This window comes from Lissotriton helveticus, chromosome 9 (genome assembly GCF_964261635.1).
Source record: "Lissotriton helveticus chromosome 9, aLisHel1.1, whole genome shotgun sequence".
NCBI lineage: Eukaryota > Metazoa > Chordata > Amphibia > Caudata > Salamandridae > Lissotriton > Lissotriton helveticus.
Window position 1 is genome coordinate 40,487,712 of NC_136070.1, and position 72,089 is coordinate 40,559,800.

The following is a 72,089-nucleotide window of genomic DNA, read 5'->3' on the forward strand; positions in this document are numbered from 1 at the left end:
TGCAGCTGGTGCATTCACACCAAGGGAGAATTTGACATTTCCTCATCCCTCCTCTCTTTTGCATTATTTACTGTGCAGCCATCAAAGCTACCAATTGTCATTATTTGGTTTACTTTGTGAGGCCCAGCATCATTAATATATTCAAGAGACCCACAGTCAGGCTTTTCCTCTTTATCATCATCATCTTAGGGTACTTTGAATGGGAAAGAAGTAGTTCATTCTTTATTTTTAGTGAAACTGATAACAGGACATATACAAGTCTGAGAAGCTTGTAAAGTAATATAAGGACAAGGGAAACTGCCAGGAGAATGTCTACTACCTTCATCCCCAGTCCCCTTCAACCAAGACCACCAACTACATCCATCAAGATCAAAATCCTCCTTTATCTTGTACAACTCGTCAAGGTTCCTTCTGCCATGTTGAATCTGCTCAGGTACAATTAAAAAACATTAGGCATTAAAGAGTAACATTCTGGGCACACAAAGGCACAAACTCCAAAACTGGCAGTCCAGAGAAAGTAAAGATCCACTCTGTTTTGCAAAAGGCACTATTTTAATTGGCCTCATGAAGCTATTGGACCCTTTAAGTCCAATTCAAAGACTTCATTTTGTAGTTTGTGTAGTAGTTCTAGAATAGTACTACCAGCGTACTACAAATTGTGATCCCACGAGTGGTGGTTCTGCCTCTCCTATCATACGTTCTAGGATCCTCCCCCCAGCTGCAAAGATCTCTGCTGACATACCCAAATGGAATAGTAGTAAATGTGGGCAAAGCAGAGAGGAATGACTAGAAAATGGGACATACCTACTATTAAATGGGAGGAGTTAAGGGAGGAGCAAGGGGGGTTAAGGTAAGGATTGGGAGGAGTTTAGACAGTGACACTCACTCATCCACAAAAGACTGAGGGCCTGATTATGACTACTGCGGTCTGCTGGTTGCCATGGTGGCGGTGTGGGCACTACCGCACCGGCAGTCTGACTGCCCTTTTACGAGTTATGCCGTCAGACCGCAAAGGACAGCTGCAATTGCCGGGGATCCATGATCCCTCAGCAGTCTGAGGCCGCAATAGGCTGGCGGTGCTGCTGCAGCACCGCAATGCACATTACGAGTTTCCTCACATCCACCCTTTTCATGATAGTGAGCCTGCCATGAAAAGTGTGCGGTGAGGAAACAAAGGGGCCCCCTGTTGCCTCAAAGCCTGAGCATGCTATACCCCCCCTCCCCCCCTGTGTGCATGCACCATCTGTTCCTGCATTTCATGGACTTCAAAGTCCATGCCATACAGGACTGAGCTTTGGCGCTCACATAGCAGTGCCTTTCTAATAAGCACCACCGTAACATCACCAAAGTACCGCCCACCAGACCGGAAGAAAACTCTTAATCTAGCAGGTGGCCAGCTGTCGAGTTTGGTGGAGTTTGGTGGTGGTGGAGCGGGGTGCCAGCGTGGTGGCTCGCTCCCACACCGCCAAACTCGTGAACTCTAGTTCATTATTGGGGTGAGTCCACAAATGGCCAACCACCCTGCCATCGTAAAAAATAGTGGCAAGGGCTTATAAAATTCCATAAGAAATAATGCTTAGATAAATCTAATTAAATTATTTAAGAATTTAAAATATATATACATTTTATTTAATGGGGAAATAATTGACTAAGAATAAACATATTTTAATTGTTTTACTTTGAACTTTTTCAAATGTAAAAAATAATTCAACAATAATAAATAATAAGCATACATTTCTATGAATTAATTTTATACATTACTTTAGGTCAGATTTTTTTAAGTTAAACTACAGTTCTTTTTACATTTAATCTTTTTAAAACGATTACATTTTAATTTAAAATGAAGTAATTAAAGCTGCAGCCTTTTTATATTGCTCTAGGTTTAAAATAACTATATATACTAATAAACATAATATTTTGTCGATTTTGTTTAAAGTTTAATCATTTTTTTTAACTTTTCCATATATTTCACTATAGGGAGCTCTCCGCGTTGATTGCCGAGGTCTCCACCAAATACGGTCATAAAGTGGTAACTTTCCGGTATTATTTGATGTTTTTACTGACTCCACCCACTATGTCAGAGTGTAGGGACATGTACAACTCTGGCCACGACCAGGTCAAGCTTACATTCCGCGATATCACTCTGTATCAGCGACGACACTGTTCTTCTTTTCTCTTAACTGCATTTTTTCCACTCCAGCCCGTTATATTCCGGGCTTCCATACGCCCTATCCTATGGAGCAACGTACTAACTTAGACTAGGTAAGAGCCAACACCGCTAGTCATGTTTATTTATTGCATGACAATTTGCGCTGCTAAGTCACATTTTGAAAGCGACGGCATGTATCACGGCAATCACGCAAAAGCCTTGTTGTGCTTGCGCAGTTACCACTATTACGTATATCATATTAGCTTTCTCCCAGCAGAGATGGTGCACTTATGTTGGGTGTCCAGAAATGTCACATATTTCCTTGCCACCCTCGTGGCACGACCTGTAGCCGGTGTACCGCACTCGCTATGGAGTGCACCACCCACTCATGCTGGAGAAGAACCATGATTATATCCCAGAAAGAAGCTGTTCTTTAATACGTGTTGTACGTTTGGCATGTCGACTACATCGTTTGTAAATGTCTTTAGACACCAGATGCACTCAACCATGTGCCATTGGAGAGGATTATTGATTACTCATGTGTTTGTCTTGTTTTTTCTTATCTACTCCTAGGTTGCGACAAGAGCGGCCATACAATTAAGTTATTGCCGCATTGTACTTGCACACAGGGTTGGACCGCTCCGATTGAGCAGGGTTCTAGACCCAACCACTTCCACTCACTTTTTTACTCACGCTATTTGGTCCTGAAGAAGCGCCAGGGATCGTTCTGACCACCTAGATGGCGCGAAACATGTTGACCGACCTCTACTTACTAAGGCACATTATGCCCTATCAGTAACTCACATCCATCCTACGGATTTTTTTACCTGACAAGGGAACCTAAACATTAAATTTTACTCACTCTGGTATCCCTTAGCCAGTTTTATCAATCACTCACCCACCCACTGTTCTCTTAGCACCCTCTTTCTCACACCCACACTCATCATACGGAGGTACAAACAAAAGATCTCTGCTAAAGTGACCCTTCAGGGTACTCGTAGGGCATTGCAGCACCGGCCCGATGATGACCAATAGCCCGATGATGAAGCATGACATCCTTCGGGTTGTGTGAGGGCATCAAGAGACAAAACTTGCGCTTGCCTCTAGTATGTGAGATTTAGACCTAGGATCTTACTTTCTTCCCTTTTCCCTTCCTTCTCTTGTTTGTGGGTGACTATTTGCACCCATATCTGGAACAGTTACCCCCTGTTTGGTTTGGGGCATGTATGCCGACACTTTTGAGGAAACATACATCTGTACATGCTAAATAGCCTAAAGTAGTAAAGCTCCTTAAAAGTGTAAGAGTAGGTTTACTTGTAGTAAATATATTCCTGTAGATTTACCTTGTGAATAGTGCGCTCAACGTCTACATTTATGTTTGATATTATTTATACATTTTCCATCGGTGCTCATGTGTGTTAGTGCATTGATCAACCATGCTAACACCTTTATGCTCTCAGGGGCAATGTTAGAATGAAAATCCATTCATAAGGATGCAGAGGAGTGTGTTCCTTTAGCTGAAAGCCTCTTGGCTGCTATCCAAGGCCACCAAGACATTGAGAGTCTGGGATGTGAGCCAATGTTTTGGTTCAGAAGCATGCATATTTAGAATGGAAGCATTGTGCTATTTTGGATGAGTTTTAGCTGGTTGTATCATTCAGGTCTGAAGCTCTACAGTCCACCAGAAAAAGAAAGGAAGGGTACTGATAAGTCATGCTGTCTCATCTTTTCTGGCATAAACTATCTGCTAACTGGAGCTGGAACTCAGGTTGTTTTCTATTTCTCATAGAGAGAAATATAACTTTTTCTGGCACGAGTGACTGCTGCTTGAATCTAATTTGAAGGGATCCAAATGTAATAAGACAGGGGCAATCACAAGTGTGTAGGTGTTACTATCAGACCGGGAGAGTGGGCCTGAGCCTCTTTGTAAACTCCTGTCTTTTGAAGCTAAACGGATCTGGAATGAAGCCAGGATGCTCTAAGGAGGCAGCTTTGGATGCTGCCAAAAGGAGAGGAAGAAGCCTGCATCCTTCACTGGAGCATTATGACTATCATTTAAATACAGCATCTTGATGGTGTCCCTGGGAATGCTAAGCTCATGCCCCTGTGCCTTCAATTGTTAAGATATGCAGATTGTGTATGTGTTAGCTGTTATATGCCAAGGGCATGCCCCTGTGCCTACAATTGTTAAGGTATGCAGAATGTGTGTGTGTTAGCTGTTATATGCCAAGGGCATGCCCCTGTGCCTTCAACTGATAAGGTATGCAGAATGTGTATATTCTGCTGCCTGCATGTCCTTGCAGAATGGTTCTAGGGGTGAACTGTGGGCGTTCCCACACATCCACCCATGGATTTTGGCACATTTAAGATTCACAAAGAGTTGTAAACCCAGGAATGCATCAAAATGGAGAGCCTCCCAGACACAGCATAATGAGGTCAAATAGCTTTAATTCTCCTTGTGACTTCCCTTTTCTATGTGTGAAGGCATCCCATCCAGCACAAAAAAAATCCAGCTTGTAACTCAGGCACACTGGTGCAAGGGTGTCTGCATTGGCACTAGGCAGTACACAGTGGGCAAGCACAAGGAGGCAGCAGAAATGCACCATACATTTGTAATTATGGAGAATTTCTAAAATCTCCCTTTCATTCAGTGCAGCAAGTTGCCCTGCTGTGCCTTGATCAGGGGTGGGAGCTTTCCCCTACACCATAGGTTAAATTCAATTTCAAATCATACGTCATCTTAGTGGTAACAAAATGAAAGAAGGACATACATCATCCTGGTAACGGCCATTGTAATGAACAAAGGACTGCATTTTCGACTGGTCCTGTGTAGACCCACCATCTTGAAATGTATACTTCATATAATCCTACCAATGGTATTTGAAGGTAAATCTTATCCCAATCTTTTATACAATATTTCTTTACATGATCTCATATATGCCGGTACTTAACTATCTTAGAGACAATTACTTCCAATTATAGCCCCCTGGGCAAATCAATTATTCAGTGCAGGGCTAGTATTTCATATTATCTTGTTCAAATAACTTTAACTGTATATAAAATTATATAAATATAAAAATATAATCCAAGGAAAAATCCCAAACGAAATTGCATTCTGTTTTCAGCTAATACATTGGGAAACATCCTTTACGACGCAACTTTTACCACGCAGTGCCTTTACAACGCAGGTTTTTCAACGCAAGTCATTACAACGAATTGCGCTGGGGGGCGCTCTAGGATAGGTAATAATTTTATTTACTATCCAACACCTTCCCTACTATCCACGGGGACTGGAGTTGGAATAGAGAATTAAACTATTCACTATCCAGCACCCCCCAACGCAAGTCGTTGTAACGACTTGCGTTGAAAAACCTGCGTTGTAAAAGCATGCATGGTAAATGCATGCGTTGTAACAATGTACATCCAATACATTGAACCCAAGCTCACAATTCTGCCCCAGTGGGCCTACTAAAATACAAACATATCGCACCAACCTGTTGTACATCTACATTAGTTTTTTAAATAATTTCAGAATTCATACGGTTCTTCGTAGAGGGACACCCTGTCTGTTTTCAGACGATAATTACTACGACCATTCTACAACTGTCACAGAAGCTTACTGACTCATTTGTAGTTTCTTCCTGGGAAGATGAATAATACATTGTTTAAACCAAGAATAAAACAGAAATTAATAAAACATAATATATGTATGAAAGAAAATGACAAACTAAAATGAGAAACATGAGTGCAAAAAAGAATATGCATCAAGAGAAAACCCTACATGTAAAAGTATCCATGTGAAAGTGAGAGTGCAAGAACGAAAGAAAATGAAAAGAAAAACAAAGAAAAAAAAAACAAAGAGGTAAAAAAGAGAAAGAAAAGAATGGTGAATTTAGTGGTTTTTTCTGCTAAAATGTATTTTTCATTGACTGTTCCACCTAAGTATAATGTCACTTTAGCCTTTTGTTTGGCCAGTGAATTTTTAAAGGTTTTTCTTAACATAAAGTATGATATTATTGCAAGCCTGGCTACCTCATTACTTTAACTTTTGGTTTTTTTTCAGTGAAATTCTAGGTTTAAAAAAAAAAGCAAAATAAGTTATTAGATTCAATACCTAGCTGTATGTACTCAGGCTTAACTATAGAAGAAAGCTTTACTATGTTGAAGAAGTGACCTCTCCCGAATACCACTTTAGAGGGCATAGTAGAGTTTGGTGAGTGATTGGCCACTCCACAAAGACCTCCGGACAGGGCGAAGGCTGCGTGTATTAGTACCTCTTACACCAGATGTGTCATCATTAAATAAGGGGGTGCTATTTTAAAGAAGGCGTGCCTACTGGCTTGTTAGGGGATCATCACATTAATATATAAAAGACAAGCCGATGTTCTTTGTCAAAGGCTGACCACATCAATACCATATATCAAAAAAGGGGGAGAGAGGCGCGTGAGAAGCAGTAAATGGGGTACGCTCACCTGCCACATCAATAAACAAGACAAGATTATTTGCGTTGTCAAAGACTCACCATGTAAATATTTAAAGACCAACCTATTAGCTTTGCCTAGGTGTGATCACATCAATATACATGGCAAGTCTATTGGCTTTGTCAAGGGGTCATCACATCATTATATGAAGAGAAGCCTATTGGCATTGTCAAGAGATGACTAGCTTGGTCAAAGGGTGACCACGTTAATATATGAAGACAATACTATTGGATTGATCAAGGGGTCACCCTTTTAATATATAAGGAGAATCCTATTGGCATTGTCAAAGTGTGACCATATCAATATATGAAGGCAATTCTATTTTCATTGACAAAAGGTCAGCGCATTAATATTTAAAGAGCCTATTGCCTTTGTCAAAGGGTAACCACATCTCTATTTGAAGGCATGCCTACTGGCTTTGATAGCAACAATAAACCCTGTCAGAATCAATCCTTTACTCTCCTCGGGCCACATAATGCAGCCATATGACCAACCACAAAGAGCTCCTACAATCTACAGCTGAAAAGCAACAGCTCTAGTTTTGGACATGGTTACAAACACCATCAACTTTTCTTAGGGTCACATTGTATACGAAACATAGGATCACCTTTAGAAATTATTTCTGGGGCACTGCTGCACTCCCTGAAGCCCTCATTACACTTTTGTAACATGTTGGTGGTGCCTGTTGGCCCATTAAGGCACCACAAAACAGGAAAAAATACATAAATGATCGCTTGAAGCGTATTTTGTTGTGCTCATGGCTGCCCTGTTTTTTTTAAAATGTGAAATTATTATTTGGGTGTCCTTGTCTAATTTTTTATGTCCAGTTGGGAGCTGCAGGGGGAGTCCTAGGGCCCTCACAGCCCCTATGGGCTCTCCAGCCAGCACCTATCCTGGGTGCCAGCAAGAGTCAACCATTTTTATTCCTGCATGGGTGCCCCAGTCACATCAGGAAGAATAAAGAAAAAGGGTACCCTAATAACCCCTTGTGAGCTTGGGTATCAACGAAAGTAAGGGGAAATGGCCAATAAGAACGTCATTTAGAATTATGTTTCCTTAAATATAGACTAAATTACCGGGACAAATAGTAACATATAGACTTAAACCAGATATACAGGGCCCGATTCACAGAACTAACTTAAGACTAAATCCTAAACTTACTACTTTTGGTATTCACAGAAGTTAGGATTTTGTCTTAAGTTTGTCTTAAAACAGACTTAAGACAAAATCCAAACTTAAGTCTGTCTTAAGTCTGTCTTAAGACAAACTTAAGAAATAATCCTAACTTCTGTGAATACCAAAAGTAGTAAGTTTAGGATTTTGTCTTAAATTAGTTCTGTGAATCGGGCCCACAGTGAACTGTCATATAATTAAGTCTAAACAAAGCAGGGATGCAACATGATCATATTATGAAATAATCTCTGTATTCAGTATACACCACAACACCAGAAAATCCAAACACAAAATAATTATGTCCCTTTAAATCCAATTGAAAATAAATAGTATGTTCCCACAGGTTGATGTGTGCTAAGTCCACTCTCCTTTGGTATCTGTCCACCATAAGTATTAGTGACTTTATGGATGAAGATCCAGTGATTCTACGAAAGGAAGTGTGGTATGTGTGGGTGTCATGGGCATCGGGACTGTAGGAAGGTGGATATCTGACTATGGTTACCCCCAAACTTTTTGCCTGGTGTTTAGCTGGTTTTTGACATAGTTGGCCTGGGATCCTGCTATTCAGGGCCCCAGGCTAATTGCTCTCTCCTTACAATGGACTCCATGTCCCTTAGGTACATACCCAATTGGAATTGGCTCACCTTATTGGCCCCTGTAACAGTGTACCCAGGTACCCAGGGCATAGGTGCTTCCAAGGCCTACCAGGGGCTGCAGCATGTATTGTGCCACCCCTGGCCTGGCCTCCATATTTGACACAACTGGCTGATCACTCAGCAGGGGTAAGTCGGTGTAACCACCCCTTACTTAGGTGTAGTATGCCTATACCTAACCTAAAATGGACACATATGTTCCTATCAGTCACTCCTATGGAAGGCCTCATCAATCCTGGAGGCAGAGTGCTTGGAAATATGTGAGATGGTGCTCTGGCATGAGCTGAGCCTGTCTGCAGCTTTCGGAACCATGTCCTTTAGCTGTTCCATGATATTGCCATACCATATACTCTTAAGTGCATTATAATCCTCGCGGTTAAATGCTATCTTTGGTTTGGCTTTATCAAAACATGTCGAGTAAGGTGTCATACGAATTGGAATACTACCCCCTCGCCAGTTCTGGCGACGGGGGTAGCATTCCACCCTTCTAGAGGGACACGACATGTACCTAACCTGAACCCCGGTTAAAGTTGAACAGAGCCTCAGCATCACAAAATGGATGCTGCCACCGCAGACACAAGTCTGACCTCCTGCTGCTGGGAGTCCTTCCAGCGAGGGCAGCTTGGACAAAGGGTTTCCTGCCTTGGGAGGTGCTAGCACCACCCCAGACAGGATTTTGTGTATTGGGTAGGACAGGGCTGAATAGAATCAGACATGCCTGGGGCACACAAGGTGTCCCTGTGCATAGGCCAGTTCAAACCGGTGCTGGGGCTTTCCAGCCCCAGTCCTGGCGCGAAACTGGACAAAGGAAAGGGGGTGTAACCACCCCCCTTCCTGGTTCCACCCAGAGGAGGGACCTAGTAGGTGATCCGGCCCCCCAGATTCGAATAAGAGTGGGAGCTGTGTCCTGAGACTTCAGATCATCCTGAATCAACTTGAAATACAGAAGAAGACTGGACTTCGACATTCTGCTGCTCAGAAGACGGAAGAGAATCTCCCTTGTGGCCAAGGAGTGACCACCCTGTTCACACAGGCACCATCCAGCAACTCGACGTCTGCTTTGCCGCTGCCTCCCGCCGGAGCCCGAGCCCAGAGCCTGACAAGACCCAGACTCCTAGACTTCTCACAGCCCGATCCACAGTCCCTGCAAAGAATTGACCCGTGGAGGCATCGAGAGACGTGGGACCAGACCTCTTGGAAGACCCCCGAGACGCTGACTGTGCAGCATCAGAGGTACCCTCGATGCTGTGCTTTGGGGTTTGAGAAGCCCCAACCTCGAGCAGCCCTTGCACCGAAGATCAGCCCCCCAGCATCTCCACGATCTGCGTGGGGCCCTTTTGCATTGTGCCACTCGACGCGCCTAACCGTCCACTTGCCACGCGGCTAGTGGCCATCTTGGTGACGAAACCTACAACTTTCACTGCGGGTCTGGTTGCTCCAGACTTGCTCCTGCTCCTGTAAAAAGGAGCCCCTGCTCTGATCTTGCTGGTCCGAGTAACAAGCCTTTTTTGATTCCTGCGTGGCTTGCATTAGCCAAGGCCTGTTTGCTTCTATCAAGTCGCCGACACCGCCAACAGCGAGAAGCCTGCGTGGGACAGCTCGTGACCGACTCCTGGACGTCTTCGACCCCTCGTGTCCACGTGGCTGCAGAGAGAAGCTACACCTCGATGCCTGTTTGCACCCGACATCGCCTGGTTCCACTCTGGTTCCACGGTAGTCACTGGCTAGTGACTTTGAACATTGTCCCCTCTGCTTTCAGGTCTTCACCTCTTCAGGTCCACCCTTGGATCCACCGGAACTCTTCACATCGAGCCGCCTGCAGCATCTCCAGCTCCAAGCACCATCGACCTGCGTGACGAAACCCGACACTACTTCGACCCTATGCACCCGCTTCCTGTGGGTGAGGTAACTCAGCTCCGCCGGTGTTCCCACACTGATACACACCTCTAGTGTCGGTGTCTCAAGTTTCAGCTTTCTAGGTCACTCGGAAGGTTCCTTTCTAACTAACTTTGTACTTTTTTTACGCACCATAGACTTTGCATTGGTGAGTGCGTGCACTTTAAACACTGCACCCGAGTCCCGCGGGCCTTTCCCGACTTCTTCACGGTTAGTCCCGAACAGCTCCAACGATTCCCCAGGCCCTAGGCCTCTTTCCTGCTCAAGTGGCATCTCTTATACCACTTTCTTAGTTTATGGTTTAGGTGGCCCCTAGGGCTCATCCATAATTGTGCAACTTTTGTGTATTTTAACTGTGTTTTGTTTTAACGCATTTGCTTCTGTGCTCATAAAGAGTATCAGGGTTACTTGTAGTAATAAATCCATATATATTTTCAATATATATCTGTGTGGTGTCCTTTCATTTGGTATTCAAGGGATTGTGTTTGGTAAAACAGCTTGCTTCACATGCCTTTACAGAGTTTAGCCTAAGACTGCTTAGTCCATGCTACCCCTAGGATAGCTTGTCTATAAGGTTGACTTTACAACCTGCACCATAAGGGTTGCTTGGCATGGTACAAGGTGATCACTAGAACTAGTGAGCATCATATACCAGGCCAACTTCTCACAGGGACAAGCAAACATTTTTAGAAAAGCTAAAAGGAAATATTAAATGAACAACAAGAACGGCTCATTTATTATTCACTGCTCCTGCAAGGAGAGACCCATAATGCCCCACTGCTTCTTAAAATTAAATTATTTATTCCTGTTTGTGCTCCTAAAAGAAGCAAGATTTATACCAACCGTAATGTTGTAATGTTGAGGGGGCCTGCAGGGAGTGCAGCAGCCCCCATCATCAGCAACAAAAAAAAACAGCAAGTCTCCATGGGCCATTGAACACATGACCCAAGGAGAGCTTAGGATTCTTCTTTAAAGCATTCTGATCTGCAGCTGTATGCTCTTCATCTCAGCCTCTCTTGAGAAGTGTGGCTCAATGGTTAGAGTGGCAGGCCCTGATGCAGAGGTCTGGCCCGGGACCTGGGTTCAATTCCTGCCTCTGCAGGACTTGGGCTCAATTTCCTCGGACCTGACAATTCTCGCTTTGGTGCCTATTCTAATCATGGGTCCCACGCTGCAACTCTGGGCAATAGCTTGCTTAATCTCCACAACGGCCCCAACAGCGTTGGGATGCCTGGCTTCACCTTGGGGGTGCCCAGGAGTGGACATTTTACAGGGAAAAGCCAGGAAGGGTTCCACAGCGGTATGAGTGCAGCGCCGGGACTCCCCGTTGCTGAGGCAGCCGTGCGCTTTACAAGTACAACACATTTACATTAGTTCTATGGCTGCACTTTGTGGTCTGAAAAATGTTCAAAAAAGGTTCTATTGAACTTTTTTATGATGATCACTATTTTTAAAGGTGTGGATTTGTGAAATAAGTTTGATTATTGGTATTGGTGATTTTTTGACAAAGCTAATAAATCTGCATTATATATGTTGAAGTTCTTATGCCTTGATAAAGCCAATAGGCCCAGCTACTTTCAGTTTGGTCTTTTGAGCCTTTGATAAAGCCAGTAGGTCTGCCTTAGTAAAAATATCACAATTTATATTGTTACAGAACATAACCAGTCATGCTTTGTGCTGGGGAGATGGGCCTGACCATGTCCTGCAGCCAGGCCCTGCACCCAAACTCAGGCCATGAATGGCTGAGGGCATCTGCCAGGGGACTGGCTAAGGGCCTGGATGCAGTCCAAAGTCTGTGCCGAACCCTAGACCACGCCAGGTAATGGGCATCTTACTTTACGCAAAAATAAACGTAGAAATTCACTGAAAAAAAGCAAAGGTTAACGTGAGGTTCTAGTTAGGAATTGTAAAAATATGTTACTTTGCATTTTTTTTAAACATATCAATTCAAGTGGAAAAAACAAAAGGAGTAAAGGGACATTCTAGTTAGATGAAAATGCCAGTTAAAACATACTGTTTTAAATTAAGTAAAACCACAAAAAATCACCATGCTATGCAGAACTCCCCGAAGTGCTGAAAAAGTCTGCCTTGCGCCGTGGAGTTCCTTAAGTGGCAGATTGTGGTAAGTTGCGCTGCTCTAACTGTTTTTTAGCACAGGGAGTTTGTCCTATACTGTCAAATTTTACAGCATGAATGGCACCAGGCACAGTGCAAGAGGGCACTGTTTCTTTCTGATGCTTGAGTAGATGTTCTACTCGAGAGGCAGCTTTCCCAAAGCAAGCTCCAGGTTTCTCAACGTGAGCAATATGACCTGCCATGGGCGGTTGCTTTGAGATGGCTTGCCAGGAGGTGGTCTAGCTTATAATTTTCCTCACTTGCCAACTTAGAGTTGGTGAGCAACACAAGATGCAAAAACTCTGCATCGCTTTGAGGAGTTTTCCAGAACTCCATGATCTACTCAGAGCGTGGAATGGGCAAAACTCTGTGAACTCAGCTGAGGGAGCATAATTCTTCGCCCACCCCTACATAAAACCTGATCCAGGGCAAGAGTTGTCTACTGCAAATCCCCCACAAGACATTTCAATGTTACAAAAATTTCTTGGCAGGGCCAGTTACTGTTCTAGATACATACAAGACTTTACCACGGTCAGTGTACTATTACAAGAACTAACGAAAAAGTATGTGTTTTTTCATTGGTCATATGAATGTGAGAAGAGCTTCCCAAAAAAATCAAACAAGCTATCGGGTATATCGCTGAAATGGCCTACTTTGATCCCAAACTTCATATAGAGGTTGTAGTTGACAATATCCCTGTCCGGTTAGGTGCAATCCTTGCATAACACAACGGACAGCCAAATGCCTGGAGACCTATCATGGCATACGCCAGTAAAAGCCTGTTACAAACAGAACATAATTACTTGCATTCTGAGAAAGAAAGTTTGGCAGTGATTTGGTCTGTAAATATTTCAGTGTATTCTTGTATGGAAAAACCTTCATAGTAGTGACTGATCATCAAGCACTGTTGATGATATTTGTCAATTGCAAAGCCAAAATGTCTCCTCGAATTGAAATTTGGGGTTTGAGGTTACAACTTTACAATTCTTCATAGTCCAGGGAAAGATCAAAATCCTGCAGATTATTTGTCAAGACTGCTATTACTGTGCCCTGGTACAGCGGAGGCCTACATCAATTTTATTGTGACATCAAACACACCAGCTGCCATGTCTTTAAAACAAATTGTCACTGCCGCGAGCAAAGCTTGTGACATTTTAAAGTTAAAGGACAATATTGCTCATCAGTCGTGGAACCAGCACTCAAGACCTCTCACTAATGACAGTGAGTATTTAAAGTTCAAAAACATAAAAGATGAACTTTCAGTGACTCAAGAAGGCCTCATTCTGTGAGGTACACAAATTGTTATTCTCAAGAGTCTATGACAGCAAGTAATTGACATCGCCCATGAGGGAATTGGAGGAATTGTTGCCACCAAGAGAGCTCTTCGTGACCGAGTCTGATTTTCTTACTTCAACAAAAGGGTCGAAGAACCTCAAAGTCGACTCTTACACACTGCACTTACTGCTGCTAAACTTTGTGTTTTAAGGCTGTGGCAATCACCTACCCTCCCTCCAAAGAGGACTGGATGATTGCGATGATACAGACACCATCCTATGAAAAGGTAATTTATAGGATACAAGACCAAGAACAAATATTCCAGCAGGTGTGGACCCCCTTTCTTTGCGATTCCTGAAATTTTAATTCTCTTTTCTTTCCCTCCCTATATATAGCTTTTTCCCTTCTCCTTTTTCCCTTTCCCTCCTTTTTTACTCTTACTTAATATATTACAGGTGTATATTATTTGTCACATACTGATTTCTAATTATTATATTGTTTTGTAACCTATGAAATTGCCTATCTTTGAACTCCATTAAAAAATTATGACACAAAAAAAGGGTCGAAGAAGAATTAAAGACATGCCATATATGTAATTGCCTTTTGTCTCAAGATATTCAGTATCCTTTGAACATGTCAGAATTGCCACCTCATACTTGGGAGAGAATTGCTATTGATTTCTTTGAGAATGAATATCATCTTCTAGTAATTGTTGATGAATGTTCCCGTTATCCATTGGTAGAAGATCTTGCATTCACTACACATAAAAAGGTTATTCAAAAATGATATGGCATCTTTGCAACATGGGGTGTACCTACAATCTTAAAATCTGACAATGACCCACCTTATAATAGTCAAGAATTCAAAGACATTCTAAATCACCTCAATATAAAGCATCAGAAACGAACTCCTCTTTGGCTCCAGGCCAATGGTCTAGTCGAACTGTTCACGAGCGCTCTAAAGAAGGCTGTTCAGTGTGCTGCACTGGGGAGGCTCAAACACAAAGTTGTTTTCAACACTAAACTTCAAGCTTATCACTCAACCCCTCACTCAATAACAGGGGAAGCCCCTGCAACTCTCATGCTTGGAAGAGCCATGGCGACCAAGCTACCCCAATGGACCAACCTCAGATCCAAGACTGAGGAAGACAATCATACTACGGATTTGGCCGCAAATAGAAGATGGCAATATATGCTGACAGACAACATCATGTAAAAGAGGTCACCATTGCAAGAGGAGATCGAGTGATTGTCAGACAATACAGGAAAAGAAAGTCTCATGCTCCTTTTGAGGCTGAGCACATTACCATCACAAAGGACACATGCATCCTAGGAAGTCCCTTACAAGAGATTCCTCTCACTTTCGCCATGCGACCCATCACTCACCAAACATTGATGTCACTGTAGAGACTGGGTCCAGACAGACTTTTGATGACTCTGTGTCTGTTGATGATTCAACCTCTCCTATGCAGATCACTGACACTTCGGCTGGCAGATCCCAGTTTCCAGTGACCTGATCAGGATCTATGATTCAGGCACCATGACAATTAATTGAAGAATTCTAATTGCCTGTATATCTATGTATTGATTCATGTATTTAGTCAGATGTTTATTTCTTTTTAAAAAAAAGTTTTAACTTTTTTTATTTAACAAAGCAGGAGATGTAGGGTCTTGTAAATAAAAGATCTCCAGAAATCTTTTGGTTCTCACTGTACACTGTAGGCCTATGACGTAAGCTTTGTAGAGATGAGCTGAATGCAAGCTTAGAATATTGAGTTCTGACTTATACGCAGTGGAATAAAAACGTGTACAATTACTCTCAGCATGTGGTGTGGCTATTGACGAGTACCTGGGCTGACAAGACACTGTACCGGTGAGGACGAGAGTGCTGTCGTCCACGTCTGTGCCGCTATATAACATAACAATGCTACATGCAAATTCCCCTTCATATATAATGTCAGGCAGAATCCATAGAGACAGAGAGAGAGAGGGGAAATAAGAGTGTGTGAGGGAGAGAGAGAGAGAGAGAGAGAGAAGGAGAGAGAGAGCGAGAGAGAGAGAGAGAGAGAGAGAGAGAGAGAATGGAGCTTACAGCCTGATTCATCAAGCTAAATAGCGCCCGCAATCGCTGCGAAAATGCAATTGCGGGCGCAATCTCCGTAATCGGCATTCAACATCAAGTCGCAAATACATAATAGCGAATTCGCTATAATAATCGCAGAATCCCGGTAGGAGAGCATTAGCGAATCGGAAAATGCGACTAACCACGGATCCTGCGAAAAAAATAGCGAATTCGCTATACAATCGCAATCGGTATTCAAGAAAAATCGCAAATAGCGAAAAACCCAAAAATCGCAGTTTTCGCCGCGCAAATTAAGGACAACTCCAAGCAGGTGGTAACCATAAAAGCCATTCAAAAAAAAATTCTAAAAACTGTTGGCCAATCAGTAACAGGTTCAGGCCTGACCAATCACACATAAGGACAATCAGCAGCAGCATTAGGAGTTCCACAATGCCTGAAATGTACATGGTCGTCAGGCGGCGAAGGCTACAGCGAGCAGCACGGAGGAGAGGCCAGAACCAGGAGAGGATATTCCGCCAGCGGGTCACCTTGCTGGGCCAAACCAGGGAGCAGATATATGCTAAATACAGGCTGAATGGGGAAATGATCATGCAGCTCATACACGACCTTGACCCCCTGATGCAGCACCCAACAAGGCGTACCAATGCGGTGCCTACACATGTGCAGGTATTGTGTAGCCTGCACCTCCTGGCCTCTGGGAGCTTCCAGGGGATAGTAGCGGCTGCTGGGGGGATATGCCAGCCCACCATGTCACGCTGCCTCAAGACTTTTGTTGACGCTATGCTTACCCAGCTACACCGACACATCACATTTCCCACCAGCCAACAGGAATTGGACTTGACAAAGCTACAATTCTACAATGTAGCCCATTTTCCACACGTACTCGGATGCATAGACTGTACGCACGTTGCCATCTGCCCACCAGCTGCCACAGAGTATATGTTCCGCAATCGCAAGTCGTACCACTCACTCAACATACAGATGGTCTGCAATGCCAAGACTTACATCACTGACATTGTGGCCCAGTACCCAGGAAGTACCCATGACTCCTATATATTCCGGCACAGCGGCCTCCACACACGACTGGCCAGGGGAGACTTTGGGGAAGGACACCTACTTGGTAAGTACACTTTGACGACAATGTCACATTTCTATGAAGTAGCAGCGCAGCACAGGCACTCACCCTCTTCTCCTCTCATTCAGGTGACAGTGGCTACGCCCTCCGTGATTACCTCCTCACCCCATACCTCAACCCTGCTACACCCCAGCAACGGCGCTACAATGTTGCACATATTCGGACTAGGAATTGTATAGAAAGGACATTTGGCCTGCTCAAGAGCAGGTTCCGCATACTGCACAAGACAGGTGGGGCCATGTATTACAGTCCTGCAATGTGCTGCCGCATTGTGGCTGTCTGCGCAATACTCCATAACATTGCAACCAAGCGCAGGATACCTGTCGACATCTCTGACAGTGAATCTGAAGGGGACGACCGGCCACCTGCACATGCGCGCCATGCACGCGGGGAGAATCCAGCTGAAGGCCACAGACGTCGCAACCACATCACACTGAACTGTTTCTAAAGCACCCTCTTCCCTCACCCCACAAATCACAAATGCATGCAAAAATTAATAATGACACTACGCCAATGTGTGCTGCTAAAATAAATATTATTGTTTCATTCACAATAATGGTACCACTTTAAATGTTGTCATTGCTAACAGTATTTCAGCATACTGCTGTGTGAAAGGACAGGGCAGGCTTATACTCAGCCTGTGCCTGTAAGAGTCAAAAGAAGTCATGTGCGCCTCCTGCGCGTACCACCCAAGCGCCTCTGTGGCTCATCCTCATCCATGGCACGTGCAGCTGCTGTGGGCCTGGTGCTGCGCCTGAGTGCCCCTACGTGTGAGGCAGAGTGGCTGCTCACACTCGATGTCCCCTCACTGGCATCATCACCCCCAACAGTGGCAGGTAGAGCAGGAGGGTGTAGAGCTGTCACGGCACTGGTCAGGTGCTCAAGGACCCTGGCCACATCCTCGCAGCACTGGATGAGCTGCTGCTGCTGCGCAAGGGACCGCCGTGACAACTGTGATGTGGCATTGCTTATGATGTAATTGGACCTGGTGTAGGCGGTCAGCCGGGTCAATAGCTGCCGGTGGCGGCGGCGTGCTGCGTTGCGCTGCGATGTATTTGCAGCAGTGCTGGCCTCAATGGCTGCAGTCATGCGGGCCATTCCCTCCCCCACACCTTCCATGGCTGCCGTCATGCGGTCCATCCGGTCCCCCACTCCGGCAACATTGCGCCCAATGTTGTACAGCTGTAGCTGTATGGCACCTTGCTGGCGTGCTTGCAGCTGATGTATACGGAGCATGCGTCTTTCCACGCTCACTCTCACTAGCTCCTGTCCATTCCCCCTCCTGCTGATAGGTGCATTGGTCTGCAGGCGAGGCCTGCCACGCATGCTCTGCTGGCCTGACACAGTGGGTGGCCGCTGTGTTGCCGCTGTCGCAGGCCCTGATGTTGAAGCACCAGCTGCTGGTGGTGTCACGGCAGGCGTTGTTGGTGCGGCAGGGGCTGGAGGCACCCTGGTGGTGGACCTGGCTGCGGGAGTAGTTGCTGGGCCAGACGCAGGAGGCACCCTGGTGGTGGACCTGGCTGCGGGAGTAGCTGCTGCGCCAGACGCTGGAGGCACACTGGTGGTGGACCTGGCTGCGGGAGTAGCTGCTGCGCCAGACGCTGGAGGCACACTGGTGGTGGACCTGGCTGCGGGAGTAGCTGCTGCGCCAGACGCTGGAGGCACACTGGTGGTGGACCTGGCTGCGGGAGTAGCTGCTGCGCCAGACGCTGGAGGCACACTGGTGGTGGACCTGGCTGCGGGAGTAGCTGCTGGGGCAGGGGCTGGTGGCTGTGTATGTGGCGGCACCTCCTCCTCATCCGGTGCCTCCTCATCTATTTGCAGCCTCTCGCTGTTGCTGCTGTCTGCACCACCTGTGAGGGGAAGTGGACCTTCATTAGTTGCATGTATCTGTCACACGTGCAGTTGCTACATGCATGCTGGGTGACATTCCCTGACTGGCTATGGCTTTGCGTACTTTGGAACCTGTCTGGCTGCATTGTGGTACATCTACATTGTCGCAACACTACATGTCCCACAATGCTTCAGGGCATTACCTGATGTGGAACGATGGCATGACTATGGAACAATATGGGAGGCTAATTGGTCATGGTCATTCATAGGGGACAGGGTCGCAGTCGCATTCCACTTACCTTGGTTGTGGCGGGATGAGTCCAGATGAGTCACTCCGATGACCGCCTCTGTCTCCAGGGTGTTCTCTACTTGGTCCTCCATGGGGGTGTTTGGAGGGACTGTAGGTTCTCCCCCTCCAGTGCCCGATGACTCTCCAAGGCGCTCAGCCACCCTCTCTTTGGCACGACCTCGGAGGTCGTACCAGCGTTTTTTGAGTTCGTCCAGTGACCTATCAGCCACACCCACGGAGTTCACCGTGGACGCTATACCCTGCCAGATCCTGCGTTTTTCCTGTTCCGCCACCCATTTAGAGTCCTTCCCAAACAGTTTTGAGTGGTTGGCCACCACCCCTTCTATTAAATGCTCCAGCTCCTGCTCTGAGAATTTTAACTTTCTCTTCCACCCTGTGGTGTTGCTGGGCCCAGGAACTGCATCCTCAGACATTGCAGCACTGTAATTTCTGGCTTGGATCAAAACAGAATTGCAGGAGCTCTACCAGTTGCTGACTCGAGGTCTGCCTCACTGTGGTGAATGGGGGTGGGCCCTGGCTGCTTCCTGGTTGTGATGTCATCGCTGTGCTCGACATGCAACTTCCCGTTTTCCCGATCTCGCGCTATTTGCTGTCCCGCTATTGCCGAAATCGCTATTAGAGAATTCGCTATTCCGACACGGATGTAGCCGGTAATAGCGTATTTTATGCGATTTTCGATAATCGCACCGATATTAGCGCCCGCGTGCGATTCGCTTTAATTTCTCTAAATTTTTCATGAATACCATTTTGCGTGTCCCTGATAGCGAGTCGCTATTAATCGCTATAAGGGCCACGCAAAACGTCCCGTTGATGAATCAGGCTGTTAATCTTTAGTAGCATTCTAAGGTGGATACGTATATTTTGAGCAATTTTCAGTTACACCGAGGAGCCACAGTGATAATTCTTTAGGCTGTTTTAATATTTTCCAGACCTCCAACACACTTATTTTTTTAATATATATTTTTCATTCACTATGTTCTGCATTCAGCCACCACCACCTTTCCTACCAGTGAATGGTGAACTTCCCGTAGAATGGGAAATATGGCCGGGTTTATGTTAAATGGATGTTCTGGAGCGTGGTGAATGTACAGCACAGATTTAGCTATCCTTACTAAATCATTGTACAGGAGCTGTGGGGCTTAAAGACCTTAAACATCCGCGGCCTTCAGAAAATCCAGGAAATACCAATGTTTACCAAGTTGCTTTTAAGTAAATGGAGGATAGGTTTGGAAGGACAGTAAACACTTTGCTAGAAACGCACATGTTGTATTTGAGATGCCCGTGGGGTCATCAGCCTACCCCCAAGGCTAAGGGACAATCTGGATGGTAAAGTTGTGTTTGTTGTGTTCACTGAGTCCAGGTGAGCACCAAGCAAAGTGTACTAGAGTTGAAGGCAAATAGAGGTGGCCGGCCGGACATAGTACCTTCCGTCAGAAGGTCAGCGTCACAAGGGACCTTCAGAGACCAATCATAGGGGGCTCAAACCTGCATTATAATGATTTGGAGCCTAGGGATGTGATTCTTTTTGTTTGACTTTATTCGCTGTGTGTATTGGAAAAAAAGTACTTAAGAATTATCTTCCAGAGAATATTCTAAGTGGTATCATTGTTGCTTCTTCTTAAGAGCACCCATCTCTTTTTTGATTTGTTTGACTACATTACATCTTTTAATGGTGGAAACAACTGACCATGTGCTGATAGTCCCAAAGAGGGTGTAGAAGGTGTGTCTTCTCTAAGAGACTTTGGGCCAGATGTAGGTAATCTCAATTTACCTATTCTTAAATACCGAATCATATACCGATTCGGTATTTAAGAATAGGTAAATGGGATGTAGGTAATTTTTCGTTAAAAATTACTGAATTGGTAAGTTTCTGTAATTACCGAATCGGAGGCCCATAGGAATGAATGGCAATTACCGAATCGGTAAATACCGATTCGGTAAAAGGGGGAAAACATTGAAAGGTGGCAGGCTGTCACTTTGACACCCTGTTGCACCCCTCAATTGTATATGGGTGCACATGTGGCACCGGGCATGTATGTCTGCAACATGGCACTGTTGGAAAAGCAAAACAATTCTTTTTCAAAGGTTTTCATTATTTACCACCAACTTGTAGTTGGTGGTAAATAACGAATCCTTAACTGAGGAATGCACCAACTTGAGTGCTCCCTACATCCCGGATTCAGTAATTTACCAAATCGGTATGTTAAGAATTTGGTATTTTACTGAATCCTTAAATTACCGATTTGGTAATTTCGGCCGTTACCAACCGGTATTGGGCGACCTACATCTGGCCCTGAGTGTTGTGCTCCAGAAACGTCTGTTGTGGTTGTCTACTCTGATTGAATGTGCTGGACTGTAAAGTGTTGGGAGTAGGTCGTGCTTGTAGTCCATTGAAAGTAACTCAAGGAGCACAGAGCAGTAGATCACTGTCCTCAGACGTCGTTCCAGATGAATGCAGTCTCCTTCCAGACAAGGACCGGTCATGCAATCAATCTAGGACACTTTGCACTTCTTATGCAGCATGAGTTTGGAGTGTCTCAGCCACTGGAAATTACTCAGGCTGCATCTCAATCCATCATTATTTTGAACACCATGCCACCTCAGTGTGGTATCAGCCATATGCAAATCAGTTTTGACCCTGCCCCATTAGGAACAGTCAGGCCCTAACTACCAGGCCAGTTCCTCTCTTCACAAGAACACAAAATCTACCCAGGACCGATTTTGTTTATATTAGAGCTTATCAGCCAGGTATAGCTTATTTCCAGTGGCACAGTGCGCACAGTGCCCACGTCTGAGAATACCCTTCCCACTTAAGTTCAGGAAGGACCTGACTTGGCAATTTGTGCTGGACTGTTCCCATTGGAGCAGGGTGAAGACTGATTTACATATGGCTTAGACCAATCTGAGGTAGCTTGGGGTGCAAAATAATGATGGATTGGGATGCAGTCCCGAGTAATTGCCAGTAGCTGAGAATAACTAAGCATTCCATCCATCACTTTTTTGTATACTTTAGTGTGTCACCCTAAGTGGGATGGATATGCCCAGCTGTGAGCGCTGTGCACTCTGGGACACTGGAACCAAGCTACACCTGGCTGATGAGGCCTAACCAGGTTGAAACCAGTGCTAGGTTCCTTGTGTTCTAGTTCAGGGAGGACCTGGTCTGGCAGTTCGGGCGGGACTGTACTAACTGGAGCAGGGTCAAGACTGATTTGCCTTTCGCTGGGTCCAAGCTACGGTTGCATGGTGTGCAAAATAACAATGGATTGGACTGTGTTCGGAGTAATTACCAGTGGCTGAGGTTATTTCAAACATTCCATCCATCACTTTTTCAGAATTCATGCTTGGAACAGTTCTTTCAGATGGGAGAAGGGCCGCGGATGCCGCAGTGGTTTGCCGCTCACCCCTCCTCCCATACCCCACCCCTCTGGCACAGTATCCCTGCCTTTACTGCCCTCTCACAGCCCTGCGGTCAGTGGAGCCAGCAGTGTGAGCTCTTTCAATTAGCGGCTTAGGTGGTCGCTAGGCAACTGACCTGTGGTGAGGAATGCATAATGACCACACTTCCCAGCCACCAACCACAGGCTGTCAGAGATGGATGCTTAGGGCTGCATCGCTGTCCCTCACTGGTGCACACCGGGCCCGCTAGACCTTCTACCACCCCCTCCTCCGCCCAAGACCTGTAAACGCAGGTCTGCCCCTTACAGGCAGGATCATAACATTAGGGGGGAGATAGTGATGTGACACCCCCGCAAATTAATACATTCTTGGCTTGGTAGTTGGGTCTGGGGGCCCTGAGTCGGGTCTGCTATGTCTGTGTTGCATTTCTTGTCATCCTGATTTCACTACAAGATGTTATCTTGCTGATTAAATCAAGAACTTCAATCTATTTAGCCCCAGATTTACAAAGATTTTGTGTTGGACTGCGTCACTTTTTTTGACATATTCCTAACACAAAATCTTTTTTAGTATTCATAAAGCCACACAAATGTCGACTTGCATTACGCCGCATTGTGCTGTCTTGTGTTGTTTTGTGTCAGGTTGGCATTTCATGGGCAGTGCATGAGCATTGCCTTGCATTCACCCGTGGATTTAGGTGCAAACTCATATTTATAAAGACTTGTAGACATGGGTTTGCGCCAAAATGTTGTGCCTTCCTGAGGCTAATATAACGAGGAGAAATATCTTTATTTATCCCTGTTATTTTCTCTTTGAATGTGTGGCACATTCTGCAGCACACATACAAAGTGGAAAAGGCCTCCTAAGATGGTATTTGTGCAGTAAGGTATCCCTTCTTGAACAAAAACTATCCTGGCCATAACGCAGACAGCCCTGCACTGGGTAGCCTGCAGTGTGCCAGCACACAGAGGGAACAGAAATGCAACATTTTTTGAAGATGTGACACAGTTCTGCTCGCTTTAGGTGACACATCACAGCAACTTTGGTTGCTGCACTGCATTGCAAATATGATCCACAATTACAGTTTTACAAAAAAAGTAGCACATTTGCACCTCTAGAGGTATTCCTTGAATGGATGCATATTTACTTCTTTTTAGAATTCACATGCATTGGCAGCAGTAGGCTTGGAAAACTACACCAGTCTCAGGCTTCCAGGCATGCTACTGGCAAGCAAACACCAAAAAGGGGATCTGACAAATCCCTGCAAATAATCCAGCCACTGACAATCCATCAGGGTAGTATTCAAAACAATAATTTTGCACCCACTGGGCTACTCTAGACAGAGGGCCCGATTTAGGATTTAGCAGATGACGTAAAGACAGACAGGGTGGCAGAGGACTTTACTGCATTCACTCTGCCTGCCAAATGTAGAGATGTCTGCTCGCCCAGAGGGCAACTCTATATATTGGTAGGAACCGCCATCATGGCAGTTCCTGTAAATCTAGGAAATGTTTAACGGGAATATATGTCATTATAACACATGTATTGCATCGCATGCCATTACAATGGGGTCTTTACAACAAGCGCTTTGTTACATCGCACAGAATTACATTGCAAGTCGTTACAACAGCATGCTGTAGGGGCGTGCTAGATTTAGGAATAATATAATTTACTATTCCTAATCCAGTTTGTGCAACAGCAGGGAAGGTGTTGGATTGTAAATCCAACACCTTCTGCCCCCTACAGCAAGTCGTTGGAATGATTTGCGATGTAATCATATGCTATGTAACAACACGGTCATTGTAACAACCGCATTATAAATGCATGTGTTAGAAAACATGTGAAGTAAACAATGTCTCCCATTTAACAGACAGCTCCATCAAACATAACGTCCGGCCGTCACATTTTTCCAAAGGTTTATATTTAAAAAAATCATAAGAGGGATTATGATAACGAATAATGCCCACAACAATTTTGTCTGTGGCATGGCAGTCATTTTTCTAGTTTTTATTTTTGGCTATCACTACCAGGATGTATTTGCCAGTGACAGACAGTAAAAAAACCAAAAAAGACATCTTACCATCCACTCTAAATAGGGGGTGCGTTCGGTTTGGCTTACTTCGAACGGCACCTTCTCCATCTGACCATCAAATGAACATTTACACAGAGTAAATTTTACACCATCTGCATATAACTTGCAGTCCGCCCGACGCAAAATCAGGTGGGTTGACCATGAATGTGTTGGAAATGGTACCCTGTTGCCGCAACAACAAAGCACCTGTGCGCCAAACTCTAAACCAGCCACAGAGACCCGCCTGATGCAAATCAGTACTGACCCTGCTCCTCATGGAAATAGTTGTTTTCGAACCTTGGTCACCTCACACATTCACTTTGGGGCCCAAATGGGGGTGGGGTTGCACAATACTCACGCACCAGCGGGATCGCCCCTAAGGACTGTGGTAAGTGTAGTTCGTGTTCCGCGATGCATCTTCTTTCGATTCTCTGCTATCTTCGCTATCTTCGCCATCCCTGGACACGTGTTTCGGGGTATTTACCCCTCATCAGCAGGGATTAGGCCGTGTTCTGGGGTTGCGGTGGCTGCCAAATATTGCCAGGTTTAGTACCACTCAGGCGCGCAGGTGCGGGGTCCCAGGCTCGTCAGCCAGCTGCTCGAGGGAGCTTTAACATTACAAATGGGGGTGGGGTCGCACACTACTCACACAGCAGCGGGATCACCCCTAAGGACTGTGGTAAGTGTAGTTCATGTTCCGCGATGCATCTTCTTTCGATTCTCTGCTATCTTCGCTATCTTCGCCATCCCTGGACACGTGTTTCGGGGTATTTACCCCTCATCAGCAGGGATTAGGCCGTGTTCTGGGGTTGCCGGTGGCTGCCAAATATTGCCAGGTTTAGTACCACTCAGGCGCGCAGGTGCGGGGTCCCAGGCTCGTCAGACAACTGTTCGAGGGAGCTTTAACATTACAAATGGGGGTGGGGTCGCACACTACTCACACACCAGAGGGATCGCCCCTAAGGACTGTGGTAAGTGTAGTTCGTGTTCTGCGATGCATCTTCTTTCGATTCTCTGCTATCTTCGCTATCTTCGCCATCCCTGGACACGTCTTTCGGGGTATTTACCCCTCATCAGCAGGGATTAGGCCGTGTTCTGGGGTTGCCGGTGGCTGCCAAATATTGCCAGGTTTAGTACCACTCAGGCGCGCAGGTGCGGGGTCCCAGGCTCGTCAGCCAACTGATCGAGGGAGCTTTAACATTACAAATGGGGGTGGGGTCGCACACTACTCACACAGCAGCGGGATCGCCCCTAAGGACTGTGGTAAGTGTAGTTCGTGTTCCGCGATGCATCTTCTTTCGATTCTCTGCTATCTTCGCTATCTTTGCCATCCCTGGACACGTGTTTTGGGGTATTTACCCCTCATCAGCAGGGATTAGGCCGTGTTCTGGGGTTGCCGGTGGCTGCCAAATATTGCCAGGTTTAGTACCACTCAGGCGTGCAGGTGCGGGGTCCCAGGCTCGTCAGCCAACTGCTCGAGGGAGCTTTAACATTACAAATGGGGGTGGGGTCGCACACTACTCACACACCAGTGGGATCGCCCCTAAGGGCAGTGGTAAGTGTAGTTCGTGTTCCGCGATGCATCTTCTTTCGATTCTCTGCTATCTTTGCAATCTTCGCCGTCCCTGAAGACGTGTTTCGGGGTATTTACCCCTCATTAGCAGGGATTAGGCCGTGTTCTGGTGTTGCCGGTGGCTGCCAAATATTGCCAGGTTTAGTACCACTCAGGCGCGCAGGTGCGGGGTCCCAGGCTCGTCAGCCAACTGCTCGAGGGAGCTTTAACATTACAAATGGGGGTGGGGTCGCTCACTACACACACACCTGCGGGATCGCCCCTAAGGACTGTGGTAAGTGTAGTTCGTGTTCCGCGATGCATCTTCTTTCGATTCTCTGCTATCTTCGCTATCTTCGCCATCCCTGGACACGTGTTTCGGGGTATTTACCCCTCATCAGCAGGGATTAGGCCTTGTTCTGGGGTTGCCGGTGGCTGCCAAATATTGCCAGGTTTAGTACCACTCAGGCGCGCAGGTGCGGGGTCCCAGGCTCGTCAGCCAACTGCTCGAGGGAGCTTTAACATTACAAATGGGGGTGGGGTCGCACACTACTCACACACCAGCGGGATCACCCCTAAGGACTGTGGTAAGTGTAGTTCATGTTCCGCGATGCATCTTCTTTCGATTCTCTGCTATCTTCGCTATCTTCGCCATCCCTGGACACGTGTTTCGGGGTATTTACCCCTCATCAGCAGGGATTAGGCCGTGTTCTGGGGTTGCCGGTGGCTGCCAAATATTGCCAGGTTTAGTACCACTCAGGCGCGCAGGTGCGGGGTCCCAGGCTCGTCAGCCAACTGATCGAGGGAGCTTTAACATTACAAATGGGGGTGGGGTCGCACACTACTCACACAGTAGCGGGATCGCCCCTAAGGACTGTGGTAAGTGTAGTTCGTGTTCCGCGATGCATCTTCTTTCGATTCTCTGCTATCTTCGCTATCTTTGCCATCCCTGGACACGTGTTTTGGGGTATTTACCCCTCATCAGCAGGGATTAGGCCGTGTTCTGGGGTTGCCGGTGGCTGCCAAATATTGCCAGGTTTAGTACCACTCAGGCGTGCAGGTGCGGGGTCCCAGGCTCGTCAGCCAACTGCTCGAGGGAGCTTTAACATTACAAATGGGGGTGGGGTCGCACACTACTCACACACCAGTGGGATCACCCCTAAGGGCAGTGGTAAGTGTAGTTCGTGTTCCGCGATGCATCTTCTTTCGATTCTCTGCTATCTTTGCAATTTTCGCCGTCCCTGAAGACGTGTTTCGGGGTATTTACCCCTCATTAGCAGGGATTAGGCCGTGTTCTGGGGTTGCCGGTGGCTGCCAAATATTGCCAGGTTTAGTACCACTCAGGCACGCAGGTGCGGGGTCCCAGGCTCGTCAGCCAACTGCTCGTGGGAGCTTTAACATTACAAATGGGGGTGGGGTCGCTCACTACACACACACCAGCGGGATCGCCCCTAAGGACTGTGGTAAGTGTAGTTCGTGTTCCGCGATGCATCTTCTTTCGATTCTCTGCTATCTTCGCTATCTTCGCCATCCCTGGACACGTGTTTCGGGGTATTTACCCCTCATCAGCAGGGATTAGGCCTTGTTCTGGGGTTGCCGGTGGCTGCCAAATATTGCCAGGTTTAGTACCACTCAGGCGCGCAGGTGCGGGGTCCCAGGCTCGTCAGCCAACTGCTCGAGTGAGCTTTAACATTACAAATGGGGGTGGGGTCGCACACTACTCACACACCAGCGGGATCGCCCCTAAGGACTGTGGTAAGTATAGTTCGTGTTCTGCGATGCATATTCTTTCGATTCTATGCTATCTTCGCTATCTTCGCCATCCCTGGACACGTGTTTCGGGGTATTTACCCCTCATCAGCAGGGATTAGGCCGTGTTCTGGGGTTGCGGTGGCTGCCAAATATTGCCAGGTTTAGTACCACTCAGGCGCGCAGGTGCGGGGTCCCAGGCTCGTCAGCCAACTGCTCGAGGGAGCTTTAACATTACAAATGGGGGTGGGGTCGCACACTACTCACAGACCAGCGGAATCGCCCCTAAGGACTGTGGTAAGTGTAGTTCGTGTTCCGCGATGCATCTTCTTTCGATTCTCTGCTATCTTCGCTATCTTCGCCATCCCTGGACACGTGTTTCGGGGTATTTACCCCTCATCAGCAGGGATTAGGCCGTGTTCTGGGGTTGCCGGTGGCTGCCAAATATTGCCAGGTTTAGTACCACTCAGGCGCGCAGGTGCGGGGTCCCAGGCTCGTCAGCCAACTGCTCGAGGGAGCTTTAACATTACAAATGGGGGTGGGGTCGCACACTACTACACGAAGACAGCGAGGATGGCAGAAGATCGAAAGATGATGCATCGCGAACACGTTACTACATTGACCAGAGTCCTTAGGAGCGACACCGCCGGGGTGTGAGTAGTGTGCGACCCCACCCCCATTTGTAACTTGAAAGCTCCCTTGAGCAGCGGGCTGACGAGCCTGGGATCCCGCACCTACGCGGCGGAGTGGTACTATACCTGGCAGATATTGGCAGCCATCGGCAACCCCAGAACATGGCCTATCCCTGCTGACGAGGGGTGATACCCCGAAACACGTGTCCAGGGATGGCGAAGACAGCGAGGATAGCAGAAGATCGAAAGATGATGCATCGCGAACACGCTACTACATTGACCAGAGTCCTTACGGGCGACACCGCCGGTGTGTGAGTAGTGTGCGACCCCACCCCCATTTGTCACTTTGGGGCCCACTGCACTTTTAGTTGGGAAATTCGAGATTATTTATTTATTTATTTATTTTATTTATTTAATGCGATTTTCTATAGTGCGAACTTTACCCGAAGGTGTCAGAGCGCTTTACATAAGAACCAGTTGCAAAACATAAGGAATTAGGATTACATGCGTTACATAAAAGATACAAACAGAAAAAATTGCAAATGTACAAGATGTAAAGTCACACAAAGAGGAGATACAAACAGAAAGAAAAATTGGAAATGTACAAGTAGTAAAGTCACTCAAGGAAGAGATACAAATGGATATACTCTAAGAGTCACATAGGAATGGTAGAGAGAACAAAGGTCTACTGCATACACTAGTATTATCTCTATATACATATATAAACACATGGTAGATTTTTTCAGGTTAAGACCCCCCCCAAAAAAACCAGGAGAGCAGAGTTCCATTAAGTGGGGTCGGAGGGTGGACGCAGTCACAGCACCATGGGAGGGTGGGAGGGATACAAGGGTATGGAGAAAAGGCAAATCAGAAAAGGGAAGAAACATTTGAGGGTCATCAAGGGGGAAACGAGGGAAAAGGGTAAAGGACGAGGGAATGGACAAGATGGCAGGTCGGGGTCCAGAGAAAAGTAAAGAATTCCATGAGAGTCCGTGGCGGGACAGGCCGCTCCGATGAAGAATCTCACTGACTAAGCTACATCCCTGCTCACTGGTATACACTGGTCCAGACCCCCCTCTCAACTGCCCATGGCTGGGAAATGCGGCCCTGTCCCTTACTGTTACACACTAGTCATAGTGAAGCCCGACATCGTAGGACTGGAACCGCAGCTGTGTCCCTCCCTGGTACACCCTGGCCACAGTGAAGCCTGCCACCCTAGGACTGGAACTGCACGCCACTGGTCTGATGCCTACTTGAGGATCTCTGGCTGAGGATTGAGGTGAAGTCCCAGTTTTAACTGTCTTGGTCGGCCAGAGGTATGGGTGGCCCCTTCTAGGAGCAATGTGGCCCCTACTCTAGGAAACATCAAGGTAGAAGTTGCCCTCCAGAAAGAATCTCTAACAAAAGGAAAAGCCAGAGGGCAAAAGACCTCCTGGGTGACAGCAGGACTCCAGATGGTGGCAGACAAGATAGATGATGGAGGACCTGGCCCATCAGGTACACAGAGGCGATTAAATTTCAGGAAAAATAGGAAGAAGTCGTGAGATGCAATACATTTTACAACTTCACTCCTTATATATCCAAGAAAACATGAAACACCAGAATTACAATACTGAATTGGGAAATCCCATTTAAAATATACTGGGGACACCCATCTTGAAACGGGTTCAATATCTGACCCAAGGTTTCTTACAAGAAACTCGGTGAAGAGGAAGGCTTTATGGAATGGAGACGCTGAAAGTATGTCTCTCGTGAGATCCCACTCAAGGAGAGGAACAAGCAGGTAGATGACTGCAGTGGTGAGCCAGCATCTGCAAGGTAACATTATACATGCAGCAGGGTGGGTGTTTGTAGTGGGCTGGTCCCACGTGTGTAGGAGGGGCAAGTAGACGCTGTAGACGTAGGCAGGTAAATGTAGATGAAATGTATTAAGTTCTAAGTAGAAGTTGCATCTAGCCCCACCAGGAGCAGCCTCCTAGCTGCTCAGCCCATCTTCCAACTAACAACACACATACAGTTATTTTAAAACACCCTGCCAGGAAACAGCTATGGACACAGCAGTCTATCAGTACTCAGTAGATCTCCCCCCCCACCCTTTCAAAGCTCAGGATTTGTGTGAGAACTGACTGAAAATCTGGCATACCAAAACTAGTTTATTAACAGAACTAGCAAACTCCCAAGAACTTTTACCAGGGAGAAAATCCTTCCAGTGAATCCAGAATTGTAGCTTCTTTCTGAAGTTGTGGAAATCACACATCTCTTGCACCTCAAACTCAGGTTCATCATTAACAATAATAGATGAAGTCCTAGAAAACAGATGTCAGATGGGATCCACCCAACAAGGTTTCAGTTGTGAGGCATGAAACACTGGATTGATATTCCTGTTTAATGGTAATTGAACCTTAAAGGCCACAGGTTTTATGATTTGAGTAATCTTGAAAGACCCCCTTAATCGAAGCTTAAACTTGTTCAAGGAAAGGTGGGAGGCAAAACATTTTGAAGATAAACAGATGGGGGATTTTTTACAAAGGATATCGGCAAAGAACTTTGGGGCATATTATCAAGGGCAATATTGCCGCTTTAGCTGCACTTTTTGCCGCTAAAGTGGCGATATTTTAATCACCCTATTAGCAATCTGTCGCTAACAGCTGTTAGGGGCAGTTTACAGGCAATAGCACCCGTTTATTTGCCGCTTCGCATGTCAGCGATATTTATCGCTAATGACGTGCAAAAAGTCAATGGAAACAGTCGCAAAGACAAGTTCCCCCAATTATCAATGCCCGCGTTGCGATAAAAAAAGTTGCACCAACCGCGATTATCGCCGTAAACTAACGTCTGCAAAAATCCAGACTTAGCCATACATTTAATAGGATGTGGATTCTTTGACTAAATCCACATCTCCCTATCAACAAGGTTTTCCCTATCGCTGCAGGAATATCGCTGGATTTTCAGCAATATTCCTACATTTTGCCTCTATCGCTGGATTTTTTATTGCCTTGGAGATAAGCGTTGATAATAACGCGCTATCTCGGCGATGTAATCCAGCGATAGTCGGCGATAAATAAACACGCGCTATGCGCGCTTTGCGATAATTATCGCTGGCCGTTGATAATATGCCCCTTCTTCCTTTTCTTAGGATCTTGAAAGTTGGACCGTATCTTCCATCGATTGTTCTGTAATTGTCTAAGAAACCTAGCGGCAGGAGGGACAATCACAGAACCTTGAAAACCACAAGTTCCATGGTGGAGCCCATAAAGACAGAAGGGGGATGCCAAGACTATCTATGGAATTATTATAGGAAAATTAATCAAGAGCTGAAAATGGAGACCAGTCACTCTGAGTAGAATTGAAAAAATATTGAAGATACTGTATGGTCTGACCATTGGTCTGAGGATAGAAACCAGAAGCCAGGGCAAACTCAATCCCACGGGACCTACAATAAGACTTCCAAAATCAAGAGATATATAGGGAACTCGCACAAAAACAAAAAATACAAACATAAAGTAAAATGTATATTTTTAGTTTGTCTCATTCTCCTTCTCTCTGCAAAGTATTGTGGTTTGACTGGTAAGATGGGGGGTTATGTTACCAAGGCCCGTTTGGCGCTAAACTTTTTACATACCAAGAGGCCCTGGACCTGTGACAACCTATAACGCCTTACATGCAGCAGTTTTTAACTCAAAATAATAATAATAAACAAAAACAAAGGAGAAGTATGTCCGTTGTTTGGTGTCATATGTTTGCGCTCAACGTTCACAACCCGCCACCCCCGTTCTTGCTGTATCATTGTATTACGCCATAATATGGCCACCCTCCTAAGTTAGTAAGGGTCCTCCTGGAGCACGGTGGGAGCTGGGTGCCTTCCCAGCCTGGCTACAGTGTGGGAGGTGCTGTGGCGTCCACCATTGGCTCCTCCTATTTGTTTGTGTCGCCTCCCTCATGAGCCCTTGGGTTCCTCTAGACAAGCCATCTTCTTGACGGCTTGTCATTTCCCTGCATGCCTTCTCTACTTTCAGCTCTCCAGACACCCAAGGGGAGGAGTTTTAAAGTCTTTCTCTTCTGGGTCAAAGTTTGAGGAAAGAAAAAAACTGAGGTCTTTTTTTCCTGTTTCTACATTTTCCCTCTCTAATTCTATTTTTAGTCCTTCCCCTTTTTAGGGTCTTTGTTTTCGTTTCCAACCAGTCAGAGCCTGAGAATAGGACGACAGGGGGAGAAGGTCTCAGGAAAATCCTTGCTTTCGTCACACAAGTGTAATGTAAAATTCCCCAAATTACATGAACTATGCTGGAGTAATTTACATTTACCCAGTCCTATATAATAACTTCTCATAAACAGATACTCATACAGCCAGATATTTTATCACTTCCACATTAAACCAACTGTCTTTTGTACACAGACTGCACCTCCCACCATAAACCAGCATTTCCACCCTAGATTATATCCCTTCTATAAATAGACCACATCTCCCCCACACACAAAAACACCAGCAACACTAGACCACTCTTGTACTTTAGACAAAACATCTCACCTCACACTATGACATTTCCATTTGAGACAATACCTCTTCCATAAATAGATCACACCTTCTCCACTAGTCAATACCACCTACATATGTAAACACATCTAATGTATGAGTTGTCCAGACCTTCCACACTAGAGAAAACTCCTCCCACAAATCACCAGACCATCCAGGGTTCTAAATTAAAGTTACTCCTAACCTATATTATGGCCTTCCTGCTCCATTTTGGGACAGATCTACTAAACCTTTCAGTAGTTGCAAACCCTAAGATACACTAAATTTTTAGTATTGTGGACACTTAAAAGTTTAGTGCTATATACCAAACCCATTTTATAAGGCAATAAAGTTTTACCGACTCCTAACATACTCGAGAAATGGATACTGAATCACAATGTGGAAGGGGCATGTTATGGGTGTCCCTTCCAAACTGAGATTTGATATCAGATGTATCAATGGTTCATGACTGAGTTCCAGTTGCAAATCATTGAAAAGATACAGACTACCAAATTGGGGTGGTAATCTAGTCGTAAAAGGGAAGGGATCCCCACTGAACGCTTTCTTGTTTGTGAATTGGGGTAAACATTACAAGGGGAGGAGGAAATCTTCTAGAGGGCCGCCACCACCTCTCAATGAAACTATCATAAAAACAAAACTTTTTTTTATTTTTTAAGAGAGCCCAGTTTCCTTTTAAGAAAATGAGCTACTTAAAAAAAATAATCACAGTGAATGTGGTCTGCCAACAATTGGAGGCGACCAACCCTGTGATTTGAGCCAATCGGATCTGTGACTCACCTAATAAATAAAGTATTAATAATAATTAAATGAGTCTTATTGTGGCTCAATCTGAATCCTTACTTTGCTAACTCACCTATTAGCACATACCCCCACATGCATCAAGCATTTTTGTAGTCGCAAACGGTGCGATTCCTTAAAATCGGCCGTTTGCGAATGCAAAAGTGCTTTTTGGGATGCATGAAGCAATTTTAGAATTCGTAACATGTGTGCGAATTCTAAAATTGCGGGTGCTTTTAAGAATTCGCAGATGTGCGATTTCTTAAAAGCAATGCATCATTATTTTAAAAAGTGAAAATTCGCAAATAGGGTGCCAAATTTACCGAGTGGTTGAACCACTCGGTAAATTTGGAAAAAGTGTTTAAAATGTTGAAAATGCTTTTTTTTCAACATTCATGTTACGGACACACATGTCCTTAGGACATGTGTGTGTGCAACATGATGCATGATGCGAAAAATACATTTCGGGGGTCCTTTGGACCCCCCCCTGCACCCATGAAATTTTCTAAGTGCCACTCGCAATTTGCATTGACTCCTATGGGCCTTTTGGCCCATAGGAATCAATGGGAATTGCGAAAATTAACTTAAGAAATCGGTATTTCTTTGGGATTCGGTAAAAATTGCGATTTTTACCGAATCCCAAATGAATACCGAAAATATTGATGCATAGCATTTTGCACTTCTTAAATTGCGATTCCTTATTTTTCGCAAATTAAGAAGTGCAAAATGTCACAATGATGCATGTGCGGTTCACAAAATAGCTTTCTGGAAGCAAAACGACTGGTTTCAAATTGTGGTCTACTTTTGTGACCAGGGCCTGATTCACAAACATAAACGCACAATTGTATGTAGGTTTACGATTGTTTGCTATTTACAAAGGGATTTATGAGTGGTATAAGTCTCCGCACATGAAAAGATAGGCTTTTTATGTGCGGGGACTCAAAACTTGCAAAGATACTACTCGTAAATCACTTTGTGAAGAGCAAACAATTGTAAACGTACACAAAAGTGTGAGTTTACCTTTGTGAATCAGGACCCAGATGTTCAGAGCATCTAGCCCTACTTCTTACCCCCCTTGCCCCCCACTTAAGGGGGAACACTAAGTAGGTATTCAATGGCCACAATAATCACAATAGATTACACTTTACATCAACACTATCTCCCACTTCAGATTCAACAACTTTTATTCACATCATCTACCCTTGCCTATTGTTCTTTCAATCTAGACCACACGTCCTACATTTAACCTCACCCTATAGTAGACAACACTTTTAACATCAGTCATAAATAAACAACTTAATTAAAAAAACATAATGTCCCTCGTCCAACATCAGACCACCCAGACTTCCAATCAATAACACACTTCCCTTTAAACGCCACCTCTTTCACGCTGGACCTCACCTTTCTCCCTATACCTCACATCTATGAAAAGGCCACACCTCTTCCTGCTGTAGCACTGACTTTCTACTGCTTTTAAATTAGATTTTTAATACTCATGCTTCCACCTACAATAAGCTGAACCTCCTTCCATAGTAAGTGCCATATCCTCGTTCAATAGAACACCATACCATCTCCTATTCTCCTGTTTCTTGCTTGTTGCATTCACTTTAGAAAGTTTAGACCAAGCTTCATCCTACACATCTTCTATTCAGTGACCACAGCCACTATGCTTGATTTTTCATTCTTCAAAGTAGACACAACCTCTGACTGTAGAGACCAACATTAAATCTTCCTTTCTGAGTAAATCTTCTCCACAAGCTGACACACCTTTTCCACAGTTGATCACACCTTCTACACACACAGCCACACATCAAAGCACACCATCTCCAGACTTGAGCACACCCTCTCCATTCTTAAAGATATCTTCTCCACACAGCCACACATCAAAGCACACAATCTCCAGACTTGACCACACCCTCTCCACTCTTAAAGATAGCTTATCAACACACAACCACACAAGACATCTCCCCAACACACAGCCACGCATCAAAGCACACCATCTCCAGACTTAACCACACCCTCTCGATTCTTAAAGATGTCTTCTCCACACACAGCCACACATCAAAGCACACCAACTCCAGACTTGAGCACACCCTCTCCATTCGCACACCTTCTCCATTCATAAAGACATCTTCTCCACAAACAACCACACATCTAAGCACACCAACTCCAGACTTGAGCACACGCTCGCCATTCTTAAAGATAGCTTCTCCACACACAACCACACAAGACATCTTCCCCACACACAGCCACACATCTAAGTACACCATCTCCAGACTTGACCACACCCTCTCCATTCTTAGACACATCTTCTCCACAGTAGCCCATACTTGTTCCACACTGCTCGATGCTGTCCCGTACTCAGCGACACCTCCAAAAACTACACTCACATCGCCTCAGCGCAGACCCCTCTGCCTCTTTCTTAACCATAATAGACCACTTTTCCTCCATCCTAGCTGACACCTATCCATCACTAGCCCATAGCTCTATCATCCTAGCCCACAAGTTGTTTAATTTGCTACCTTCAGGAATGTTTATGAAAACTTGTGCAGCCTTGCAAAGGTGGCAATGTTTTTTTTTTAGCTTTGATGCGTCTGCATGAAAATCTTGACTTTTGTGACAAATAAATGCCCTTATTGAACAATATGGCTCTCCATAAGATGTACTATGCATGAAGGAGCTATGGAGTAATCCAGCCCATAGAGGGTGGCCGGCAGACCTGCCAGTTTACTGAAGGCCCTGGCCTGGCCTCTGTTCCTCAAGCCCAGGACTACCTGTCATATTTAGAGATCCCCGCCTGCCTGGCAAGGATCTCTGTGCCTTCTTTGCCTCCACTGGTGCAGAGAGCGCACTGAAGGTAAAGCTGAATGCCAAGCAATTGCCATATTTATTTGGAATGCTCCACTTTCATGTTTTGTTTTTCTGAAACAACATCGAAAACTGGAAAAAAAATTCAGAAAAACACAACTAAAACAGTTGATCCATGAAGTTAGGAGTTTTCTCTCTGCATGTGTGGGGGTCAATGGGACATATTATCAAGGGATTTATCTCTGCTTTTTTTGGCTTTAAAAGCCAAGAAAGCGGAGATAAAATTATCTCCCTATCAGCAACAGGGTGCTAACACGCAAATTTGCATGTTAGCACCCTTTTTCTCTACGCTTCCCCTTGCATCTCTAATGAGATGCAAAGGGGGCGTTCCAGAGAAAAATATTAGGAGAGATGTCGCTAAGCGACATTTCTCCTATTATCAAGGATTTCGTTAACCCTGTTAGTGATAAAAAAGCAGCGCTAACCACAGTTAGCGCTGCTTTTTTTACACCTGGTATTTTCCTGACTTAGCCATGATATCCTATGGAAGGTGGATATCATGGCTAAGTTTGTGAGCCCCTATCATCAAGCTAACTCCAAATTTCGAGAGATTATCATTGGTTTTCCACCGATAATCTCTCATTTGGCAGTTAGCGCGAGGATTTTTATCACTTCTGAGATAAACCTTGCTAATAGCAAGTTATCTCTGCGATAATTTCCGGCGATGCTTAGCATTAAAAAATTTGTTGCTAAGCCTCGTTAGCAATAAATATCGCTAATCGTTGGTAATATGCCCCCAATGTTTGTTTTCACTACCTGGATCCACCATGCCACACATGCCAGACCTGGACATTGATAACGTCATACTAAACAGAGTGTAGCTATCGCCACTGTGACCTACAGAAAACGGATCACCAGTGCTTAATTTGAGCCGGTGGTTTCCGGTGTTCAGCACCAGAACTTAATTGTCAACACCAGCACCTTTGACAGTCTGTCACATGGTGGCGCTATTTGTCTAATTCAGAGATTAGCACAACAACAGTTACTTATTAATTCAATATGTATTAAAAATGGCTTATACAAGCAGCCCAAGCCATGCTTTTAGTTTTGGGGGCCTGGAATCATCTGGATTATCACAATTGTAGGGCTGTGATGGATGGTAGTTGTATTGGTGCTGTCTTTGGCAGTGCTGGTACGGCCAATGGGCAGTGCACGCTCCAATGGCCTCCTGACGAGGGACCTGGCACTTATATTTTTTACAAATTAAGTACTGCTGGATCACTAGGTCAGGGTTTCTGGCTGCAGACAGGCTTTGCTGCTAAACACTCAGTGCTCCCTGAACTGCTAAATGGAGTGGGGAAACTGCAAGGTTGGCAGATGGGACATTTGTCATTTTTGGTGAATACCTCTTATCCCTCAACTTGCAAATGACCCCATAAGTCTTCTTGTGCTCTGCAATGCCTGTGCACAGAAAACATCTGGAATAGGTCAACTGTCATGATCTGTGTCTCGTGCTCACCTCTACCAGGCAGGCATGGAGACACCCTCCTTTGAACTTCTTAGGTGCTCGAATCTTCTGTTGGAGTGGAGGTCAGCAGTGTGTTCAGAGTGTGGGCGCCATCTAGTACGAGGCCTCGTGGCTGCCACGCTTGCACTAGGCAAAACGCACAAATGCATTCAAGACAGGCTACATATCCCAGAGCACCATGGGGCATTCACAGAACTTGCAGTGGTGGCAGCCACACATGATTCACTGAGTGCAGGTTCCTCATGTTTCACAGAGTTCCTTGCTAGGCAATCCAGATACTTAGCTGTTGCACCCGGAACCTTGTTTCCAGGAGATTGGAACATTGCGCTTTCAGTTGGAGTTATTACTACTTCGGGATGCAGAAAAGTATTCTGGATCACACAAGAGATCAAGGAATTAGACTTTGAATGCTATGGGTCATGCTTCCATGGGTTCCCACTGCCCCTATTATTTCACATGAAGAGTAAGGGAAATCCTCAACTTGTACTGACTTTCGTTATATTACTTTTGGTACTAAGATATTGCCAGTGGTGGAAAAGTAAATGTATGTTGTTAGGATGGAAACCATTACACTCATATAAATTAATTATGTTATAGCTGATGAACTTGTCAGTCAGTCAGTGAAAGCTTTTATTATCGGTTAAAAAACATAAAAAGACATATATACACATTTACAGATAACAATTGATATATTTAAGAAATAGTGCATTGCAATCCTAAAACGTAGTATATTCATAAAATGATTAGAAAGATCATAACAAATATTTAAATAAGTTAAAATAGCGCTCACAATAGACAATCCCTAGACATAATATTTATAGGGAACCTCATTCGTTACAAAGTTAGTGCTACTACAGGGGCGATAGTTTGAGGGCTTTCAGTTTTTAATTTTGCACACCTTGAGTACCACATGGACAGAAGGAATCTAGCAGTTGTGAACACTGTCAGGGAGGTTGTATCATATTTGAGGATTCTGAATACCTCCCTGTAGTCCCTAAATCCCCTGGATTTACAGAATCGAATGATCCATTTGGCTCTTGCCTTAGAGTAGAATGGGCAGAAGAGCAGAACGTGTAAATCTGTCTCTCTGCTACTCGCACACCCTGCGCAAGAACTCGCAGTATGTGAGGCATTTGATCACTTGTGTGTTACGGCCCTGATGAACTTGTTACGTTGAGAATAAGTCAGATTACACACTTGATTTACAAATTCAAGTTTTTTGTAGATGTATTATAAAGGTTTCATTTATATTTCAGCTGTTGGATGTCACAGAGTTTCAACGAATCATATGGGGTCGTCACACAAAGATTATCACAAAGTATATCCTATATCATATCGGGAAAAGTGAATTGGAATGCAAATTATAAAACACTTAAAAATTTAGGCCTTAATTTAGATTTTGGCAGACAGGGTACAGGTACAAGTCTGTCCTATTTAAGATGGATGTTGTAATGCCTTTTTTTCTTGTCTATCACTGCCAGGAAAAACCAGAACTCTCTTAGGGTGTGTGGGGCCATTCGTATTTTTTTTTTAAAAAAAACACATTTCTACCTTGGGAGTCTACTTTTGAAAAACGAATAAATGTTAAAATGTTGTGTATGGCTGTCAGTCACACCTGGAATTATGTAGCAGGAGAGGGCCAAATTATGCGACAGGGTTAAGTAAATTTTGCAGCAAGAAAAGTCAAATCATCAAGCATAATGAGGCACATTTTGTAACAGTATTACTTCATTATTTTGTCATTTCTAAACTTGGTAACACTCTCTGGGCATAGGTTACACATCATTAGTACCAATTTGACCCCCCATATATAGAAACAAGCAGCAGAAAGGTGACCAGTCCAGCTTTTCAAAGGATCTTCCACTGTGCGGCAACACGTCACATTTTTAATCCTTTGAACCATTTGAGCTAGAAAGACTTTTGTTTCCTTAATAATTGCAGATTATGCGGCAGATAGTGGATTACGTGGCAAGTGCAGGAAATCTATAGTCATGCGAAGATCGCCACGGCCACACAATCACATAATATGATTTGTCCTGGTCATACCCCAGAACTTTTAGTACATTAAAAGTAACCAATATGACGGCAGTTCCTCTCAATGTACTGAGATTACTGAAGGGCCGGCAGTCATCTTTATATTTGGCGGGTAGAGTACCGTTAGGATGGAGGAGGTAATGTCCTCTGCTGTCCTGATGGACACTAGTCTGTCCAGCAACCTCTAAATCAGGCTCTTAATTCATGCTGTAGATGTCAATTCTTCTGCAGTGCAGGTTGAACCCAAATGTAAGCACAGGTAGAGTGAAGATATCCACTTTCTCTGTATGTCTATTTCTTGTCCCATTCCCCTTTCCCTCGACCCACTTGCATGGTTGTCATTGTGTTCAGGGAAATGTGGCCATTAGCATAATGCCGGTTGGATCTAGATTACACGGTTAGTGTAAACCTGACCTAAACTCCCCAGCCTTCTGTCATCCAAAGCCCAGACAGGGAATCCACATTCCAGCAAACCCACACAGGATGACTGAGCAAAGAAATACCTACTTTTTAAAAGTGGTATTTTAAAACACAGAATGTAAAAATCACCTTCATTAATAGGTGCATCTTTAGATTCTGAGTTCAGGCCTACTAAATTGTATTTTCTTACCTAGTTCCCCGGCCAGTACTGTTTATAAGAAGTTATAAACAAACTTCCCATTCTGTCATATGGGGAACAAGTAGCCTTGCAATAGTGAAAAACGAAATGGGCTGTAATTCACTATTAGGGCATGCTACACACTTCAGAGCATGCCCTACCTTTCACATACAATGCACCCTGTCCACAGGGGTACCTTGGGCCTACCTTAAGGATGACTGACATGTAAGTAATGGGAAGGTTAGGGACTGGTAAGTGTGTGCACTTGCCAAGTCGACATGGCAGTCCCAGACTGCGCGCAGACTCTGCAATGGCAGTCCTGAGTTATCTTTTTAGGGCTACTCACGTAGGTGGCACAATCAGTGTAGGCCGACTAGTAGCATTTGGTTTACAGGCCCCGGCACACTCAGTGCACTTTACTAGGGACTAACAAGTAAATCAAATACCCACTCATGGAAACACCAATCCATAACACAATTTACAGAGAGAGCATATGCACTTTAGCACTGATTAGCAGTGGTAAAGTGCCCCGAGTTCTAAAACCAACACCGACAGGTCAGGAACAAATAGAAGGAAGAAGCCAAAAGTTTGGTTATAACCCTGCAAAAAGGGCCATTTCCAACAGTATCCTTCAAGGAATCTGCACAAAACTTTCCAAATAAAGTTCCTCTGATTTTATTTATAAACGTTCTCTTGCAGATACCATTGCACTATTAGTGAGCCCACTCCTTTCATCTTTGAAAAAACAAATTCTAAGTCTACTTTAGGAACTGTGTTCAGTGGAGAGCCCCAAATACCCCATCACCCCGTTTAAAATTGTAAAATAATTGCTGATGTCATGGAGTACGCTAAATCCTCGGGGGTAGATAGAATCATGAACCCTGACAGGGAAAACTCCTAACCACCACTTGTGTTTGTGGTTTATAGTTCTCAGTTTCTGTACATAGGCATCGCACTGCAAAAGTCATGAACCTGCGTTGTATCGCCTTCTATGGTCCTGGTACCAAGACCATGGAGTATGAAACTCATGACTTGTGGTGGGTCCTCTTCTGTAGTCCACAGTCTAGTGCACCCATGTTGTTTTCCCTTTCATAGTCCGGAGTATCGATTCAAAGTTCGAAGTCTTTATGTGCCATTTTTGGTGTATTGAATCTACAGTCTTGAAAAATAGTTTACAAACTACCCACACATTTGGAAACTATTTAAAGTTGAAAAACTCATGAGATTAAAAAAAAGGTTACAGAATATTTGGCTTTTAACAATAAAACTGAAACAAGTAAGTGAGGAATGTGGGATGCCTAGAAGGCAGTAATCAGAGGCTCTTTAATTCAGGAGGCATCCCAACTGAAGCTCACAAAATCAATAGCACTTATGAGTCTGAAAAGGGAACTTGCAGAGCTGGATGGAAAACAGAATGTCCAACCCTTCCAAGAAAATTTGAAAGAAGCTAATGACATTGGAGGAATAGCTCCACATGCTAGAGAATAATAGTTAATTTCATATTTGCCACATTAGTAGCACGATTCCATGTAGGGGGACACAAAATATGCACACTCTGGAGGAACAGACTTTGTGCTTCTCAGGCCCACAAATATTTTGGGGGATCAGAGATGAGAACGAGGAGGTTACCATGACCAATGATTGGAAGCTGCAGGTATTTCACAACTACTACCAGACACTATTTGCAGCTGGACTCTCCGACCCTATAGCAGGAACAACCTACCTAGAGACTAACCCTTCCTACACAATGGTGATCATGATTTAGAACAACAGGACAAACCCATAACGAAAGAAGAAATGGTTGGGGTGGCCCATTTTAATGCGAACTAAGGCCTCTGGTAGACTGTTTCACCAAGCCTTCTATAAACAGATCGCCCGCCAGCTGCTCTTGGTCTTGACAGAAGTCTTCAGTTGATTAAACCACTGATGGAAGTCACTCCTACAGTGGTGGAAGCAACAGTCTTCTTGACCGCCAAACCAGGCAAATACCCAACTCGATGCACAACATATTGGCTATTCGCCCTATTGGATATGGATTTTAAGATCTTTGCAAAGATTTTGGTGAACCAGCTACATAGGGTAATTCCCTGACTGACCCCTGCTTACCAGAAAGTTTTTATCTTGTGTTGAATGACTAGTGACAACACAAAGAAAGACCTTCGACCAGATTGAATTGCTGTTTAACTATTGGCTAACTGATTGTAGGGGCAATCTAACACTCAATACAGTGAAGACAGTTATTGCTTTCTTTAGAGCTACCCTAACTCTGATCTAAATAGCTCAACACCTTTTCTAGTCCTACTTTCCTTGTTGAGGAATCCTGGATTTCTTTTGGGCACCTCACTATCTCGTCTCCCTGGTGTCTGTAGCAAGCTGCATTTTAATTAGGTAGTGCTTCTTTTTCATATTCTATATTATGTAGCTCCCCTGTTTGAGTAAATAGTTAAGGAATTTTTGTTGACTAGACCACATGAGTAGCCTACCTTGTATCTAGACAACTAGATGTACAAGACACAGGCAGCATGTTTGTTTTAGTTCATATAAAAGGGACACTACTTCCTCCTTCTACCACCAACTGCATTGGAAATACTGCAGTGGTTCCAACTTGCCAAGAGGGTAAGATTGATGGTGCTTTATTTATAGGGGCGTACATCCACATAACTAGCCCTTCCTTGTTTTCAAAGTTCCATAGTATGGGATTACATATTTTATATTGGTATTTTGGTGGGGACCGGAGCGTGGACGGAAGGGGGCCGCCTCCATCGCCCTTAGTGCACCGCATGTTCGTGGGACACCCGGTGCTAAATCATTCGTAGACGACCTGATTCACACATGGTCCTAAGAGGAGCAGATGCTTTTGTTTTGGGAGACCATCTCCAGCATGAGATGCTGCATACACCATAGTGTGTGGTCTGGTAAGATTGAAATGAAACTACAGAACCAGGATATGATAGGAATGCTTAATTGGGGGCTCCAACAGACTGCACACTGTAAAATTGTTTTTCCATTGCTCAGTTTACATGGGTGTTTACACATTTACAGTAAACATTGTTTACTATTCCCGGTGCTTTGCCCAGAATTATATGCCTTCTGAATTAAAATGTGATTGCTAGAATGTGGAATTTGAACATAGTTGTCTTGGTTCCCAGGGTTATCTGCTCTTGTTGACTCCTTGAAGTCCCTGATAAGCAAGATGCCTTCTCTGTATACATAACTCGATTTTAGAACCGCTTATAGTACTTTCCCTCAGTAGATAATCTTTCAGTTGCAAAAAAAATCATAACCTGAGTATGCTGTAGACCTTGTCAAATAGCGAATCATGGGGCATATTATCAAGAAGCAGCGATAATTATCGCTGGCCGTGCTTAGCATGAGATTTTTTTATCGCCGGCTATCGTTGGAAATTTTTGCCATGCTAGCGCTGTATTAACAGCGCATAGCACAGTGGCGATAATTTTTCCAGCGATAGCGGTGATTTCCATGGAACATCGCTAGTTTTCCAGCGATGTTCCTTGGAAAATGGCGATAACCTTGCTGATACAACCCTGTGGTCGTATCAGCATAATCCACCCCCAATGGTAAGTATACCTAAGTCAGCATTTTAGTAGACGTTAGTTTTTGGCGAAAACAACAGTTTTTGCCAAAAACGTCTGCTAAAATGCGTGGGCCTCCTTGTAAATATGGCGATGTGCACATCAGCAATAATTTACAAGCAGTACTGCCCAGTGACGCCCACTTTGCATGTCATTAGAGATGCTAAGCGAGGAGTCAGGAAAACGGGTGCTAACCTGCGCTAATGCATGTTGTCACCCACTTGTACATAGGGCAACAGATTTATTTCTGCTTTTTGGCTTTTAGAGCCAAAAAAGCAGAGATAAGGCCCTTGTTGATGTGCCCCCATCTGTCTTAGTTGTCCTGAAGTATGGGCTATGCGATGTTTTTGATACTACATTCTTTAGTTGGCTCTAGATAGCTGCTGCTGGGTCATCAGAGACGTGAAGAGCTGTAATTATAGGTTACTGATAGGAGGGGATGGTGGAGCAAAATTTGCACTCTGTGATTTACTCTGTTGCTTTGATAGGAGGGGGAAATTATTTAAAGAAATGAACAACATGTGCATTAGATTTTTATTTATAAGATTAGTAAAAGCTTTCCTTTGGAAGGCTTTGGCTTTTTGTCCCAGCTTTGTATATCTGTTTGATTTAATAAACGCACCATGAACATCTTAACAACTATTTGTTTACTTGTAGCTTTTTTTTAGGTTAGGACTCTAGCAGCTTTCCAAAATTAAGTTTTGCAAAACGCATCACAAAAAAAGCGTTGACAAAGCCGGATGACAGGTGGCCAATGTCTTTTTGGCTTTGGCAATTCTTGTTTAAATATGTAATGATGATAACTGCATGTGAAAGCTAGAACAAATAAGGCAGTGGCCGACCGTAATAAGGCAATCGAGTGCCCACTTAACATCATTTTAAAAAAGAGAAACTCTATACTATAATAATAGGACAATAGAAGATTTGGGGGCATATTAACAAGGAGCAGGGAAAATTAACGCTAAGAGCGCTTAGCGTTAATTTTTGTAATGCCCACTATCGCTGGATAATATCGCCTGGTTATTGCGTTATTAACAGCGCTAACCGCCTAGGCAATAAAAAATCCAGCGATGGTGGCTTTTTGGGAGGTTATTGCTGGAAATGTAGCGATAAAACTTCAAGGATATGGATATCCTTGTTGATAGCCCATGGTGGATTTAGCCATGTAATCCACCTCCCATTGGATTACATGGCTAAGTCTGAAAATTAGCAGACATAAAAAAGCAGCGACAATTCTCCTATTATTTTGCTCTGGAATGCCCACTTTGCATCTCATTAGAGATGCAAACGGAAGCATAGTGAAAAAGGGTGCTAACATGCGATTTTGCATGTTAGCACCCTGTTTTTGATATGGCGATATTTTTATCTCCGCTTCTTTGGCTTTTAAAGCCAAAAAAGCGGAGATAAAGCCCTTGTTAATATGCCCACAAGTTCTGTCATTGGTCCATCTGTACCTAATTATAATTGGAGAAACAATAAAACCAGAAAATAATAATTGGTCAATTCAGGAGAAATATAGAAAGTAGACAAAATCTTTATTTGATAAAACAAATAACAGCACCAATTGTCAAATTATCACAGGTGACCCCACAAACAAAAACACCTCAAATAGTCATTCATTAAAAAGATGATTCAAGTGGCAGCAAAAAAGGTCTTCAACAAAATGAAAAAATACATCAATTATAACCATCCAGCAAAGCCATGTCACTATGGACAATGAAAACACTGATGCACATTTCTATGGACAGCCTCCAATTAACAGTCAACCTTCTTCAGGACCAAAAATAGCCATCGTAGATCATCATTCGCTTAATAAGGAATCACTGGAATCTCAGAGAATCAACAGTGAGTGCAGGAGCCAGCTGCTGGGGGCCATATGGATGCAAAGAGAGGCCCCTCTGACTGCTGGGAGGAGAATTGAGAGGCTGAGGAGTCCCCCCTCATAAGAGGCTTCCTGTACACACTTGGCAATCGGACCTCCGAGAAATCACACACGGAATCCGAATGGCCCTCAACCAGCAATGCGATGGAGAGGGAATTTTATAAATGCACCAGTCACTAAGAGGGAGCAACTCCTAGAGCCTTGGCTTGCGGACACCAAGTTTGGGATAATTTATTGAAGCTCCAAGCTGGATCATTGTGTTTTGCCTGACCTTACAATGGCTGCCTCCTAGAGGTCTATGTCACTCGTAATCTCCCTGGTCACTTGCCGAAGCAACAGATCCCCTCGCCTCTTAGAATCCTGAAGTTAATGTTGTGGTTAGTCCTTCAGCGGAGCGATCCACAATTTATTGTTATTCCTCTGTTCCGATTTTTCTTCTAACTCCCTGCCTGTCCTCACGATGGCCACCACCCTTTTGCTCTAACCTCTACCAAAGTCCTCTATGTGATCTGGTGTTGGAGGCGGAATGAACTTAGAGCACATAAGCATATAACCTTGCCCACTAGGATGGAATCTTCTGATTGACCTCAGACTATGCCCCATGGGCGGATTCTAAAACTGTTTTACCACGCAATACACCATTATCCCTAAAGTTACCACCATGGTGTGTGCCCTTTACCAAAGTACTCCCTCTCCCCTTGTTTGGGAGGGATCCAGTATTTATGCCCTAGAGTCTCAGAGACCCCTCTGAAAGACTCCACACCGTAAAGGGAGCCACACACAGCAGGGGTGTGGGAATGACACCATTTACACTGGGATCACAGCACACCGGTAGTTGGACACTCTTTTTCCTCGTCTCTCGGTTGTGTTTCCTTCACCCTCCCCCACCTCTTTCCCTATTAATTCTTTGACTAGCTCCCCTACTCCTATCCTCTCTCCCCTGAATCTCTCCCCTTGCCTGCTTTTTCCCTTACGTATATGTTTTTAATGCTTGTAACTATGCTCCAGCAACTTGCAACTATGCTCTGAAACTGTGTAACTTGTAACTATGTAACTGGTAACTATGCTCTGAAACAATGCTTGTCCTCATGTAAAGCGCTCTGATACCTCCGGGTCTAGCAAGCGCTATATAAAACCTTTCAAATAAATAAATTAAATAAATAAATAGCCCACACATCACCCACACTAGCCCACACATCCCTGCACAATGGCCCACACATCATCCTCACTAGCCCACACATCACCCACACTAATCCATACATCATCCACACTAGCCCACACATCCCTGCACACTAGCCCACACATCACCCTTACTAGCCCACACATCACCCACACTAATCCATACATCACCCACACTATCCCACACATCCCTGCACAATGGCCCACACATCATCCTCACTAGCCCACACATCACCCACACTAATCCATACATCATCCACACTAGCCCACACATCCCTGCACACTAGCCCACACATCACCCTTACTAGCCCACACATCACCCACACTAATCCATACATCACCCACACTATCCCACACATCCCTGCACAATAGCCCACACATCATCCTCACTAGCCCACACATCACCCACACTAATCCATACATCATCCACACTAGCCCACACATCCCTGCACACTAGCCCACACATCACCCTTACTAGCCCACACATCACCCACACTAGCCCACACATCACCCACACTAGCCCACACATCACCCACACTAGCCCACACATCCCTGCACAATGGCCCACACATCATCCTCACTAGCCCACACATCACCCACACTAATCCATACATCATCCACACTAGCCCACACATCCCTGCACACTAGCCCACACATCACCCTTACTAGCCCACACATCACCCACACTAATCCATACATCACCCACACTATCCCACACATCCCTGCACAATGGCCCACACATCATCCTCACTAGCCCACACATCACCCACACTAATCCATACATCATCCACACTAGCCCACACATCCCTGCACACTAGCCCACACATCACCCTTACTAGCCCACACATCACCCACACTAATCCATACATCACCCACACTATCCCACACATCCCTGCACAATAGCCCACACATCATCCTCACTAGCCCACACATCACCCACACTAATCCATACATCATCCACACTAGCCCACACATCCCTGCACACTAGCCCACACATCACCCTTACTAGCCCACACATCACCCACACTAGCCCACACATCACCCACACTAGCCCACACATCACCCACACTAGCCCACACATCCCTGCACACTAGCCCACACATCACCCTTACTAGCCCACACATCACCCACACTAGCCCACACATCACCCACACTAGCCCACACATCCCTGCACACTAGCCCACACATCACCCTTACTAGCCCACACATCACCCACACTAATCCATACATCACCCACACTAGCCCACACATCACCCACACTAGCCCACACATCACCCACACTAGCCCACACATCACCCACACTAATCCATACATCATCCACACTAGCCCACACATCCCTGCACACTAGCCCACACATCACCCTTACTAGCCCACACATCACCCACACTAGCCCACACATCACCCACACTAGCCCACACATCACCCACACTAGCCCACACATCCCTGCACAATGGCCCACACATCATCCTCACTAGCCCACACATCACCCACACTAATCCATACATCATCCACACTAGCCCACACATCCCTGCACACTAGCCCACACATCACCCTTACTAGCCCACACATCACCCACACTAATCCATACATCACCCACACTATCCCACACATCCCTGCACAATGGCCCACACATCATCCTCACTAGCCCACACATCACCCACACTAATCCATACATCATCCACACTAGCCCACACATCCCTGCACACTAGCCCACACATCACCCTTACTAGCCCACACATCACCCACACTAATCCATACATCACCCACACTATCCCACACATCCCTGCACAATAGCCCACACATCATCCTCACTAGCCCACACATCACCCACACTAATCCATACATCATCCACACTAGCCCACACATCCCTGCACACTAGCCCACACATCACCCTTACTAGCCCACACATCACCCACACTAGCCCACACATCACCCACACTAGCCCACACATCACCCACACTAGCCCACACATCCCTGCACACTAGCCCACACATCACCCTTACTAGCCCACACATCACCCACACTAGCCCACACATCACCCACACTAGCCCACACATCCCTGCACACTAGCCCACACATCACCCTTACTAGCCCACACATCACCCACACTAATCCATACATCACCCACACTAGCCCACACATCACCCACACTAGCCCACACATCACCCACACTAGCCCACACATCACCCACGCTAGCCCACACATCACCTACACTGGACCACACATCACCCACGCTAGCCCACACATCACCCTTACTAGCCCACACATCACCCACGCTAGCTCTCACCATCTATGCAGTAGAGCACACCTATTCCACGCTGGAGAACGCCTCTTCCACACTTGACCCGTAGCCGCCTCACTAGCCCCCCACTCACACCAGACCATCTACCCACGAGCACACGTTTGTACAAAATGTCTGCCTCTGACACCCCACAGAAGCCAGGTCTTTGCAGCGCTGGCTGCTTAGGAACGCAGAGCCGGCTCTGAGCTCCAGCCCGTGCCCTGCAGGGCTTCCAGGCCCACTGATATATGGGACATTATGCCACCACCTCCTCTGCATACAAAATCCATTTACTCTGGCAGATTTAAGGTAATGAGTTTTAAGACGGCCTGAGTGCCCTGCCGCTTCCCAGCCACGCCGCGCCCTTCATCTCGGAGGAGAAGGCTGGATTATGGCTTTTTCAATTTGCATCAGGCATATTAATTGCCGCGCGGGCCCGCCACATAAAACAGCAATGTACTGGAACACACTGTTAATGTGCCAGGGTAGGAAACACTTACATCAATTCTACAAGATTTAAAAGCCAATTCTGCCATTCTCCCGCCCCCTCTCCCACGGCGTCCGAAGGACACTGTTGTGTTTTCTGAAATCAGTTAATGGGATCTGCGCGCGGCGAGGCGCAGGGGACACGTCAGCATCCCCCCCCCCCCCCTCCCTCCGCAACCTCCTTTCACAGCTGTGCAGGTGTCGGCTTCTGTTTACGTCCATAATGGGGACGAACCGCTCTTCCAGCGTCACAAAGTGACCCTGACAGGACCAGGGGGCATATTTACAAGGGGTTTATCTCCGCTTTTTTGTCTTAAAAAGCCAGAAAAGCGGAGATAAAACTATCGCCCTATTTACAAGAGGGTGCTAACATGCATTATCGCATGTTAGCACCCTTTTTCCCAACGCCTCCCATTGCATCTCTAATCAGATGCAAAGTGGGCGTCACTGGGCGTACCCTGGATGGACAACCTTGCAAATATCGCTGATGTTCACATCGCGATATTTACGAGGCTGCCCCAGCATTTTAGCTCACGTTAGTTTTTGGAGAAAACCGCTGCTTTCTCCAAAAACTAACTTCTGCTAAAATGCAGACTTACCTTTTCCTAACATTGGGGTGGATTATGCTGATACGACCCTGTGTGTCGTATCAGCAAGGTTATCGCCGTTATGCAGGGAACGTAACTGGAAAACCAGTGATGTTCCCTGCCAAACGGCGATAACGTCGCAATCTCTGGTATTTTTATCGCCCTGGAGAAACGCGTTTTAATAACGCGCTACCAGGGCGATAAATTCCAGAGATAGCCTGCAATAATAAAATTATCGCTAAGCGTGGCCAGCGATAATTATCGCTGGCTGTTGATAATATGCCCCCAGGAACGCCAGCTCCACGCCCGGGGTCCTATTTCTCCTTTTTGTGGGGCTGCCAGCCCCATACCTGGTATAAAGAACTGCCATTTTTCTCTCTTGAAATCTGTTTTCAAAGGACACCATTTTTGTGCTGTAGTAACACTAATTTCAGCAGCATGATAGGAAGAAGATGAAAGTCAGAGCTCTGCATCTTTCCTCAGTTCTATCATCATCTTCGGCATTAAATGCATTGTGTCTTCATCTTAAAGCAAACCTTCACTCAAAGGGTATCTTGGCGCTGAATAATTGATGTTTATTGTTACCGACCAGTACTCATTTTATTGACCATAGAAGGATGAAAGGCTTGAGTGGACCAGGCAGGATTTGAACCTGTGAGCATGAGGTCAATCATAAGCTCTTACAGTGGACTCATTAGTCCACTAAGCAGTGGTGGCTGGCACGGATGGGGCTGATGGGGTGTAGAAAAATAAAAATAGACTTACCTCATCACTGCGTCTCGCCTCAGTCGTCTCTTCGTGTCTCCTCCCAACGAGTCTGGCCGGAACGGAAGCAATCACAGCACTGCTGTCATCAGAATCGTGATTGGTCTGAGTGCTGTGGTTCGGCGCTCAGACGGGGACTGTAAGCCTGGGCATGTTCTCAGCCTGGGTGGAGAACATAGTAAGTGTGTATGACTGTTTGGCTGGCCCAAGACGACGGGCCAAACCGTCATGCGCACTTACAGAGTGCCCACCACTTCTCCCCCTGCTCTGTGAGCAGAGCAGCCCAGCCTCCCCCCCCCCCCAGCAAACTGCCTTAGCAGGGAAAAATAAAATGGTAATATTGTGTTATTATAATTTTATTTTCATTTTTTTACACTGCTGAAACGTGGGGCAATGCTCTTCCACCTTAGTGGAGGAGCCGTCACTGCCATAAAGCCACCAGACCCAGCAGATGACTACTCGCTGACGAATAGTTCAGCTGAAGTGTCATTCAGGGAGTCTCCTGTGCTGCGAAGCTGAAGAGGACAGACAGCTAAACAATAGACAAGCCTACTTGCCCGGGTGCTTTCTTCAGTGCCAGCTTTTAGGCGGTGCGAGCGGTGCCACCACACCAGGTGCCAAGGTCAAAGGGTGCCATTTGTGCTTTAAAATCGGCGCCAGTGGCATTGCTCGAAAGCCTGTACTGTTGAAGCTATTGTCACTCTTTCTTTTCCACAACGTTAATCTTCATAGAAATAGAAGAGAGAAAACTGTGTTAAACTGATCAGGAGGCATGCTTTTACCCATACGCTGCAGTAAAATATTTGTTAGCTTAGGAGTCATAAAATAAAATTAAAGCTTTCGCCAGGGGCGGCTCTAGGCTCATGGCGGCCCTGGGCAGGGAGCGTAGGTAGGGGACCCCGGAAGAGGGGATCCGGGCGGGGCGGAGCGCGGAGGCCAGTAAAGAGGGGGGGGGGGGTCAGGGTGTTTGGAAGTGGAACAGAGCCAGAGGCCGCCAAATCCCTGCCACTGGGGCCGCCACGCAAATTTGTATCCATCATCAGAGGATTATTATATTAAGGATATATATTGGCGTGGTGGCCCCTGGGGTTTGGTGGCCCTGTGCAGGTGCACAGCTTGCACATGCCAAAGGCTGCCCCTGGTTTCGCATGAACATTTGTGGATTTTATTTACTTGATCTAGGCACATAGAGCCAAGCTCCAGCTCTCTACTCGCACTATCAGTATGTCTTCTTGCCGTCTTGATTACTAAAGACATTCTACACCAGCTCAATTTAGAGTAATTCATTTCAGTTTCTTAACTGAAACTAAGTAAGTTGTAGGCAGGGCCTGCTCAGTTGCTGCATGGTTTTAAAGCACCTGCTGCTGCAATCCTTTCTTCCAGCAATTTTCAGGCAACAATAAACATGTCACCATAACTCTGGAGAGAGAGATGAGTGCTTTGTTTAGTAGAAGTTTTGATTCATCGTAAGGTAGCACAGAGGGTTAATATGCCTGCTGCAAAGAAGGTGCCCCATGCACATCACAACGAGCATATAATGTAAATAAGCGAGTAGGTTACTGCTTTTGTCAGAGAGATCCTACTGCTACTTGCAGTTTATAAGTTAAAATCCTAATGTAGAACAGTGAGCAATTAACTGTCATCACAGGAAGCTGCATGAAAACTGCATGGCATAGGTTACAGCATTATGATGTTTTATCCTAGTCTTTCATTAAGCTAATGTTGCAAAAATGGGTTAATTTGGGCACAAATCAATTCTTATTATTGAAGAGAAACCCCAAACACTGTGTTAAGTTTTATATTCTAAGTTTGTGCTTCTCCAGACAAAGCATTCTTAAACTATACTGCCTACAAGTATGGATGACATGACTCCTGTTGTAGTCCTCTTATGTAACGTTTCTCATAAACTGATTTTCACACGTATAATTGATTCAGTGCCGTAGGGGCGGAGATGAGGGTGGTCCGTCACAGTCGGCACGAGTTTTGCCGGCGGTGGCCTCCACCGCTCTTACCTGCTGTCTCAGGGCGGAAACCCCCCACTCTTCAATCGGCCGCCACAGGGCGGCAAATGGAGTGACCACCACGGGAAGCCAAAGAGCTAGTTACGCCACTGGATTGATTGTCTTTGTGTAATACGTGTGATGTAAAAGGGTCTGACACCCTACACTAGTATGAGTGGTGCTATAAAACCAATTTAATGCATCTGTGAGAGTAGTTATAAAGACGTGACGGGCATTGTTGAAGAGTGGTAGTGAGGGAATCTCTGATAGAGGTGGTCATTGGTGGCGCCAACAAACATTGTCGCACAGGGCGCCACCAGCGCTAAAACCGGCCCTGGCTTTCTTGTCCGAAATAAATGCAAATTTAACTGACTAATCTGCAAATGGAAAGGGTGCTTGGGGGCTGGTAGTGCCTTTAATGAATAGAAGCACTTAAAGCTATATGAAGATAAATATGTATTCTCCTTGAGTGCTATTGCAAGGGAGTTACCAGCTGAGCTGTGAAGTGCTTGCTTTTAAGGGGAATTTATATTAAAAAAAAAGCATAATATGCAGTCTGGGCAATTACTAAAATGTATATTTTGGAAGAGCCATTTTATCCTAAACTTATTTGTGCATTTTGTAGCAGTCTGTCTTATACTGTGTGTAATGCAAGTTTAAAATAATGACTTACATATTCACAGTGCTATCTGACACAGACTAAGACCTTGCAGCACAAAAAATACACGTCACTATTCTCCACTGCACCAACTAAGACTTAATTCTGTGGCTCTCTCGTTACGCCCAGACCTCTTCAGTGCATTATAAAATAGAGGTTTCATAATTAACTTTAGTGCGTTTCCTACTGACTAACTTTCATTTAATTCTCATTTAGGCTGCACGTTATTTTATGTGAAACTTCCTGAAGGTGAAAGACGAAAAAAATGTCCAGATTATTTAATTTTTTAGCCACACCTTTGACGCCAGTCCCACGTTTCGTTGAACCCCGCTACCTCCCCTCTGCACGCAGCATCACAGTTCCCATACTTTGTTTAATGCACTTCGATCACTGCCCTGAGCCCATTCTCGGTTGTGCCTTTCTGAAGTGAAAAGTGAGTCGCCATATTCTCTTTTCCCCAAGCACAACCGTCTGTGTACAATGTAGTAAAGCTGAACAGCGACCTATGTGACCATGAAATGATAGGTGGTTTATAATGCACACAGCTACTCCCAAGAGTGTCCCTGCGCAGACATGAAGTGGTCGGGCAAGCCTAGGTTAGCATTGCACAAAGAGCCTCGGGGCATATTAACAAGGGCCGTATTTTAGCAGACATTAGTTTTTGGAGAAAACCGCGGTTTTGTCCAAAAACTAATGTCGGTTAAAATGCAGACTTAGCTACACTTACCATTGGGAGTGGATTATGCTGATACAAGCACAGGGTCGTATCAGCAAGGTTATCGTCGTTTTCCATGGAACATCGCTGAAAACCCAGGGATGTTCCATTGGAAAATATCGCTATCGCTGGGATAATTATCGCCATTGCGTTGTGCGTTGTTAATACAGTGCTGCCATGGCGATAATTATCAGCAATAGCCAGCGATAAATATTTTCGCGCTGAGAGCGGCCAGCGATAATTATCGCTCCCGCTTGGTAATATGCCCCCAGGTTTTTAGTTTCTTCCTGAAAGGCAATGAGTTATCAACCGAGCGTTGCTCCATAGGCAGCTGTTCCATGGGATGACGTCCTATGGCTAAATGACAATTTTATCATCAGGGCATCCTTGACAACCACATGCAGATTCTTCACTTACGTTACCATAACAGGGCTTTCTTCAGAGTATGACGACTATAGAGCACTCATGTTTTCAAAATTCTCAGAGGAGAGAATGAATTTGTTTATTTGATGAAATCACAGGAAGTGATGTCACACCTACTTTGACACCAAAAATAGAATAGGAAAGAATGTCTATTATGTAAGGACAAAACAAATGAAAACTGAATATAGTAACATCAACTCCTCATGAAAGTAGACAAATGGCTCACAAAATGCTAGGAGCAGTACTCTTGACATTCCAAAATCAGCTTCTTCTATCAAATTAGGGAGTCTGGTTAAGGGCTTTCCAGAAGAGGCTGTTGCTTACTGACACTTTATCAGCTCCAGGAGTTGCTGTGACGTGTCAGAGCCATGAACTGAGGCGCCATTCCCGTGCCCTTCCACGGAGTGTGCGGAGATTTGTCTTCTCTGCATTCCACGGAGAATGTGGAGGAGGCAAATCTCCACACACTGTGCAGCAGGGCAGAGTTGGCCAGTCCCCGCCTCCACCCTCCTTTTATGAAGTAAGTTAACAGTAATTAAAAATAAACTTCAAACCACATACTTATTTATGTCCACAGGCTGCCCTCATCCTCTTCCTCGCCGTACAGGTAATGCTAGAGAAAACTGCGCATGCCCACGGGAAATGCGCATGCGCGGGCTCACGTGCATGCACAGTTTTCTTAAGCATTACCGGTATGGCGAGGAAGAGGAGGAGGGCAGCCTGGGGACGCCGCAGTAAAGAGGTAAGTGGTTTTAACGTTTTTTTTTTATTACTGTTAACTTACTTCATAATAAGGGGGGTGTAGGCGGGCGACGTAGTGGAGCTCCACGAAGTTCCATCGAGTTTGTTTGCAGCTCCGTGGACCTCAAAGTAGCCCCGCTTTGCACACTACACCCAGGGTTACTTTAAATGGGTGGGTCTAGCTCATAATGAGTGCGCCTTGAGTCATGTGTCATTACATCAGACTTCCTGAAGTTATTTACCATATATCTTTAATTGATCTGCTTGCACACTATTGTCAACATGCAAACTTATCCTCAGTTCCAACTCATGAGGTGCACCAATGGCTAGGCCTGGGAGCGGTGTAATCACAATATGGACTTTGTTGTCACTTCCGGGGAGGTGATGCGAAGTCCAAGAGTTTGTGATGTCGCCCTCAGTTATCGGGCTCACGATAATGGGATGCAAGTGCTGAGGGTGACGGCATTGGTGCCAGCGCTGGAATCGGGAAGGTCCATTACTGCAGAGGTTGTAGGGCCTCAGAGCTGCAGTGCAAGCTGGGCAGTGCGTCGTGCAGTCCACAAGCAGTGTCCCAGGACTCGATGCCGGTCGCAGCATCACTGGCGGCGGCTCTGACGGCGTTGGAGTTTGTTTTTATTGATTTCCAGCACCGACCAAACACATTCTCAGGGCCGAGAAAGTTGAATGAATGCCCTTTTGAATGCAGTAGTCTACACAGGAGTCCAGGTGCTGGTCAATGGGTTGCAGGTGCATTCTTTGTGTACCTGAGACTTCAGGACAGGAGGCCAGCACACACAAGTCTTTGGAGATTCTTCTTCAAGCAGGTTCACAGCAAAGCACCAATTGTTGTCCTTTCCTGGGCAGAAGCAGCAACTGCAGGCCAACCCAGTCAAGCACCCAATGAAGGGACAACACTCCTCCTCACAGCTCTCCAGCTCTGATCCCTGGCAGAGCTCTAATTCTCTGGGGTTTAAGGTCCACTACTTATACCCCATTTTGTCTATCTTCTCTTTGAGGCAGGGGTCTCTGAACCCAGTCTAAACCAATTCTGTCCTCTCTAGTGCAGCATCACCACAGAAGTTAGAGAGAGCATTGTGCATAGGAAACCCTGCCTATTCATGTGTAAGTGGAACTCATCCCACCACTCTAAATACAGCAAAGGTCTATTCATCTCAGCGTCAACCAGGAAAGGCAGGACACACCTCAACTCCCCTTGTGGCTGTCAATGGTAAATACACCCCCCCCAGCCCCTGTCACTCCAAAACTAGACAGTCAATACACTAACCAGCAGAGGCACACAGAATGGTTAAATAAGAAAATGCCTACTTTCTACAAGTGACATTTTCAAACAGACAATTTTAAACCCATATACCTAAAAAGATGTGTATTAAAGTCTGAGTTTGGAGAGCCTAAACTCCATTTCTCCCTCTTGTCCTAATGGAAAGTTATAATTGTAAGATGTCACAAAGTAACTCTCATGTTAGCCTATGAGACAGATAGCCTTTCAATAGTGAAAAACGAAATGCACAAAATTTCACTATCAGTACATGTTACACACACCAGTATGTGTCTTACCTTTCACATACACTGCACCCTACCCATGGGGTACCCTGGGCCTACCTGAGGGATGCCTTACATGTAAGAAAAGGAAGGTGGGGGCACTTGCCAGCTCGACATGGCAGTTTAAAACTGCACACAGACACTGCAGTGGCAGGTCAGAGTCACATTTGAAAAGGCTACTTGTGTGGGTGGCGCGATCAATGCTGCCAGCTCACTAGTAGAATTTGATTGTGCAGGCCCTGGCACACTCAGTGCACTTTACTAGGGACTTACCAATAAATTAAGTGTGCCAATCATGGATAACCAATCATGATAACAGTTTACACAGGGAGCACTTGCACTTTGACACTGATCAGCAGTGGCAAAGTACCCAAAGCATTTAAGCCAGCAAAAACGAAAACCAGCACAGCATCAAAACTACAGGAGGTAGGGTCAAAAATTCACGGGAAACCACGCCAAGAATGCCAAGTCTAACAGTGTGAGTCTCACAATTCTTTATGTACAACGTAAAGAACAGCAATGGTTAACAGTCTATGACGTTGGTGCAAGATGGAGGACAGTGTACACACGACCTAAGTAAGAGTAAGCCCAATTTGTGATGCATTTAATATGCAGGAAAAACAGCGCTCACACTATATTGGCTGTGAGTGATACAAGTGCTAACTATACTAAGCGCTATACCACAAACAGTCCTCCAAAGTAAGAGTCCGACCTTACCACTCTATCTGAAAGTTAACATCCTGTTAGGAGTTTCTTGGCATCTCAGTGAACTTGCACAGTAGTAACTGCTACTGTGGATCCATAACTTGTCACAAGGGCTGGCTATCTAACCTGGGGTCACACCGGCACACACTAGCCTTATATCATTACCTGTGAGCTCTTTACTCTGTACATACTTGCCTTTTTTTACTTTTAGTGATCCAAATATCTTCCACGTACCTCCTCTTTCTTGTCCTCCACCATACACATTCCTGGACAACTGATTCCCCTTGCACAGAGCTGGTGTTTTAAAACATTCACCATTTGGACTCTATGGGCCAGATGTATGAAGCCGTTTGTCATTCGCAAACGCCGGAATTCGCAGAATTCCGGCATTTGTGAATCGCAAACTGTGTTTTGGTATGTATGTGCAAAATCGCAAAATAAGGAATCGCAAAAATTGCGATTCCTTATTTTGCTCAAGCATTTAAGGAATCGCAATTTTGCGATTCCTTAAATGCTATGCATCAAGCTTTTTTTTTTGCGAATCCACATTAAGAAATCGCAAATTACCACCAACTTGTAGTTGGTGGTAATTTGCGATTTCTTTTACAAAGGCACTTTTTGGCATTTGTTAAGGTGCCATGTGGCGCTCATACATGCCCTTAGGGCATATAATATATGTGCGCCATATGGGCACACATGTAAGTTTCAGGGGTGCAGCAGGGTGTCCTTTGGACACCCCTGCACCCTTGAAATTATTCTCAATTTGCGATTAGCAAATTGCAAATCACAAATTGAGAATAACTTCACATTCCTTCCTATGGGCCTCCTGGCCCATAGAAATGAATGGGAAATTTTTCCTTAATTGCGATTAGCAATTTGCTAATCGCAATTAAGGAATTTTAAGAAATCACTAAAAAATAGCGAATTTCTACATACATCCCAATTTGCAATTCCCAAATAGCGATTTCTTAAAAATCGCTATTTGGGAATCGCAAATGATGGGGAAGATACATCTGCCCCTATGTGACTAAACTGCCTCTAATCTGTGGACACATCAGCCATTCCCCTTTGGATAAATATAATACATTTGTTTTGTCCGAGCCTTTTTAATGAATTTATTTACCAGACTCTGATTCACACACTTTGACCTAGCTAATGCATGTGTACTACTTCTCTGTGTTGGCTCAGTCCACTTCAGGCAGCATTTGTGGTCCCCACAAGTTTTACAGCAGACCCATGGCCCTCCCAGTATTATGTATGTTTGCATTTGTATATAGCACAAACTCGACCAGAAGGTATTGGAGCGCTTTAAATGAGCACCAGTTACATTACACAGGTCACAATCTTTTAAGCACAGGGAGATTTGTCCAGAATCACAGGATAATGAGCAGATGCTGAGACTCCAACCTGGTTCCCTAGTTCCAAAGTCAGCAGCTCTGGCCCTAACACCACATGCTCCCTTAGTCCATTAACTCACTGTGACTCCTACAAACAGCAGAAGTCTTCTTCTCCAGCCTTTAAAACTCTACCATGCTCCGGAGGCAAAGAGCACAGTGGACTGTAGGCTTTCCACAGTACACAAAACCCCCAATGACCCTGAGGCTCTGTCCAGCAGTCCTTGAGCAGTGTTTTCAGGCAGACATCCAAGCAGCGGTTAGAACATCTCTTTCCAGTAGGAGAGCAGAACAACTTCCTACTTCAGGCAAAGAACCTCTTCTTCCATTTTGTTTCCTGGTCTGAGCTGAATTGAAGGGAGTTGTGCACTCCCTTGTCTCATGTTGGGTCTGGTGGCTTAGTGGACTAATGTGTCCGCTGTAGAGGCCTGTCTTCGACCTCATGGTCACAGGTTTAAATCCTGGCGGGGCCACTCAGCCTTTCATCCTTCTGAGGTCGATAATATGACTATAATTGATGTGGTTCACAATAAACATCTGTTATTCAGTGCCAATATACCCTTGGGCGAACGTGTGCGTTACAAATACGGATGTATGACGGTACAACGCGTACCGTCACAACGCATCCCTTTACCACGCATCCCTTACAACGCAAGTCGTTACCACGACTTGCGTTGGGGGGCGCGGATTTCGAATAGTATAATTTACTATTCTAACACCAGTCCCCGTGGACCCTAGGGAAGGTGTTTGGATAGTAAATTTACTATTTTTAATCCTTTAGCGCCCTCCAGCGCAAGTTGTGGTAACGACTTGCGTTGTAAGGGATGCGTGCTAAAGGTACCGCGTTGTAAAAACTTCGTGGTAAACGATGTTTACCTACAAATACACATGTTATGTTATGCTGTGTGGGACTTGCTCTATGCTTGCGAAGCACAAGCCACAGCATCGAAGAGTGCATCTCTTGTGTGGTCAGAACCCTGCAGTAGCAGTGACCTCTCCCTCTGGTTACTAACCATGCCCTGTACTACTGCAAAGACATAACTCACCTCCTTGTTGATCGACAAGCCTGGAGTGAGAGCACAGAAGGAGTGTGAACTGAGGTCACACCTACATAACTGTTCAAGGCCAGACCCAGGAGTATCTTCTCCCTCTATTGACTGTTCACATCACCTTTCTTTTCTTGTTTATGCTCTTTGATGGTAGATTAATGCCCTCAGTCGTCCTTGGCTGAATATTATATAAATAATACACTTCTCAATACATCTTGACAGATTGAGGGAAGTGAAAGCTGACTGCAGATTTTATAGTTTTTGGTCAGAACTCCCAACATCTTTCATATTCCATCACAATGGCCACTTGATGTCTGATAAATGAAATCTGGCAGTTTAGGAGACAGCAGTCCATATAAATATTGGTCTGTCATCATTTTCTGTGATACATAAAGAACATAAAACAATTTCTGCTCACGCATAAAAAAACATATTCAATAACCACTGTTGGACTTGGCCTTTTCCCCCCAAAATTTTTCGCTTTTGACCCCCTAACTTGAATGTCTCCCCCATGGGATTAAACCTGTATAGGCCATGAGTGGTGTGAGACCCCTTGTTGAAAATGTAATGTTGTTAAATGGTGTACAGAAAATATCCCCCATTTTGGAAATGTACCTGACTAAAATGTACTGTGATTTTAAAATGGATGCCATGGCCCTGGGTAGTGCCACCTGACTGCGTTAGGTTGGCGGTCTAGTTAATATTACCCAGCTACCCCTAGCTTTTGGAGGGAAAGCCTGGCACCCAGGGTGCTCACCCCCTCCCCTAGAACCAGTTTAGGCTAGATGTGCCAACATTCTAGAAGGTCCTGGCACTGCCTGGGAGGAGGGTATAAATAGGGAGAAGTGTCACCAGAGAGTCAGTCAGCGCTGGGACAAAGAAGAGAGGGGACCTGCTGTGAGGTGCTACCGCCACATGGGCCTGTGAGCTGGGCCCGGCACCCCTAGAACCCCCCCTCTGCTCTCCCCATGGGCCCCTGACAAGGGAGGGCCCCTGACTAGGTCCCTGTCACAGTTGGGATCTTGAACCATGCCAGGGCCGCGCTGAAAGAGCACTGGGAAGGGAAGGAGCTAATTGGATTCCCCCCAGGAGGTGAGGAGTTTGCCCCTGAGGAACTGCAGTGGGACTGTCTACCCCCCTCTGGAGGAGCTGTGGCCCCCCTTGGAAGCGCTGGGTCGTGTGGAGCCGCCTGAGGAGGATTGTGCCCCAAGGGACTGTGCCCTGCGATTGGTGTGGCCCCTGAAGTGCTATTGGCCCTGAGGACTGTGTGGGCTGAGGGAGGAGCTGTCCTCTGAGAAAAGCGCCCCCTTCCAGTGATAGCGCTGTGCCTGCTGTGTGGCCTGAGGAAGTTGCTGACTGATTAGCGCTGAGGGAGCTTACCCCTCGTTGTGGCGCGCGCTCTGCGTGGTGAAAAACGCTGTTCCTGAGGAGACTGTGGCAAGGAGCAGTGCGCTGTGAATAGCGCCATTCTCCTGAGGAGAATCATGCTGGAGGAGCCTACCCTCGTGTCAGCGCGCTGTCGGCTTTATAAATAATTAATTTAAGAAGGGAGCCTACCCCTTGTCCTTGCCACGCGCTGCGTGGCAGCGCCGGAATCCGCCGCCGCCGCCGTAAGGAGACCCCCCTTGTGGGGTGTGCAACGTTGCGGCGGCCCCCGATGTGAGGAGAGGGCCGCCGGAGTAGAGAAAGGGCCGCGCTGGGCCCGAGAAGCCAGCCTCGACCTGCCCATGTGACGGTGGCGTCCGGCCGCGTCATTGTCCCGCCCCGCCAACGCCGCGTAGGGATTGGTCGTCTGCCCGGGCGGCCAGGAAGACAGGAGGAAGCGGAAGAAAAGCCCCGGGTCCCCGTGAGGGAAGGAGGACCCGGGTGAAGCTTCGGTGCAGGGCTCCCGTGGTCAGGAGGGAGCCCTGTGAAGGACGACCGGAGCGGGAGGCCACCCCGCCGGTGAGTGCCCCGGGCCGGAGGGAGGGGCCCGGGAGGAAGGAGGAAGAGCGCCGGTGTCGGCGGGGCTCTCGTGAAGAGAGGAGCCCTGCGCGAAGGGTGACAGCTGCCTGCACTAGGCCCCCGCACCCGAAGGAGCCGGCAGTCTCACGAAGGCCGCTTTGAAGTCCCGGGACCTCGTGAGAGAGGAGGGACCCGGGGAAGTAGAGGAAGAGCCCCGGCTGTTCCCCATGCCGGCCGCCAGCTGACCGTGAAGAGGGCAGAAAAGTTCCCTTTGCGTGCGCTACGCCAGGGGGCCTCTAGGCACGTTGTCGGTGCCTGGCCTCTTCGCCTTGCAGCCTGGGTCCCCACCAGATAAGAGGGGCCTATGAAAAGGCCGCGTGGAGCCTCCGGATCGCCCCCCCCCTGGATAAAGGGGTCAGCAGTGTGGATGGAGCCCGGAGTCAGAAACCAGGAGTAACCGGTGAGTGGGGCCTATGAAGAGGGTGGAGAGGGCAGCGGGGCACAGGGTCGGTGCTCGCCCCCACCCATGACTTGTACATTGAAGCCACCTTGTGATAGGGCCCAAGGTGGTAGGTGCGTCCAGTTCGGACAGTATAGGTGGACCCTGGAGTGGGCAGTCATCTGAAGAGTGAATTGACAATGATGCCTAGTGGTTGCCTGTCACCTGTGGTGCATAGGGTCCCAGACAGGTCGTGAAGCTCATGTACAGGTGCCCCGGCCCCTAGAGGTTAGGCTTAACATTCAATCTATAGGTTATGCCTCGAGGAGGGTTTACCCTATGTTGAGGTTCGTAGGCCTAAGGTTCTATACCCCGTGGTTGTTGGTAGAGGGAGCCTAGCTATTCCCTTACAGGTGTCTCCTGAGCTTTAAGGAGGGCCCCTACCTGATGTTAATGCTAGGCGATGTATGTTCCGCCTGATGTTTGATACACCTATCCAGGTGACATGCCTAATGAAATGCCATAGTTACCTGTTGCCAGATGGTCCCTGAGGTTAGGCCTGGCTCTTAGGTTACTGTTTATACGTTTATGGTGAGGCCACTTTCCTATCTAATGGTTAATTGCATGCTTTTGTGCCACCGTGCAGGTGATTGTGCCTTTTATTACAGGTGCTCCTATATATGAGCTACTATGATGCCCTGATGTTTTCTTTTACAGGGGTTGGGTTGGCGTGAATGTGCATGATATATATATCTATGCTAATGTGGTATTTTGCATTTACAGCCTTCCCTGTAGGATGAGAGTCTGAGTTGGCCCCGCCAGATTGGGCTCCAGATCTAATGATAATTTTAACCCATCCTTTTTCCCTTACAGCATGGACTTTGGACTCAACCTTTTTTTTATCCCATGTAAATAATCCCCCTCTGAAGTACTTGGCTCTGGTGCCGGTTGGCGCCGTGTTATGATGACACTGTTGATGCATTTTTGCCTTGCAGGTTGGAGATACTAAACTGCTTAATTTTCCAACTCAAATTGGTGTCCTGCCTCTTTTGTGGTGTGCCTGGTGTATTGACTGAGGGTACTGCGTGAGTGCTTCACATGTCCTCGAAGTTTGGCCTGCCCGCTTGATGCCATGCTACCCCCTTTAAGACTTGGGCAACCCCCATTTCCAACATTTGGTGGCAGAGCGGTGGGATAGGACTTGTGTTTGCGCAGTACCACAGCGGCCACGGGTTACACTGCAAATAGAGCTTTGGATGTAATCCGAGCCTTGTTGTGGGGATTATTGCTGTTTGGCTGAATATTGTTTTTGATTGCTTCCTCCTGAAGAGTATTCTGAATTGTCCCCTTGTTCCACTGGGAGGGTGTGTCCCGGGTGTACCTCGCCACGATGGGGTTGATTTACCAGGAAGTGGAACTGATGGAGTACACCGAACAGGAGGTGATAGACTTCCTCCTGGAGAGAGGGATACCCCCAGTAGGGAACATTAGGAGGAATTTGTTTCTCTATGAGGCCCTCAAGAGGGGAGAGCCCTTAGAGATTAGTGGGGACTTATCTGACTACCCTCCTGAAGTTTTGAAGGGTCAGTGGGTTAGAGACCAGAGAGAGGGCTCCCCATCCAGAACCCTGGGAGGTAATTGCTCCGATGTGGAGGAAGAGTTTAGCAGGGCAGAGACGCCAGTAGCTGTGGAGGACACCGAAGATAGGGAGTCTCGCACTGGGTCCAGTCCCGGGGGCACTGCCCCATCCCTTTCCCTGTCCCCAGAAGAGTGGGTAGATAGGAGAGAAGAGAGGGAGCATCAGCTGGCGCTGGCAAAGCTCAGGCATGCCGAGGGCTTAGCGCAGCTGAGGGTAGAAGAGCAGCGACTAGAGACTGAAAAAGTCCTAGCGCTGGAGAGGATGGCGGAGGCGGAGAGGGCCTTCGCCAGGGAGAGATCAGCTCAGGTGGGTAGGTTGTCCCCTGAGAGTGGTTTTAGGAGTCTGGATTCACCGAAGAGGGTGGGATCCAGTGGTGGCAGCGAGTGCAGGTCCAGTGCAAGGAGTCCCACTCCCGAAGCCCAAGAGACTGTGCCTGATTCCCCGGAAGAGGAGGACGGGTTAGTGTTTAGGGGCAGGGGAAAGCTGTTCCATCAGTCCTGGGGAGAGTTCGAGGAGGAGTGTTGGACTGTACTGGAGGATTGGGTGGTGAGGAGAGCAGTGGAGGATTGGGAAGGGCTGTGCCATGCCGTTATCCGGGAGCACATGCTGAGGAGTTGTTTCCCAGGACTGCGTCACCATCTGTTGCGGTGCGGGTTCTCAGACCCCAGGGAACTTGCACGGGAGGCAGACCTCTGGGTAAGTGCCAGAGCGTCTGGGAAGGCTGAGGGAAGTGATCCTGAAGGGAGTGAGACGGGGAGGTGTCCCGAGATGCCCCAGCTGTGGTCACCGGGCCTGGAGTGTTCTTTAAGAGAACCCCAGGTTGGGAGTCTAGGCTGTCCCGATGTGTCATCCAGAGGAAGGGATCCCCTCATGTCAGGAGGACCCGGAGCATCCATAATTGGAGCTCTAGTGGTTCGGGGGTCTGACCAGTCACAGGGTTTAGATCCTGGACTGGGGTTCCAGGTTAAGGGGTTGCCTGACCTGGAGGGTGGGGTACCTGTAATTCAGGTCCCTACCAATTTGACTCCCAGGGGTACTACACCCAGTGGGAGGGTGCGGAACTCTGGGAGGGGGTGCAGAGGGAGGAAGGTCTCTTCTCTGTCACCAGCTCAGCCACAGGGCGCAGATCCTGGGTTGGGTGGCCAGGGACAGGGTTTGCCTGCCCTGGTGGGAGGGACGTCTGTAACCAGAGTCCCCCCGGAGGTGACTCCCAGGGGTACTACTCCAGTTAGGAGGGTGCGGGACTCTGGGAGGGGGTGCAGGGAGAGGGAGGACTCGCCCCTGTCACCGGTTCAGCCTGTGGGTTTCGACTCCAGGTTGGGGAGAGAGTTGTGTGAGGGTGTCCCCCAGCGTAGGAGATGGAGGAACCCTAGGAGGAGAAGTAGGGGGAGGAGAGCCTCGCCCCTAAGGGCTGGTCAGTCTGAGGGTGTAGACCCCAGGTGGGTGGACTAGTGGCAGTTTGGAGAGAAGAGAGTGGTCCAAGGGAATTACAAGCCTGAGGCTAGAGCCTCCCACTCTAGGAAGGAGAAACATCCCACTAGGGAAAATCAGTGGGGTGGTTTTGTTGGCGAAGGGAGGGTTGTGAAAGAGAACCATTGGGTTCCAGAGTGGAGGAGAGACTGCAGGTGCTCCTGTAGTTGCAGGCCTGCGTCCACCTTTTTCCGCCCCAAGCAGGGAAGCCCATCAAGGCATTGATATGTCTACCCTGGCTTTTGGCTGGGGGGGAGTCGTGTTGGACTTGGCCTTTTCCCCCCAAAATTTTTCGCTTTTGACCCCCTAACTTGAATGTCTCCCCCATGGGATTAAACCTGTATAGGCCATGAGTGGTGTGAGACCCCTTGTTGAAAATGTAATGTTGTTAAATGGTGTACAGAAAATATCCCCCATTTTGGAAATGTACCTGACTAAAATGTACTGTGATTTTAAAATGGATGCCATGGCCCTGGGTAGTGCCACCTGACTGCGTTATGTTGGCGGTCTAGTTAATATTACCCAGCTACCCCTAGCTTTTGGAGGGAAAGCCTGGCACCCAGGGTGCTCACCCCCTCCCCTAGAACCAGTTTAGGCTAGATGTGCCAACATTCTAGAAGGTCCTGGCACTGCCTGGGAGGAGGGTATAAATAGGGAGAAGTGTCACCAGAGAGTCAGTCAGCGCTGGGACAAAGAAGAGAGGGGACCTGCTGTGAGGTGCTACCGCCACATGGGCCTGTGAGCTGGGCCCTGCACCCCTAGAACCCCCCCTCTGCTCTCCCCATGGGCCCCTGACAAGGGAGGGCCCCTGACTAGGTCCCTGTCACAGTTGGGATCTTGAACCATGCCAGCGCCGCGCTGAAAGAGCACTGGGAAGGGAAGGAGCTAATTGGATTCCCCCCAGGAGGTGAGGAGTTTGCCCCTGAGGAACTGCAGTGGGACTGTCTACCCCCCTCTGGAGGAGCTGTGGCCCCCCTTGGAAGCGCTGGGTCGTGTGGAGCCGCCTGAGGAGGATTGTGCCCCAAGGGACTGTGCCCTGCGATTGGTGTGGCCCCTGAAGTGCTATTGGCCCTGAGGACTGTGTGGGCTGAGGGAGGAGCTGTCCTCTGAGAAAAGCGCCCCCTTCCAGTGATAGCGCTGTGCCTGCTGTGTGGCCTGAGGAAGTTGCTGACTGATTAGCGCTGAGGGAGCTTACCCCTCGTTGTGGCGCGCGCTCTGCGTGGTGAAAAACACTGTTCCTGAGGAGACTGTGGCAAGGAGCAGTGCGCTGTGAATAGCGCCATTCTCCTGAGGAGAATCATGCTGGAGGAGCCTACCCTCGTGTCAGCGCGCTGTCGGCTTTATAAATAATTAATTTAAGAAGGGAGCCTACCCCTTGTCCTTGCCACGCGCTGCGTGGCAGCGCCGGAATCCGCCGCCGCCGCCGTGAGGAGACCCCCCTTGTGGGGTGTGCAACGTTGCGGCGGCCCCCGATGTGAGGAGAGGGCCGCCGGAGTAGAGAAAGGGCCGCGCTGGGCCCGAGAAGCCAGCCTCGACCTGCCCATGTGACGGGGGCGTCCGGCCGCGTCATTGGCCCGCCCCCGCCAACGCCGCGTAGGGATTGGTCGTCTGCCCGGGCGGCCAGGAAGACAGGAGGAAGCGGAAGAAAAGCCCCGGGTCCCCGTGAGGGAAGGAGGACCCGGGTGAAGCTTCGGTGCAGGGCTCCCGTGGTCAGGAGGGAGCCCTGTGAAGGACGACCGGAGCGGGAGGCCACCCCGCCGGTGAGTGCCCCGGGCCGGAGGGAGGGGCCCGGGAGGAAGGAGGAAGAGCGCGGGTGTCGGCGGGGCTCTCGTGAAGAGAGGAGCCCTGCGCGAAGGGTGACAGCTGCCTGCACTAGGCCCCCGCACCCGAAGGAGCCGGCAGTCTCACGAAGGCCGCTTTGAAGTCCCGGGACCTCGTGAGAGAGGAGGGACCCGGGGAAGTAGAGGAAGAGCCCCGCCTGTTCCCCATGCCGGCCGCCAGCTGACCGTGAAGAGGGCAGAAAAGTTCCCTTTGCGTGCGCTACGCCAGGGGGCCTCTAGGCACGTTGTCGGTGCCTGGCCTCTTCGCCTTGCAGCCTGGGTCCCCACCAGATAAGAGGGGCCTATGAAAAGGCCGCGTGGAGCCTCCGGATCGCCCCCCCCCCTGGATAAAGGGGTCAGCAGTGTGGATGGAGCCCAGAGTCAGAAACCAGGAGTAACCGGTGAGTGGGGCCTATGAAGAGGGTGGAGAGGGCAGCGGGGCACAGGGTCGGTGCTCGCCCCCACCCATGACTTGTACATTGAAGCCACCTTGTGATAGGGCCCAAGGTGGTAGGTGCGTCCAGTTCGGACAGTATATGTGGACCCTGGAGTGGGCAGTCATCTGAAGAGTGAATTGACAATGATGCCTAGTGGTTGCCTGTCACCTGTGGTGCATAGGGTCCCAGACAGGTCGTGAAGCTCATGTACAGGTGCCCCGGCCCCTAGAGGTTAGGCTTAACATTCAATCTATAGGTTATGCCTCGAGGAGGGTTTACCCTATGTTGAGGTTCGTAGGCCTAAGGTTCTATACCCCGTGGTTGTTGGTAGAGGGAGCCTAGCTATTCCCTTACAGGTGTCTCCTGAGCTTTAAGGAGGGCCCCTACCTGATGTTAATGCTAGGCGATGTATGTTCCGCCTGATGTTTGATACACCTATCCAGGTGACATGCCTAATGAAATGCCATAGTTACCTGTTGCCAGATGGTCCCTGAGGTTAGGCCTGGCTCTTAGGTTACTGTTTATACGTTTATGGTGAGGCCACTTTCCTATCTAATGGTTAATTGCATGCTTTTGTGCCACCGTGCAGGTGATTGTGCCTTTTATTACAGGTGCTCCTATTTATGAGCTACTATGATGCCCTGATGTTTTCTTTTACAGAGGTTGGGTTGGCGTGAATGTGCATGATATATATATCTATGCTAATGTGGTATTTTGCATTTACAGCCTTCCCTGTAGGATGAGAGTCTGAGTTGGCCCCGCCAGATTGGGCTCCAGATCTAATGATAATTTTAACCCATCCTTTTTCCCTTACAGCATGGACTTTGGACTCAACCTTTTTTTTATCCCATGTAAATAATCCCCCTCTGAAGTACTTGGCTCTGGTGCCGGTTGGCGCCGTGTTATGATGACACTGTTGATGCATTTTTGCCTTGCAGGTTGGAGATATTAAACTGCTTAATTTTCCAACTCAAATTGGTGTCCGCCTCTTTTGTGGTGTGCCTGGTGTATTGACTGAGGGTACTGCGTGAGTGCTTCACATGTCCTCGAAGTTTGGCCTGCCCGCTTGATGCCATGCTACCCCCTTTGAGACTTGGGCAACCCCCATTTCCAACAACCACAGAATAGGGTATCGGTGCATGAGCAGTGGCCACCCTACACTCATATGTACAACAGATGACGTGCTATTTATTCATATTTGGCACATCACATTGCCAGCCTGGCCACCTGTCAGAGTGTAATGAAAGTAACTTGTTAACAGAGGCTGTTCCATGTAAGTTTGGAAACAAGGGAGTTTATTTACAAAGAAAGGGCACAGAGTGGTACTGCAAGCAATTTAGCTGTGCCGCGTTGCGTCATTTAAAAAATGCAGGTATGCACCATATTTACAAGATTACTGTGCACCCCTGTGTTTTCCCTTTCGCTGGTGCTAAAAAAGCTGCTTACCACCAGCGCAAGCACCCTTGCACTATGGTGCAAGGGTGCCTGCGTTGTAGGGATGCTTCCCTGCAACTCAGGCACCCTGCAGGGATGATTGTTTATGTGCAGGGAGGGATACCTTCCTGCACATAAACAATTTTTAAACATGATTTGCTCCTTCTATGTCTGCTGCAGAAGCACACATAGAGGAGCAAAAACTAGGAGAAATGAAAGTATTTATCTTCGTTGCACCAATCTAACTCCTGGGGCCTCATTTATGAAAAGTGACGCATCGCTGCGTGAAAACAGCGATGCGTCACTTTTCACTGCGCCTTCCTTGCAACTCCAATGATGTGTCATATTTAATATATGACGCATCATGTCGCAAGGAGTTACAGATATGTCCGTATTTCTGACGTGTCTGTAGGCGCAAAAGTGACGCATTGCTGGAGTGTGTCACAAAAGTGACGCAACTCCAGTAATGCGCCCTTTAACATGGGGCAAGCCCCATGTGAAAGGGCCTGCGTCAGTCTTATGCCTGCTGTGAGGCAGGCGAAAGATTTTGACGCAACGGCGTCCTAAAAGTGATGCAGTGAAATTCTACGACCCTTCCTTGCGTCAATACGCCCCCCTTCCATACATTATACCTGGCGCAGGTATAATGTGGCGCAGGGGTTTACAAAGTGATGCATATACCTAGATGCGTCACTTTGTAAATATGGTGCAACAAGGCACATTATTTACGCTGCTGGTGCGTCACAAAAAGTGACGCACCGGCGGCGTAAAAGTGACGCACGGCCTCATAAATGAGGCCCCTGGTATTCAGTGGCATTACTTTTTGGTGCTGCCTCAGATTTACACATCCTTGTAAATCTGGAGCAACGTCAAAAGCAACGGGTGTTGTGGTGGAATGCCCACAGCACCACCCAGAGCACGCCCCTTTCACACCGATACCTGCCTGAAAGAGGACGATATTTTCCAGGCTGCGTTATGCCACGTAAAGTGGCTTAACCCCTCTTTATAAATATGGAGCAGGACATTGCACCACTGGAGCGTCCTAAACAATGACGTCCTTGTAAAAATGCCCCACGGTCTAATACGCTCATGTTGTGGCTGAAATATGGTCAACAGGCGTCAGGCAGCAGCAGAAGTAAAAATAACTCCCTAAATCCATTTCTGTCTTCTTGCTCAAACTCTTTACCAATGGATTCATTTGTCCCTTGACCCTTAATTCTCGTTACACCAACGAATGTAATAACTATGTCAGTACATGTGTGATTATTTGTGTGGCAATCCTTCAATAAAAATGATTTATTACTAAAAGTGCATGTCTTGATGATTTGGGTTATTTGTCCCTCAACATCCAGACACATTGTACACCACAAAGGCTCTTTGCAAGGCCAACCCCATCCTACTCATCACACTGAACCAGCACTGACCAACCCTAAGCATATATGGAGCAGATCAATCATCAATAACCAAACACGCTTATCCCAGACTATCATGACTCCAGTCAACGAGAAGTCCTAGAACTGTGTGGAAGGAACCTAAGACATCAGAGAGTACTAGCAGGCCATACACAAGGCGGGCTTGCACCATAAGAATCCTGGAAACTGCATAAAACAGGAACCTTTCTTCTCCACCAGCTTCAACAACTTCTCTCCAGTAATTAGTTTTCTAGCACCTTTTCAATCATTCAAATGAAGTTTACACCTTTCCCTTTTGTACATCTAACCTTGTTCGTTAACATTAATGAGCTCAGTCCTACCTTGGGTAAGGTGGGAATGTTTCACTAGCCTCTTCCATGCGTCGGAAGGCCCCCTGCCGTCTGACGTAACGGTGGGCGTATACGTTGGACAGCTGGGGCCGTCCGAATCACGCACGCGTAGAAGTCGCCCGCACAGCGGGGAAATGTGCGCCGCAGCAAAGCGGCTAGACAGTAATCTCAGCTAAAGTAAACTTCAAAATGCAGATCTTGCACCAGTACCAACCTGTCTGTCATCATCTGACCATGCTTCTCAGGATGAGCTCTTCCGCCCAGACCACGGCTTCTGAACATCCATCTTGGGGCTAGTCCTTCCCGAGGAGACCTGGGCGGTGAACTCTGCTGCATTCGTGGAGT